The following is a 71,779-nucleotide window of genomic DNA, read 5'->3' as shown; positions in this document are numbered from 1 at the left end:
GAACCTTCTCAGTCTCGGGAAGGACACAGAGATATAGTTGACTCAATGCTGCCCTACTGTCCAACTGTTCCACCTCCTGAGGATAAGTCACTAATCCAGTGGACACTTTCCCATTTCTGTTCTCCTTCCAGGTTCCCACACGGCTGCTGACTTTCAACACTTACATGTTTCCAGAAGTCAGTTCGGTTTTCTGAGCAAAGGAATGTCCTACTCCTGGTGTAACAAGAACTTAGGGAGTGCTCCAACACAGGCACAGTTGAGCGCTGGGATTCTTTGCACAGGAGCCCTGGAATTAGGGTGTTTCTGTGTGGGACCGGATTTCTGGGGGCCTTAAACTCCACAGCACAGCAATCAGCTGACAGGAGGGTGGAGGGAGGGCAAGTGCACACTTTGGCTTCTGTCACTGCCAGACCTTGGCTGCTTGTGGCCAATAGTGCAGGGTGAGTCTCCCAGCACTGGACACCCAACCCTGAGCCCTGCCTCCTCTATTTCCCCCGGCAGGCTAAATAGCAATGCCTGGGAATGGAAAGTTGGCAGGGGTCGGGCGTGTGGCTGGCTCAGTCCTTCAAGCATCTGCCTTGAGCTCAGGTCATCATCTCATGGTCCTAGGATCGAGTCCTACATTAGGCTACCTGCTCAGTGGGGAGTGTGCTGCTCCATCTGACCTTCCCTGCTCTCATGCTCTGCCTCTCTGTCTCTCTCAAATAAAGAAATAAAATCTTTTTAAAAATGTTGGCAGGGGTACTCACTACCCTTGCCCCTGCATTTGGCCTTTGCTGCTTGGTTCTCCAACACTTTTCAGTATTTAATAATCAAGAACATTGGGATTAAAACTGACTATGGCTATAGGGATTATCAGGACAAGACTTAAGCTTTGTTATAGACAGAGTAAGGAAACGGGTTTATGACAGCATTAGAACCTCTGGATGTCCACAAGTAGGCTTTATGTAGCTGGAAGGGACATTCTCAGATGAGGTCACATTTGGCAACCAGGAAGCGGTCTTCCCAGAGAGTAGCTTCACTAGACCACCCTTCAACCTGATCCTGCTTTCTGTTTCCTTTCAGCCCCAGCTGCTGTTCCATCAATTTGGATGGAAATCTGAGCAAAGCCTCTCTAGCAGGTACTTCTGCAAAACCTAGAGATTTCAGTGCATTTTTGTTGACTATTTGCTTTCTTCTGCTGCTCCTTTTGAAAACCTTTAAGCTGAGATGACAGCAGAACAGAAAGCTGTTGTGTGAACAGGCTGAGAGGTCAAGAGAGTGAATGCCAAGGGGGCTGTGGGGACTACTGCCTTGGCAAGGAAGGTAACTGTTAGGACAGGGGAGTGTGTTCTGGAATGAGGGTTGGGGGAGGGTAGAGGGCAGCGTGGGTGCCAGAAGGTTTAGGAAATAGCATGTTCTTCTGCACTTCCAACTAGATATTTATTCTCAACTTTCAGATGTTCGTAGAAGCCACCGTCTCATCACTGGTGATAAATAAAAATGTTTCTTGCCAATGGGGGATGAATGGACCAGCCTTTCCTAGAATTCACAACAGAATTCCAGTTTGGGAGGTGGCCTCCTCTGCAAGTCAGGTACTGAAGTTTAGGACTGCTGTTCCCACGATTTTGGAGGAGGAGACAAACAATATTCCCATAAATAACTGCCAGAGATAAGATAAGATGATTGCTACCATATTTATGCCATTCCCTACAGAAGATGCGCTTCTAGGTTCCTTTCAGTGCATGAGTTCAGTGAATATTCATGCTCTTCTGTCCTGTTAAATCTGTTTGTACTCCTGAATTATACACAGCTCACTATTGCTCCATGGATTTCCTTGATTCATGTATTTTCAGCTCATTCGACCAATGATTTCTCATTGCTGTAAATATGAGGAGAGAGAATACCTGACCCAGCTTCCCACCCTCATTTTTGAAGAAAGTCTGTTAGTCTTTATGTGCAAGGGAATCTCGTGATGTGGCTATCCACCAAACATTGTGGTATTCCGAACATGAGGAAATACTAGCGGTGAGCAACAGAGAAGAATTCTTACCACATCAAACTCTTTAGAAAAAGCAATGGGATATTATGCCACTTTAGTAAACAGAGTCACAAGGAGGGGTTAAGGCACCTAATTAATGATGCCAAATAATTCCAGGAAACATGATCTTATCCGTGGTAATAGATAATTTGATGAAGGATTGAATGAGTTATCCATTCCTGCAAGGGAATTCTTAAAGCCGAGCAGCTCGCTGATGTGCAAGGAAGTAAGAAACAAGACACGATAAATCACGGTCAGAAATTCTGTCATGATGAAAAAGAAATACAACACTAACCATATTAACATGATGCGCAGAACATCGAATCCATGAAAAAAACTCAGGGAAATAGAAATGACATAAAAGTGCAAACTATGCGCAGAATAACAAACCCCATTATTCCCAGATCCCATGCAATATTCTTCTCCAAGACAGATGGACTGACTTCTCTTATTCATGCTCCCACTTGCTCCAGGGTGGTCTCTGCTTATGCATTCCACCAAACTGACTTTCAGGAAGGTCAGCAAAGGCTTCTGTGTTTCTGACATCACAGGCAGTTTCAATCCACATCTTCCAGGAATCTGCTGATGGTCTTTGAAACACATTTACTTCCATAAAAACACTCACCAGCATCCTCCCTTACCATGTGCTATGGCCAAGAGTCCACCGTCTCCTTTGTGGCTCTTCTCTCCCATCCCTTCAATGGTTGAAGAGCCTCAGAATCAAGTTTATGTCTGTTTCTCACATGACACGGTCTCCCTGCGTAACCACCTCTGTTTCTGGCTTTGCCTGCTAGATGTGGACCTCAGCCAAGGCGTTTCTTGTCAACTGCCAGCTCACCTGCCCCCAACACCCGACATACGTGTCTCCATGTCTGCCAGTGACCTGTCGAGGGGTCCACAGCTTTTCTGTGTGCACATACCTCTCTTTGCTGTCTTTCCTATGACACTCATCATCGTCAAAACATTAAATTGGAGGTTTTTAGATCCCATCCCTATAGCAACCATATTTATATGTCCCTACAATCAAAGATGAAGACATCAGGATCTGTATTTTTTATGTCCTATACCCTAAGGTCAATGTGCAAGTTGTCTTAGAGAAAGTGAGTTGTTATTTCCAGTGTTAATGCAGTGTGACGGTAAATGCATTCTGCTGTCCAGTTTCCACCGGAGTTACACAATCATACCTGGTGTGCCTCCTTGAAAACCCTTTTGTCCTTAAAGTTCCATAAAGAAAGAAAATGATAAACTGATTACATATTAAAAATATATTTTATTATATTCTATTATGTAAAGGTGTACATCATATTATATGAAAAAACTGAATCTTATGGATATTTGCATAAATAAATATTTAAATAGGTAAATAGGCATAGGGAAGGTCATCTGGAAGCAACTACTGCTTGTAGAGTTGACATGTCCTGAAAACACTTGACAAATTGACTGTGTTTATGTCTTTGCAACCACAGAAATGAGAGTCTCTGAGATGGCAGGACTCCGGAATGTGTGATGTTATTAGTCAGAGGGAATCATTTCCATGTTAAAACGGGTCTCACTAGCCGCTCCTTAGTCTCTTTCGCAAGGCTGTTGATGCATACAAGGGTTTCATGATCTCTGCTCGGACCATCTCCCAGGCACAAGGGCTGTATTGCTTCTCTTGCAGATAGAGGGAGATTCTCTGGAAGTAGTTCCTCAGGATGGAGTCCCCATTCACCAGGGGCGTCTCTCCCACCCCCGCCTCCTGCAGGGGACAGGCTTCCAGGTGGCCCAGCTGCTCAGAAAGTCCCGAGCACAATTCCTCCAGGAGGGTCGTGTTCCAGGGAGTAGGTGAGGCCTCTGTGCAGAAGAGGTGGAAGGTCTTCTGGTTCGTCACATGGAGGACAGAGAGGGCTTGAGCCTTCTGCAGCTGCTTGCCGTCGAAGGCCTCCTGGGGGAAGCCAAAGTGGTTTGTGTAGTTGTCACAGGAGCTAGCAGACAGTCTCCTCATTTGTTGCAGAAGCATCAAGGCCCTCCAGTGCAGCAGGCCATGGTCCTGAGGCAGGTCACATCCCAGAGAGCCGAGGGAGTGGCAGCTGAGCACCACCAGGGCCACCAAGAAGGAGCAGGGCAGGGCCATCGGGGATCCTGTAGGTGCTGTTGGCCTGGCTGGGGTGGGCACGTCTGGGACCTGTGGCTATAGGTTCTCTGAACATCTTCTCTTGTGCATGTGGGTTAAGTAGGGGACATACGCATTTTCGATTTCTGAACGTTTCCCTTTCTTTCTGCTTCTCTTTTTGATTTCCTTTCTGCACTTTATCCTTGGGTTTGAGCATGGTTTCCCAACTCCGTATACACGTTTTTCATGATTGCCCTTGCCTCCAGAGTCTCCTTTGATGTTTTTAATTGAACTTCCAGGAAAGTTAATAGCATGGATACAGTATGTATACAGTTACGTTTTGTACTTATATCTGAGCCTGTACATACAAAAGAAAGTGTGAAGTTTACTCTTTTTATTCTTACCTATGCAGGGTTAAGAATGACTAACAATTTTAAGCTAAAAGTCAAATTTTAAAGCCATTGATGTGTAACGGTTTAACTAAATTTGATGAGACCCGCAATTTAAATTCACTTACATAATCTGTCATATATATAATGCACATATGCAAATGAACAATTTCTACAAACATGTAATAATGAATTCAATGTATTTGAATTTTTAAAATCATTCCAATTGTTAACAGCAATTGATACGTAAAATAATTTAGTAGGCAATTGTGTTTATTGTACTGATTTGTAATGTTGACCTACATAGGAAAATAATCTTTGACCCCATCTGTGACTAGATAGGCATCAAGTTATTGTTTAAATATTTTTTCCTGTTTAGCGCTAGATATAATTACTAATGTATTCACTATGGTTTATAGAATTACATCATAATCGTAACCTATTTATGTTTCAGTCTAAAATATGCACCACATGAAGCTCAGAAGACAGCCAATGGCAGCTCAAGAGTAAGCAAAGACCACCCATCCAAGCATGCCCTTGAGATTCAGGAGAGGTGGAGAGAAAGTCCTCCAATCACAGCAACGTGTCATCCCTATCTCTGTTGCACTCTCTGCAGACATTTCATGTTCCTTCCACAAATTCCTTGTCTATGCTTCTTGTGTGATACCCAAGAAATCCCAGTGAGAGAATAAAAATACTAAGGAAGAAGGTTTTGTTAGACTGCTCCAAGATTGAGCTTGGAGAGCCATAGACCATTATGATATTGAAGACTGGTTCACAGCCCTAAGAACTACCTGTTACACCCTTGGAAGCATTGTAAGAACTCTGGTGGGGGAATGTTGATTTAAGGGAACACTATGCAAATACAGAACCAGGGAACCTGTGAAAAGTGTTGATATCTTATACTCAGTTTTGCTGTGAAACTCACTGCTCATTTAAAAAGTATGTTTTTCCAGGGACACCTGGATGGCTCAGTTGGTTAAGTTTATAACTCTCTTGGTTTGGGCTCAGGTAATGATCTACCAGGTCGTGGGCTCAAGCCCACGTAGAGCTCCACACTCAGCAGGGAGCCTGCTTGAGGATTCTCTCTGTCTGCCACTCTCCCCAAGACTATGCCCTTCTCGATCTCTCCAAAATAAATACATCTTTTTTTTAAATGTAAGTTTTCCAAAAATATATAAAAGCTTATTGCATTAACAGGGTTAGTTCTTTCCAGGTAAGATTGGGCTTTTATTCCCCCCATTCTGGAGAAAAATCTGCCAGGGACAGCCTTAGGCAGAGAACACAAGCCAGGTCTCCAGACTTGGTCACAGTATTAGTCCATCTGGACAGGAGGTGGCACTCTTCCTCAGTAAGTAATTTGACAGGCCACAGATAAAATGATCCTGCTTTCTATTTTGATTTAAGTATAGCAACTGTTGCATCATTGTAACAGGGAAATCCCCTCATAAACCAGAAATAGACACCAGGAGGAAAAGAAGAAAACAAGGCCTCTTCTAGGAGTGTTCCCAAAAGGTCTAGAACTTTCACACAAAGTTGATTTCAGTTTGTGCTTTTGTACTTGGAAGTAAAAGTATCAGACAGAAACCATAAGAGAATTAATTCTTTTCTATTCTATACTCTATTTCCTAGTGACCACTTCCAATCCTGGGCTTTAATTTGATGGAACTGCTTATAAATGGCGGACTCAAATATCTGTTTGCACTCAGATGTCTGCCAGTCAACTGTAGGAGTTATCTACTGCTTTGTTTTTATTTCTGTACATTCTGCTTCCAGAGTCCGCTGAGAGATTTCCATTTTTGCCTTTTCTGATTACACCATTTAACATAACTAAAATTAAATAAATGGGATTATTGCTTGGAGGATTTTTTTCAAGAATTTATTATTTATTCGAAAGAGGGAGCACAAGCAGGGGGAACAACAGGCAAAGGGAGAGGTGGGCTCCTTGCCAAGCAAGGGGTTGGATGCAGGACTCAATCCCAGCACTCTGGGATCATGATCCACATCAAAGGCAGAGCCTTAATCAGCTGAGCCACCAAGGAGTTTGGTTTTTCTACAAAACTCAACAATTCAGACCAAGGATTGGACTTGTTATATTTCCCTCTATCCTGACCACAACATGTACACTGGGTTGGAGAAAGTCTATTTTTACTTAAAATGTGAGCAATGTAATAATGAGTGAGTTGTATAATTCATTTTTCATCAGATGATAATCAGAATTGATACCTCTTACTAAGAAACAGATACAATAGTTGTTCTACAGAAAAATAAATGAAAAACAAAACAAAAAAAAAAAGGAAAAGGGTTTTTTTTTTCATGCTAATCACAAAGTGTTTAGGGGGTCAGCAAACAATACCACTGATTAGGGAGAGGCCTGATTATCACTTTCTCCTGTACTTGTGGATTGTGAAAGGAGGAAAAAGGCCTCTCCATTTCCGCTCTGACAACCTTCCCGGCACAGCAGCTGTGTTTCTTCTCCTTCAGATAGAGATGAATGCTTTGGAAATCCTTCCGGACCACAATCCCCAGACACAGACAGACAGGGTTGTCTTCTTCCCTGGGCTTCCGGTGTCCCAGGCAGCGATGAAGGCTGGAGAGGAGGTCATGGAGGGCGGCGTGGCTCTAGGCAGCCTGGATGTGGTCTGTGCTGAAGGGGTTGAAGACCTGTGGGAGCATCTGGTGGTGGAAAGAGGTGCTTTGTGTCTTCTGGATTTGGGTGATGGTCCGTCTTTCCCAAGGAACTCTGAGGTAAGTTCTGTCCTTCAGGCAGGTTTGAGAGGGGACACTTTTCAGCTCTCTCATAGTATGAGGATGTCGTGCACTCTAGGCTATGGGCTATGGATGCCCAGCGAGGGAGCAGGCAGGGGTGCAGCAGAGCTGGGCTCCTGCGACTAGCCGAGAGAGGTTGACCATGAAAGAGTTCGGTGACTCTCTAGGAAGCACGTGGGTGTCATTTTCCTGTTAGTGATTCAGGGCTGACTTGGCTGGCAGGCACCACTTCCCTGCGGCTTTCATAGTCCACACAAACCTAACCTTTCCACCACCATCCTCACTGAGTAGCGTCTGTGGGGCACTTTCACTGGGGACATTTTCAGCCAGGGGTGCGTCCTGCACCTTGCAGTTGCTGGGCACGATCCTGAGACTTGCTTTCACGCAGAAACTGCAGCCAGACCATTGTCAGCAAGAATCAGTTTCCTGAAGGGACTTGAGACTTGGAGCGAAAGCGTGTTCAGTGGCCTTTCCAGCTTTGAGGTCATGTGTGCGCCTGATGCCATGGGCTCAACCGGCTCAGTGTAGGGAGGAGGGCACACAATGGAAAGCTGGGAGGAAGGGAAGATGGAACAATGGGGGTGCAGGGTGATGGAATAAAGGGATGATGAGGTGATAGCAGATGTGGTGATGGGGCAGTGGGGCTTGGGGAAGATAGGATGATGGGACGATGGGACATTGGGGTGACAAGGTGATAGCGCCAGGGATGATGAGGAGACTTGAGGATGGGACATCTGGAAGATGGGTAGATGGGGTGACAGGTCGAGGGGGGTGAATGGACAAAGATAATGGGAATTTGGAACAATGGGGTGTTTTGGGGACTGGGTGACGAGATGTTGAGACAAGGGGATCAATGACATGATGGGGTGGTGGGATGATGGGGTAATGTAGTGACAACATAACGGAGGATGGGGCTACAGGGAGAAAGCACACGGGGACAGGGCCGTGGGGCAATGAGAGATGAGGTGATGATGGTCGACAGCATGATGTGGTAACAGGGCAATGAGAGAGCAGTTAGCAGGACTCAGCCTGGACTGCAGTGAAGACACAGTGGACAGAGCCAGCCACCATCCAGTCTCCTGTATGTCATCGCTAGAAGTCATGCATCCACATGGCCCTCCCTTGACTTCAAGGCCAATTTGCTGGTTGGATAGTGGGGCAACCAGTGCAACAAGATTGCAGACTTCAAAGAAGGAACCTGGAGACTCTGACAGCATCCCAGTCAACTTTGTCCATGTGACATATTTGACAGCACATATTAAATGAAAGTGTTGAACCTAAAATATCAAAATTTCTCATTTTAAAAATATTCAAGCTTGGGGCACCTGGGTGGCTCAGTGGGTTAAAACCTCTGCCTTCAGCTCAGGTCATGATCCCAGGGTCCTGGGATCAAGCCCATGTCAGGCTCTCTGCTCAGCAGGAAGCCTGCTTCCCTTACTCTCTCTGCCTGCCTCCCTGTCTACTTGTAATCTCTGTCAAATAAATAAATAAAATCTTTAAAAAATATACTCAAGCTCATAATATTGAGACAATATCTTCAATGGGGTTGAAGCTTTCTTTTATTTACATCAAAACAATGGACTATAAATTGTCTTTTCTACCATTGATGGAAACAAACTCAACAATCTGTAGAAGATTACCTCGTTCCTTTTCACTTGAAAGATCTGTATGTTTGACAATTACTTGGGTCTCCATGATTATCTTGATTATGTTCTTTTAACTTTTGGGAATTGAAATATCTTTCCTATGACCTCATCTTGACAATATTGTTTGCAAGAAAAGTGTTGTGCACAAGCATCAAGGACATTTAGTAGGTCAGATCTTCTGCACCTGTATTGCAAACACCACATCTGTCCCCCAATGTGTCATTGTCCCTGTGTGTCCTTTCCATTGAACCAGCCACTTTGCCACAAACTCTCTTATGCTTAACCTTTAAATGTTGAGGTTCTGCATAACCAGATTTAGGTCCTCTTCTCATTGTCCTCTCTACATAGAAGTGACCACATCCACTACCTTGTGCTCATTTCCAGATGCAGTAAGGAATTTCACATAGGAGGCTAGGTCCAAGATGGTGGAGGTTTAGGAGACCTAAATTTCATCCAGTCCCAGGAGTTCAGCTAGATAGCTATCAAACCATTCTGAACACCTAAAACTCAACGGGAGAGAGAAGATAGGAATAGCAAAAACTCTGTGAAGAGAAAAACTGCCACTTCTTGGAAGATAGGATGTGTGCAGAAGTGAATCTGAGGCAATATATGGGAAGACAGACTGCAGGGGGAGGGAGCCTCCATCAGTCCACTACCGCAAGTGGTAGAGCAGAGGACCACAAAATTGGAAGATTTGGGGCACCTGGGTGGTTCACTTGGTGAAGGGTCTTCCTTTGGCCAGGGTCATGGTCTCAGGATCCTGGGATCAAGCTCCACATTGGGCTCCCTGCTTGGTGGGGAACCTGCATCTCCCTCTCCCTCTATAGTTCCCCCTGCTTGTGCTCTCTCTCTCTCACACACACACACATACACCCTTTCTCTCAAGTAAATAAAATTAAATTTAAATTAAAAAAAAAACAAAAATAAAACAAAATTGAAACTTTTAGAAGTCTGTTCTAGTGAAGGGCACACTCTGTTGGCTAAGCTGGGGTGGTGAACACTTGCTGAGGGATAGTGGTCTCAGGACCCTTAGGGTCACAGAAAAACTGGGGGTGTCTGAGTGCAATAGAGCTCCCAGGTATTGGAGCAGGGAAGCCAGTTGCAAAGTGTAAGCCCAGATGTGGGCTTTCAGCTCAGGGTTACCATAAACCATTATCTGAGACACAACCAGTTAGAGTTCTATGAGCAAGGACTCAAAAAGCAGCAGATCCAGGGAGACTCTGCTTCCACCCTTGGGAGGAGTGACACAGGAGCAGACCTCAGGAATCTGCTGGGTTTGGAGTCTCCAAATGGGGTGGTGTGCCTATGATAGAAACACTTGGTCACTGGCTGAGGAGTGCAGACAGAAACCAGGCAGACAGGAGTGATTGACTGCTCTTCTCTGAAAGCACACTGAAGAGTGGAGCCCTGAGCTCTTGGATCTCCCCAGACCAGAGATGGGAGGCCACCATTTTCATTCTACTTTCATTCTCATCCTCTAAAGCTGCACAGAAAGACTTCAGGAAACAAAAGCTATGGAGAGCAAACCAAGCAGACTACTTAGCCTGGCCCCTGTCAAAGACAGTGTCACTCCACCTGGGGCAAAGACATTTGATAATCAATGCAACAGGCCCCTCCACCAGAATATCAGCAAGAACATCCAGCCAAGACCAATTTATAGATCAATGAGAACTGCAAAACTCTAGCAGTAGGGAATATAGTACATAGAATTCATAGCTTTTCCCCGTGATTCTTTAGTCTTTCAACTTTAATATTTTTAATTTTTTTCTTTTCTTTTTTTTAAATTTTTCTTCTTTCCTTTTTCAACCAACTTTTTATCAGTTCCTTTTTAAAAATCTTTTTAAGTATTCATTTTTACAGTCATATTTTATCCCTTAATTGTATTTAACAGTACTTTTTGTATATATATGTTTTTCTTTCTTTAAAATTTGGGGAGGCAATTTCTTCTAACAGACCAAACACACCCAAAAATCTAGTGTATAGCTCTGTTCTATTCAACAACCTGATCATATTTTTTTTCTTTTCCCTCTGGTTTCAGGTCTCTTCGGATTTGCTTAGTGTATATTTTTTCTGGGGTCATTGTTATCATTTTAGTATTTTGTTCTCTCATTCATCTGTTCTTCTCTGGTCAAAAATGACAAAGCAGAAAAACTCACCTCAAGAAAAAGAACAAGAGGAAGCACCAACTGACAGAGACCTAATCATTATGGACATTAGTAAGTTGTTGGAACTGAAGTTCAGAATAATGATTATAAAGATACTAAGTGTGTTTGAAAAAAGCATGGAAGACAGTAAGAATCCCATTGTGGAGAAGTAAAATCTAACCAAGTTGAAATCAAAAAGGCTGTTAATGAGGTGCAATCAAAAATGGAGGCTCTAACTGCTAGGATAAATAAGGCAGAGAGAATTAGTGATATAGAAGACCAAATGATGAAGAATGAAGAAGCTGAGAAAAAAAGAGATAAAAAAACTACTGGGTCACAGGGTGGGGCACGGATCACGAAAGTGTGGTGGAGAATTTAAGAGATAAGTGATACCATAACATGAAAAATATTAGAATAATTGGGATCCCAGAAGAAGAAAAAGGGGGGGGGGCAGAAGGTTATTGGAGTAAATTATAGTAGAAAACTTCCCTAATTTGGTGAAGGAAACAGGCATCAAAAGCCAGGAGGCACAGAGAAACCCCCTCAAAATCAATAAAATAGGTCAGCACTCCAACATCTATTAATAAAACTTACAAATCTCAGAGACAAAGAGAAAACCCAGAAAGCAGCTCACTACAAGAGGTCTGTAAACTACCACAGTAGAAACAATAGATTGACAGCAGACCCCTATCCACAGAGACCTGGCAGGCCAGAAAGAACCAGCATGATATACTTAGGATATTAAACAAGAAAAATATGCAGCCAAGCATACAATATCCAGTTAAGCTGTCATTGAAAATAAGAGTGATACAAAGCTTCCAGGAAAACAGAAACGAAAAGAATTTGCAAACACCAAACCAACCTTACAAGAAATATTGAAAGCAGTCCTCAAAGCAAAGAGAGAGCCCAAAAGTAACATAGACCAGAAAGGAGCAGAGACAATATATAGCAATAGTCACCTTAATGCAGACAATGGCACTAAATCTGTATCTTTCAGTAATTACCCTGAACGTAAATGGGCGAAATGCCCCCAATCAAAATACACAGGGTATTAGATTGGACAAAAGGCAAGACCCATTGATATGCTGTCTGCAAGAGACTCATTTTAGACCCAGACATCTCCAAATTGAAATTGAGGGGGTGGAATACCATTTATCATGTAAATGGACATCAAAAGAATGCTGGGTGGCAGTCCTCATATCAGAAAATTAGAGTTTAAACAAAGGATTATAATAAGAAATGACGAAGGACACTATATCATTCTTAAAGGATCTGTCCAACAAAATCTAACAATTGTAAATATTTATGCCCTTGACATGGGAGTAGCTAATTATATAAGCCAATTAATAATAAAATCAAAGAAACACATAAACAATAATACAACAATAGCAGGGGATTTTAACACCCCCTCACAGAAGTGGACAGATTATCTAAGCAAAAGATCCACAAGCAAATAAGGGCTTTAAATGACACGTTGGACCAGATAGACTTCACAGATATATTCAGAACATTCCATCCACAAACAACAGAATACACATTCTTCTCCAGTGCACATGGAACATTCTCCAAAACAGATCATATCCTGGGTCACAGATCAGGTCTCAACAAGTACCAAAAGACTGAGATCATTCCCTGCATATTTTCACACTGCAATGCTTTGAAACTGGAACTCAACCATGAGAGGAAAGGTGGAAAGAACTCAAACACATGGAGGCTAAAGAGCATCCTACTAAAGAATGAATGAGTCAACCAGGAAATTAAAGAAGAATAAACAATATATAGAAACAAATGGAAATGAAAACATAACTGTTCAAAATCTTTGGGATGCAGCAAAGGCAGTCCTAAGAGAGAAGTATAAATCAATACAAGCCTTTCTCTAGAAACAAGAAAGGTCTCAAATACACAACCAGCCCTATACCTAAAGGAGCAGGAGGAAGAACAGCAAATAGAGCTTATGCCCAGCAAGAGAAGAGAAATAATAATCATTAAAGCAGAAGTCAGTGAAGTAGAAACCAAAGGAACAGTAGAACAGATCAACAAAACTAGGAGCTGATCCTTTAAAAAATTAATAAGATTGATATACCCCTGGCCAGACTTATCGAAAAGAAAAGAGAAAAAACCCAAATTAATAAAATCATGAATGAAAGAGGAGAGATCATAACCAACACCAAGGAAATATGAACAATTATAAGAACATTTTAGGAGCAACTAACTATATGCCAACAAATTAAACAATCTGGAAGAAATGGATGCATTCCTAGAGACATATACACTACCACAAATGAACCAGGAGGAAATAGAAAACTTGAACAGACCCATAACTAACAAGGAAATTGAAGCAGTCATCAAAAAATCTCCCAAAAAGCAAGAGTCCAGGGCCAGATGGTTTCCCAGGGGAATTCTACCAAACATTTAAAGAAGGATTGCTACCTATTCTTCAGAAGCTGTTTCCAAAAATCAAAATGGAAGAAAAACCTTCAAACTCATTTTATGAGGCCAGCATTACCTTGATCTCAAAACCAGATGAAGACCCCACCAAAAAGAAGAATTAGAGACCAATATCCCTGATGAACATGGATACAAAAATTCTCACCAAAATACTAGCAAATAGGATCCAACAGTATATTAAAAGGATGATTCACCACGACCAAGTGGGATTTATTCCTGGGCTGCAAGGTTGGTTCAACATCCACACATCAACAAATGTGATACACTACATTAATAAAAGGAAGAACCAGAACTATATGATACACTGAATAGATGCTGAAAAAGCATTTGACAAGGTACAGCATCCTTTCTTGATCAAAACTCTTCACAGTGGAGGGACATAGTGTACATACTTCAATATCATACAAGTCATTTATGAGAAAACCACAGTGAATATCATTCTTAATGGAGAAAAAATGAGAATTTTCTCCTAAGGCCAGGAACATATCAGGGATGTCCATTATCACCATTGCTGTTCCAACATAGTACTTGAAGTCCAGCCTCAGCAATTGGACAGGAAAAAAAAAAAAGGCACCCAAATTAGCATAGAAGTCAAACTCTCACTGTTTGTAGATGATGTAATACTGTATTTGGAAAAATCAAAAGACTCCACCCCAAAATTTGTGGAATCCATACAGGAATTCAGTAAAATGGCAGGATATAAAATCAATGCATGGAAATCAGTTGCATTTCCATACAATAAAAATGAAAAAGAAGAAAGAGAAATTACAGAGTTGATCCCATTTACAATTGCACCCAAAATCATAAGATACCTGGGAATAAATTTAACCAAAGAGGCAAAGGATCTTTGTGCAGAAAACTATAGAACACTCATGAAAGAAATTGAGGAAGACACAAAGAAATGTAAAAACATTCCATGTTCATAGACTGAAAGAAAAAAAATATTGTGAAAATGTCTATGCTACCTAGAGCAATTTACACATTCAATGCAAACCCTATTAAAATTCCATCAACCTTTTTCACAGAACCAGAACAAATAATCCTAAAATTTGCATGGAACCAGAAAATACCACAGATAGCCTGAGGAATGTTGGGGGAAAAATAAAAAAAAAAAAACAAAAAAAAACAAAGAAGGTAGCATCACAATTCGGGACTTCAAGCTCTATTACAAGCTGTAATCACCAATACAGTATGGTCCTGGCACAAAAACAGACATATAGATCAATGGAATGGAATAGAGCACTCAGAAATGGGCCCTTACCTGTATGGTCAACTAATCTTCAACAAAGAGCAAAGAATATCCAATGGAAAAAAGACTCTCTTCAACAAATGGTGTTGGAAATATTGGGCAGCCACATGCAGAAGAATGAAACTGGACCATTTCCTTACATCACACACAAAAATAGACTCAAAATGGATGAAAGACCTCAATGTGAGACGGGAATCATCAAAACCCTTGAGGAGAACACAGGCAGCAACCTCTTCAACCTCAGCTGCAGCAACTTCTTCCTAGAAACATTGCCAAAGGCAAGTGGGTTAAGCAGCTGTCTTCAGCTCTGGTCATAATCCCAGATCCTGGGATTGAGCCCCACATCAAGCCCCACATAGAGGCCCACATCGGGCTCCCTGCTCAGCAGACAGCCTGCTTCTCCCTCTCCCTTTGCTCTGCTTACCTGTACTCTATCTCTTTGTGTCAAATAAATAAAACTTTAAAAAAAAAAGAAAAAGAAAAAGAAATATTGCCAAAGGCAAGGGAAGCAAGGGCAAAAATGAAATCTTCGGCCTTCATCAAGATAAAAAGGTTTTCCCCAGCAAAAGAAACAGTCAACTAAACCAAAAGATAAGTGACAGAATGGGAAAGGATATTTGCAAATGACATATCAGATAAAGGGTTAGTGTCCAAAATCTATAGAAAACTTATCACACTCAACACCCAAAGAATAAATAACCCAGTCAAGAAATGGGCAGAAGACATGAACAGACATTTCTGCCAGGAAAACATCCAAATGGGCAATAGACACATGAAAAAAATGCTCAACATCACTTGGCGTCAGGGAAATACAAATCAAAGGTACAATGAGATACCACCTCACACCAGTCAGAATGGCTAAAATTAACAAGTCAGTAAACAACAGGTGTTGGTGAGGATGCAGAGAAAGGGGAACCCTCCTACACTGTTGGTGGGAATGCAAGCTGCTGCAGCCACTCTGGAAAACAGTATAGAGGTTCCTGAAATGGTTGAAAATAGAGCTACCCTATGAACCATCAATTGCACTACTAAGTATTTACCCCAAAGATACAAATGTAGTGATCCGAAAGGGCACATGCACCCGAATGTTTATAACAGCAATGTCTGTAACAGCCAGACTATGGAAAGAGCCCAGATGTCCATTGATAGATGAATGGATAAAGAAGATATGATATATATGTGTGGTGTGTGTGTGTGTGTGTGTGTGTGTATGAACATTATGCAGCTATCAAAAATGAAATCATGCCATTGGCAAGGAAATGGGTGGAACTAGAGGATATTAAGCTAACCTAATAAGTCAATCAGAGAAAGGCGGTTATCATATGTTCTCACTGATATGCAGAATTTAAGAAACAAGGAAGCAGATCATAGGGAAAGAGAGAAAAATATTGAAAGAAGACAAAACCAGAGAGGGAGAGAAACCATAAGAGACTCTTAGTCTTAGGGGAAAAAACTGAGAGTTGCTGGGGGGAGGGGAGGTGGGAGGATGGAGTGACAAGGTGATGGACATTGGGGAAGGGATGTGTTGTAGTGAGTGCTGGGTGTCGTATACGACTGATGAATCACAGACCTGTACCCTGAAACAAATAAAACATTATGTATTAATTTTTTTTAAAGGACAGAGCATAAGTTAACAAAATTCAGTGTAGCAGCACTGGGGATGAGCAGCTCTGACAGAGGGTGAGAGTGAAGGCTGTACTGATTTAGCACAAGTCAAGAATGTGGCCACCTCAGCCAGAGGCTCACACAAGACCAACTCCTGGGTCCCCATGCAGCTCTCAGCTTTGCAAGACCAGCCACCTGATTTTTCTTTTGTTCAATCCACATGTGCTCAGTTCTGAGGAGAGATGAGAGGAGTCGCACCAACCAGCTCACAAGAGACTGGCGACCAGGACCCCAGCTGCTCACCTTCTCTGGAAGGAAGGAGGATCCTATGAGTGCTCCATGTAGTCTAGAAATCCACTCAGCCAGGAAAAGATGGCCTTGAGAAATCCAATATTAAAACAAAGGGAATCGGACAATCCTAAAAGATTCTAGTCTTCACCTGAATAAGAACAAAGATGATGGTGTTTTATGATGGTAACACCAAAGTCGATTATAAGCCAACTATTCTGAGATCATTGAAATCATTAAATCAATCCTATCAATATCCCCATTTGGATTATGCTTATTTATGCGGCTGTTTAGAGAGAAATAGAAACCATAAGGGATGAATTATTCTTGTGGTACCAAAGATACAGGGTCAAACATTAAGGAATTGTGAGATAATGGATTGTCTGGAAGCACCTGCTAAAGGGAGGCTAGAAATGGACAGAGGATTAAGAAGCAGGAGAGGCCCCATAGCATGAAATCAGTCAGGAGGGGAAGGTGAGGGATCAAGGATTCCAGATTCCGCTTCAGATGCCACAGGGTTGTTGTCTGTTGTAGTATGACAACTAAGGGTGTGGTTTAAGTCAACTGAGCTGAATTGAAGTTCTTTGGTCTTTTTCAAAGGATGTGTATCTTTTCTTTTTTTTTCTTCAAGTTTTTATTTAAATTCCAGTTAGTCTATGATGTGGGAAACAAAGGCAAAAGAAAAATGAAATTTCCTTACTACCTGTGGCCCATTGACAAGTCCTCCAAACAGGCCAAGTGACATTCTTCTAGGGACTCAGCTGCCTTCCTGTTAATACTTTGCTAAGGGAAAAAGGCAATCTTAGCCCAACCCCCAGCATCCTATAAGTCTATTTTAACAGATAAAATGGCTTTGGAAAATTCTTTTATCTCCACCCCACAAGATGTATGTTGTCCATCATTCCCAAAGTGTATGACTCACCGATATACATCTGAAGGGTCTCATGACTGAGTTTCTACTGACCTAAATGACCTTTTACTAACAAGAGATAGCCCCCTCAACATCCTGGAAACTTTGTTTCCAATAGCTGGGAGGCTTGTGGTATCCCTAACTCCTTCATCACTCTAAAGTATATAATTGTCACTCTTTATGACCCCAGTGTATTCTGTCCACAGGTCCTGTCCCTATGCTTTAATAAAACCATGGTTTTGCACAGAAGACATCTCAAGAATTCTCTCTGGGTGCTAGGCTCTGGACCGCAACATCTTTCTTACATGAGTTAACATACAGCACAAGATTCATTTCTGTAGAACTTAATGATTCATCACATACAATACCCAGTGCTCATCACTACAAGTGCCCTCTGTAACCCTCATCCCTATAACTGATCCTCCTGGCCACCTACCCTCCAGTCTCCTTCAGTTTGTTCTCTATAGTTAGAAGTCTACTTTCCAGATCACAGCTTTTTCTCTTTTTTTTTTTTTAAATGTGTTCATCTGTTTTGTTTCTGAAATTCCATGCATGAGTGAATGAAATAGTAGGGTATTTTTCTTTCTCTCACTTATTTTGCTTAACATAATACTCTCTGGTTCCATGAACTGACTACGGGTTCTAAGTAAAGGTCGAGAAAGTCTATTTCAAAGAGTCACAAGAGAGTAGATTTTTCTCCCAATTGAAATTGATGTTTGCAGCTGACACTGGGTAACCCTCCTCCTTCCAATACCCTGCAGGCTGCTGTCGTGTCAGTGTCACCCTTGATGGGGACACTGCTATGGACCATATCTTCCTAGGAGAACTCTGTGCTCCCATCATCCAGTTGAACCTTCTCAGTCTCGGGAAAGACACAGAGATACAGTTGACTTGATGCTGCCCTACTGTCCTACTGTTCCACCTCCTGAGCATAAGTCGCTAATCCAGTGGACACTTTCCCATTTCTATTCTCCTTGCAGGTTCCCACACTGCTGCTGACCTTTAACACCTTCACGTTTCCAGATGGGCAGCTGTGGGTCTTTTGAGCAAATGAGCATCCTATGCCCTTTGTTAATCAAAACATAGTGACTTGATGCTGCCCTACTGTCCTACTGTTCCACCTCCTGAGCATAAGTCGCTAATCCAGTGGACACTTTCCCATTTCTATTCTCTTTGCAGGTTCCCACACTGCTGCTGACCTTTAACACCTTCATGTTTGCAGATGGGCAGCCCTGGGTCTTTTGAGCAAATGAGCATCCTATGCCCTTGTTAATCAAAACGTAGTGATGTAGGGAAGGTTCAGTTCAGAGCCAACAGCCAAAAAAGAATTCTTGACACAACTTTGGTGCAAAAAAAAAAAAAAATGGTTTTATAAAAACATGGAGACAGGACCTTTGGTCAGAAAGAGCTGCACTGGGATTATAAGGAATAGCTGACTATGTACCTCAGTTGAGGGAGGTAAAGATAAAGGGAAGTTTCCAAAAGGGTGTTCATATGCCAAGGAAGACCCATAGAATCCTGGAAGCCTGGGATTGTCAACTTAAAGTTGTTTTCCCCTCTAGCAAGACACCAACATTAAGGCATTTGGGAGTTCCTGGGGGCAGTGTTTGTCAATGGGCTGGAGGTTATAGGAAATTTAATTTTATCTACATTTCCTTTTTGTCTTTGTTCCCCACATCAATAGGTACGCCCAAAGACTGGCAGAGATGAGCATCTGTGATTGTTTTAGGTTAGACGTGCACACTGAGCTCCCTGTATTTAGCATGTTTCTGTGCGGGACTAGACATCTGGGGGCCTTGAGCTCCACACACAGAAATCAGGCGACAGAGAGGGTGGAGGGAGGGCAAGTACGCACTCTGGCTCCTGAAGCTGCCAAACCTTAGCTGCTTGTGGCTGGTACTGCAGGGTGATCTCTCGCAGCCCATCGGTAGGCACCCAATCACCAAGCCCTTCCATCGCCAGCTCACCTGGCAGGTTGACCAGAAGCACTGGGGAAAGGAAAGTTGGCAGGGATGCTCACACCTGTCACCCCTGTCTCCCCTGTCTCTGACCCTGCTGCTCAGCTCTCCAACCCTTTCCAGTATTTAATCAATAACACTGGGATTGAATCCAACCTGTGGCTCTAGGGATTTTCAGGACAAGACTTACTCTTTGTCATAGAACAAGGAAGCAGGTTAATGACAGCATTAGAATCTCTGGATTTCAACACGTAGTTTTTCTTTTTGTTTTTGTTTTTGTTCTTGTTTTGTTTTGTGTGTGTGTGTGTGTGTGTAGCTCAAAGGACATCCTCAGGAAGAGATCTGATTTCTGCGTAGTTCCCAAGCCTGTCCTTCAATCTTGGTCGTCACCCTTGTCGCAATTGGCCACCAGGAGGTGGTCTTCCTGGAGAGGAGCTTCACTAGGCCACCCTTCAACCTGATCCTGCTTCCTGTTTCCTTTCAGCCACAGCTGCTGTTCCATCACATTGGATGGAAATCTGAGCAAAGCCTCTCTAGCAGGTGGCTCTGCAAAACCTAGAGATTTCATTTCATTTTTGCCTTCTACTTGCTTTCTTGTGCTGTTGTTTAGGAAACCTCTAAGCTGAGGCCACAACAGAACAGAAAGCTGTTGTGTGAACAGACTGAGAGGTCACAAGTGTAAATGCCAAGGGTGATCTGGGGACTTCTGCTTTGGAGAGGAAGGTAACTGTTAGGACAGGGAAATGTGTTCTGGAATGAGGTGGGGAGGGCAGGGTGGGTTCCAGAAGGTTAAGGAAATAGCATGTTCTTCTGCACTCCACCTAGATATTTATTCTCCACTCTCAGATGTTCCTAGAAGCCACCATCTCATCACTGGTGATAAATAAAAACCCTTCTTGGCAATGGGGAATGAATTGGTTGCGTTTCTCTAGAATCCACGACAGAATTCTGATTTTAGAGGTTGCCTCCTTTGGAAGCTAGTTTCTGAAGTGTAAGACACCAAGTCCCAAGAATTTTGTAGAAAGAGACAAACAATATTCTCATAGATAGCTGTCTGAAGAAAAATAAGAGAACACCTACCATATTTTAAGTGGTTTTGATATAGCAAAGATGTTGGGATTCAAAGCCAATGGCCAAGAGAGAATTCTTGAGATATCCTTGGTGCAAAAAAGTGGTTTTATTAAAACAAGGGGACAGGACTCATGAGCAGAGAGAGCTGCACTGGGGTCATGAGGAGTGGCTGATTATATACTTTCAAGTTGGGAGGAGGTTATGGATAGCATAAGCCTCTAAGGAATATTGGAAACAAGGCTTCCAGGACCTTGAGGGGTCCTGGCTGTTGTGGGAAAAGATCATTTATTACTGTCTATAAAACCTTCGTCATGAAACCATTCATATGTTTATTGGGGGGTCATATGGTTAGGGGGATGATTTCCAAAGTGTATCTTGGGGGCTGGAGATAAAGGAAGTTTCCAAAGGAATTTTTATCTCTTAAAATAGACTTACAGAATGCTGGGGGTTGGGCTAAGATTGCCTTTTGCCCTTAGCATAGATTTATCATGGAGTCAGCTGAGTTCTTAGAGGAATGTCGCTCTACATGTCTGGAGTATCCACGGGCTGTAGGTAGAAAGGAAATGTAACTTTCCTTTTCCTTTGTTTCCCAAATGAGTTACTCTAGGGAACATGTGATCTTAGTTGCATTTAAAGTTGGGTTAATATTCACGATATTCTGTTATAATTATTAAATCAGGTTTTACTCCTGAAATATACACAACTTGCTTACTCCATGGATTTCCATGATTTCTTCCATGATTCGTATTTTCAGCTAATGGTAACCAATTTTCTCTTCGCCTTAAATATTAAGAGATTTCTTGACCCAGCTACCCACTCAAATTGTGAAAACAGCCTGTCAGTCTTTCTGTCCATGATAATTTTATTATTTCGGAATTCATGGAAGTTTGTGATACTCGTAAAATTAGGGAGAATTCCTGGCAATCAACATAAAAGAATTCTTATCATAGCAAACTCCCCTAGAAAAAGAAATGCAGGGGCACCTGGGTGGCTTAGTTGGTTGGACGACTGCCTTCGGCTCAGGTCATGATCCTGGAGTCCCGGGATCGAGTCCCACATCGGGCTCCCAGCTCCATGGGGAGTCTGCTTCTCCCTCTGACCTTCTCCTTGCTCATGTTCGCTCTCACTGTCTCTCTCTCAAATAAATAAATAAAATCTTTAAAAAAAAGAAAAAGAAATGCAGTATATAGCTGCTGTAATAAACTATTGTCACAATAATGAAAGTAGCTTAATTAATAAAACCAATAATGCCAGGAAGCATTATTTTATCAGTAGCAATAGACAATTTGATGAAGGATTGAATGAGTTATCTATTCCTAACCTATACAAGGTTATAATAACCAAGACAGGATAACATTATCAGTAATTAAGTTATGGTTCAAAATAAATGTAATATTTAACACATTAACATGATTTGAGAGAACATCAATTCCATAAAATCACTCAGGAAAAAAAATGGCATAACAAGACAAACTATGCACAGAAGAACTAACCCACATTGTTCCCAGATTACATGCTATATTCTTCTCCAAGTCAGACGCACTAACTTCTCTTATTCATGCTCCCACCCACTCCAGCGTGGTCTCTGCTTATGCATTCCACCAAACAGACTCTCGGGAAGGTCAGCAAAGGCATCTGTGTTTCTGACATTACAGGCAGTTTCAATCCACATCTTCCAGGAATCCGCTGATGGTCTTCTAAGCGCATTTACTTCCTAAAAGACACTCACCAGCATCCTCTCTTACCCTGTGCTGTATGGCCAAGAGTCCACCGTCTTCTTTGTGGCTCTTCTCTCCCTTCCCTTCAATGGTTGAAGAGCCTCAGAATCAAGTTTATGTCTGTTTCTCACATGACACCTTCTCCCTGCATGACCACCTGCTAGATGTGGACCTCAGCCACGGTGTTTCTTGTCAAATGAGAGCTCACCTCCCCCCAACACTGGACATATGTGCCTCTGTGTCTGCCAGTGACCTGTCGAGGGGTCCACAGCTTTTCTGTGTGCACTTCCTGTGTGCTTCACCGTCTCTGTTCTAGCAGCAGGTGAGAGAAGTCACGCCCTTTCTTTCTTCATTAGAACACTAGGTAAGAGAATTGTTTTTAGATTCCATCCCATGGCAACTAAAGATACAGACATCAGGATCTGTGTTTATGTCCTATAGCCTAAGGGAAACGTGAAATTTATCTTAGAAGAAGTCTGTTACTTCTGATGTTAAAATAATATCAAGGGTAAATGAATTCTGCCATCCATTCTTCAGTGAAGCCGCACATTTAGAGTTAATGTTACTCTTTTTATTTTATTTTATTTATTTGACAGAGAGAGAGATCACAAGTAGGCAGAGAGAGGGTGAAGCAATCTTCCTGCTGAGCAGAGAACTGGACACAGGGCTTGATCCCAGGACCCTGCGATCATGACCTGAGCCAAATGCAGAGGTGTAACCCACTGAGCCATTCAGGCATCCATAGTGTTACTCTTTTAAAAGAATGCCAGTAGTAAAATCCAATAAAAGATAAAAGTTTATTTTATTATATCCTGCAATGTAAAGGTACACATCATAGAATATGAAAAAAATTGAATCTTACATATATCTACATAAATAAATATTTAAATAGATAAATAGACATGAGCAAGGTCATCTGTAAGCGACTACTGCTTGTACACTTGACATATTCTGAAAACACATGACAAATTGTCTTCGCGACAGCAGAAATGAGACACTCTGACATGGCAGAACTCCGAAAAGAGTGACATTATTAGTTAGTGCAAATCACTTCAATGTTGAAACAGGTCTCACTTCCTGCTCCTTAATTCCTTTCGCAAGGCTGTTGACGCATACAAGGGTTTCATGATCTCTGCTCGGACCATCTCCCAGGCACAAGGGCTGTATTGCTTCTCTTGCAGATAGAGGGAGATTCTCTGGAAGTAGTTCCTCAGGATGGAGTCCCCATTCACCAGGGGCAGCTCTCCCACCACTGCCTCCAGCAGGGGACAGGCTTCCAGGTGGCCCAGCTGCTCAGAAAGTCCTGAGCACAATTCCTCCAGGAGGGTCGTGTTCCAGGGAGCAGGTGAGGCCTCTGTGCAGAAGAGGTGGAAGGTCTTCTGGTTCGTCACATGGAGGACAGAGAGGGCTTGAGCCTTCTGCAGCTGCTTGCTGTCGAAGGCCTCCTGGGGGAAGCCAAAGTGGTTTGTGTAGTTGTCACAGGAGCTAGCAGACAGTCTCCTCATTTGTCGCAGGAGCATCAGGGCCCTCCAGTGCAGCAGGCCGTGGTCCTGAGGCAGGTCACATCCCAGAGAGCCGAGGGAGTGGCAGCTGAGCACCACCAGGGCCACCAAGAAGGAGCAGGGCAGGGCCATCGGGGATCCTGTAGGTGCTGTTGGCCTGGCTGGGGTGGGCAAGTTGGGGAACCGTGGCTCTAGGTTCTCTGAACATCTTGTCTTGTGCGTGTGGTTTAAGTAGGGGACACAGGAGTTTTCGATTTCTGAACGTTTCCCTTCCTTTCTACTTCTCTTTTTGCTTTCCTTTCTACACTTTCTCCTGGGTTGTAGAGCGTGGGTTTCTCAACCGTTTCTTTTTCCTATTGCTGCGTCCTGTCACAGTCTTTTGAATATTTATGTATTTGAACCTTCCAACAAAACTTGGTAACATGGATCTGCAGTCTATATAGTTATGTATGTATAGCTCGGCTTAATAGATTAGAAAAGAAAATGTTCATTTTACTCTGTTTAATTAATTCAGTGTTAAGATGGACAAAAATTTCAACTGAGAGCTATAGTTTAAGCTACTTATTCTTTACTGGATATCTAATTATGATGAATAACCTCTAAATTTTTTCTTACTTAAATGGAAATATAAAAGCACAATGCTAATTAAGAATTTGTAGAAAGACATAATAATAGATATTGATAATCATTCCAAATTGCAAAAAGCCAATGAATTATTCAATTATTTATTGGATGTTTGTTTTTTGTGTACTGTATTTTAATATGGCCTCAATTAACTTCTCTTGCGCTAGAACGCATCAAGTTATTCTCATAATATTGAGAATTATTTTGAGAAATAATTAATATAATAATATAATTATATAATACATAATATATATAATATATTAATAATATAATTACATATAATATAATATTATATCATATTATATGAATATAATTAATATAATAATAATTCTTTGAGAATTATTGAGAAATATTTTGAGAATAACTCATCTAGTTATTCTCAAAATATTTTTTCTATTTATACCAGATAGAATTCTTGATGCAATGAATAAGTTTTGAATAATTAAATGATTATGTAGAATCTATTTGTATTTCATTTCCAAAGCTCACATCAAAACAAGTTCAAACACCAGCAACATCCACAAGACAACCCATGGCTCATTGAAGCCTTGTTCCCAACCCTAGAACTACTTGTTACATTGTGGGAAGCAACTGGACAAGTGTTCCCTCTGGTGCGGGGTGCTGAAATGCGGGAGAGACCTTGAAGCTCCAGAGCAAGGCAGATGGGGAATACCTCAGATGGGGAATACCTTTCTGCTCACTTTTACTAGGAACGTATCTGCTCCTTTTAAAAAATAAAGGAAGGGAGTATTTTTGTTGAAGTTCATGGCTTATAACACAAGCAGAGTCCGTTCATTCCAGGAAAGTTTTTGTTTGTGTTTGCTTGTGTTTCTTTGCTTGCTCTGGAGGAAAATCTCCCAACAGGGACAGACTTCTACATACAACACGAGCCTGTGTGCACACCTGGTCACTGTCTAGCCCACCTTGCCCCGTCGCTGGCAGCCTCCCCTGTAAAGACTGTGACGGGCCACAGAACAGCAGCCTCCTGCTCCTATCTCCTCTCTGCTCCTGCCACTGTGACATCACTGCAGTGGGGACATTCCCTCAGGTCAGCAATAGTCACCAGGAGAAAAAAAACAACAGGCTTCTGCTAGGAGAGTTTCGAAAAAACCTGGAAATTTCAAACAACTTATGTTCTTCTTTGTGGCTTTGTAATTGGAAGTAAAAGGGCCAGACAGAAACCACAAAGGAAAAGGAAGCAGCTGTGTGAATGGGCAGGAGAGGCTCCTGAGGAGGGAGTGGGGAGGGGAGCTCACAGGAGGTTTCTCCACTGGGGAGAGGGAAACTCTGTGATTGGAGAGTGAAAGGATGGGATCTCGGAGGGCGTGGAGGAAGGGGACATGTGCTGTACCAGAACATATGGAGTATGCGGACATAGGCACAGTGTATATGTATACGTATTACATTACTGTGTAACTAATTTCATTCAATGGATAGGACACCTGTTGCAAATGGGTATTTTTTATTCACAACGATATTTTGGAGGATCAGCCCTTTGCAGTCAGTCATAGGTAAAAAGCTAAGAGAAGATCACTTTTTTGGGGAAAACATAAGAATATAATCCCCATCTGTTAAACTCTCACTCAGTGGAAGATACCAGATGCTTTGAAATGTGCCACTTCATTATCACAACAGCTCTAGGAATATTTCCACCTCACTGTACAATGGGGAAACTGAGCTGCAGAGAGCTCCAGTGAGGTTCTCATGATCAGACAAGGAGATGGAAGCAGAATTCCAGATGCAGGGCAGTCCTGTAGCCCATGGGATAAATTCCTGCCTGAGGTTCCTCTTGGGAAATTCTGAATCTTCCCTTCTGCCACGCTTCCTGGAGATCATCCTTCCCTGGTGGCATCCCACCTGCACTGGCTGCCCCATCGCTGTGCCCTTCACAGGCTCCCCTTCTCCTCCTAAGCCTTAAATGTCAAAGATTCTCTGAAGCTTTAGGGCATCTTTTCATTCCACTCTCATGTCAGATGGAAGGAGTTTCAGCACCGTGCCTCGATTTCCAAATATGGAAGACACATTGCGATTTGGTGTCTCCAGGACATGCATTGTTGGAGAGTCCAGACTCACCCCTGCATCTCCAGTAGGAAGTGTGCTGTCCCCTGTTCCTGACAGTCCTCCTGCAGTCCTCTGGTCACAGATCCCTTTGGCCTCTAGCACTGTGGAGAGGTAGCCTCAGACTATTCTAGAGTGATTGCTTTCCCCCTCCCTCTGCTGGCAAAGCCAGTAGATGTCCCTCTTCTCTTCACAGAGGGTGACTAGTGGAGATTCCGAAGGTACAACTCAAAAAAACTGTGGGCTCCACCAACTAGGGAGGCCTGGACACTGTAGCTGTCCAGTGGAAGCACACAGAGCCTCGAGCCAGGCTTCTGTAATAGTTCGAGTTCCTAACAGTGCCTTCTCCTGGCCAGTGTGATTGTCTGAGAGCTCCTTTTCTCCTGGTACTGCAGATGAGACTGGCCCTGGTACCTCAGCTTTGAGTGGATCTAAGAAGAGTTGTTGTTTTCTGTCTTCTTGCATTTGGGGGTTGTTGGTTTGTTCTTGTTGCTGCAGCTGTGACATCAGGAACAACGTTCCAACAGGCTCTGTGTTGATCCAGACGACAGATGATCCTGCAATATGTGAACATGTGAAAACTTGAGCTAGCTCTGTTCTGCGGACAGAGGCCCTTAGGGACAGTCCTGCCACAGAGATATTATACCCACAATGCTGAGTAAGTTAACTCAACACATTGTATGGCTGAAGAAGAAGGAGGGGGATTTAAAAAGATGGAACTCTTGGCTATGTGGCTTAGTGTTGTAGGTCAAGAATATAATTTCTAGGTCCCTTTCCCACTCTCTTCCTTTTTATCATTTCCCTTTCCTTATGTCCTCATTTGAAGAAGAAGAGTTGGGTCACCTGATTTTGACCCAGACTCCTTCTGAGGAGGTCACTTTGTTTCTTCTGTCTCAGATGGAGATGGATTTTCTGGTAGCACATCTTCAAGGCCAGGGCAGGGCCCTCAAATCCATGGGAGGCTCCCCTACTCCCATCGCAGGTACCACGCAGGTTTCCAGTGTTCTGGCTGCCCCAGCAGGGATGGGTTCAGGTGAGGAAAAGTGTGAAGCTCAGCAGCAGCATCTCGTGGAGGAAAGACTTGGCATGGACCTCCTGGAACTGGCAACCACCCACCTTGTCGCAGTGGAGGTGTCCCTGGTTCTGGAGAAGGGACTGATGCTCCTCCTCTGTTCAGAAGCAGTGGGTCCCCCTGTGAATCTGCCCGGGGACAGGAGGCAGCTAACAGCCCAGAGCTGAGATGCTGCCACAGGGAACCAGTAGGATCCCCTCCGAGAGGCTGGGTGCTGCACCTGAGGGCTTCTGATGGCCTGGGGGAACAGTGTGCGGTGCCCTGTCCCGTCATTCATCTTCAGTTCTTTCTATACATGAGTCTTCAATAGGACAGTGTGTTTTCATTTGCAGAATGTTCCGATACACTTTTCATGCCTTTTCATTTTTGTTTGCTTTTCTTTAGATATGCTTTACATGGCTTAGAAGACATTAGAAGGCATCACCCATTTCAATTACTTTTTTGTTTTTTTATGGAAGTTTAATTAGCCCAAAGAACATAAATCTCTCAGATGTATACTCTATCTATAGTCACTAGCTTCTGTTCTGTTCCTCACCTTTCCTCTGTCACCAGTATGGTTTCCTGGTGAGTAATTCAGTCAAAACAGCCGGTCCCCTTGGTCACAACCCTTCTACTTCCCGGCTTCATGGACCCTTTCCATGTACCCTTTGCTATGACGCAATTCGTTGAAGCCTTTCTCAGCTTTGAAATAAACTCTTATCCAATATTTGCTCTTATACTACTGCCTGAGGGACATCCCACCTTTGTTTGCAGTGTGACTCTTTTCTGTCTCTGATTTTGACCCAGACTCCTTCTGAGGAGGTCACTTTGTTTCTTCTGTCTCAGATGGAGATGGATTTTCTGGTAGCACATCTACCAGAGGAGGCTTGAGGCACCATTTCTCATTCTACGCTCTCTTCCCAGGCAACCGCTTCCCTCCCTGGGTTTTCTGTGAATGGAATGGTTTGTAAATGGCAGGATCAAGGGTCCATGTTGTTTCTTTTGATTTGTTTATTTTTTTGTTTAAAGATTTTATTTATTTATATGACACAGAGAGAGAGAGAGACAGTGAACACAATCAGGGACAGTGTGAGAGGGAGAAGCAGACTCCCAGCTGAACTCGGAGTTTGAGGCAGGTCTTGATCCGGGACCCCGTCATCCTGACCTGAGCCTAAGGCAGACACTTAATCTACTGAGCCACTCGGGTGACCCTGGACGATCCATTTGCTAAGAATATTCGCACTTGGGTGTCTATCGAATGATGTGGAATGTATCTGGTGCATTTCATTTTATATCCTGACATGTCTGCTTCCTTTTCTACTTACAAAATTCATGTTTTCCCTTCTTCTCACTCTTCCCTTTAACATAACTGATATTACTTCACTACAGTTCTTGTCCCCAGGTTAGTTTTTGTACAAAATCCAAGACACAGACACAGCATTGGTTTGGGAATTCTGCCTTTCCCATGACGACAGCATGCAAAGTGACTTCCAGGAAGTCGATGCGATCACGTCTAATGTGAAAACAAAGTAATGACTGAGAGAGTGGTACAGTCCATTCTTTCATCAGGTTGTAATCAGACTAGTTTCCTGCTTCAATTAGAAACAAACGCAAGAAGTTTTCTATAGAAACATTTAATGAACAGAAAATAAAGAATTTAATATCCATAAGACATATACAATTCTCTTAACCACAAAGGGAATACAACTAATATAATACAACAAAAAATAACTTAAATCTTATAAATAGTGAAATAAAGAAATAAATAGTTAAATAGGCAGATCAGCATGGTCATCTCCAAGCAAGAGGTGTTTGTAACGTTGACTTCATGTTGCCTAATACTCCGAAACACATGTGACAAAGTGATTCAGTTCATGTCATGATGACAGCAGAAATGAGAGTCTTTGACACTACAGGACACATGGGATTGTGATAGTATTCTTCAGAGAGAACCATTTCCATCTTGAAAGGGGTGTCACTTCCTGCTCCTTAGTCTCCTTTGCAAGGCTGTTGATGCATACAAGGGTTTCATGATCTCTGCTCGGACCATCTCCCAGGCACAAGGGCTGTATTGCTTCTCTTGCAGATAGAGGGAGATTCTCTGGAAGTAGTTCCTCAGGATGGAGTCCCCATTCACCAGGGGTGGCTCTCCCACCCCCACCTCTTGCAGGGGACAGGCTTCCAGGTGGCCCAGCTGCTCAGAAAGTCCTGAGCACAATTCCTCCAGGAGGGTCGTGTTCCAGGGAGCAGGTGAGGCCTCTGTGCAGAAGAGGTGGAAGGTCTTCTGGTTCGTCACATGGATGACAGAGAGGGCTTGAGCCTTCTGCAGCTGCTTGCCGTCGAAGGCCTCCTGGGGGAAGCCAAAGTGGTTTGTGTAGTTGTCACAGGAGCTAGCAGACAGTCTCCTCATTTGTCGCAGGAGCATCAGGGCCCTCCAGTGCAGCAGGCCATGGTCCTGAGGCAGGTCACATCCCAGAGAGCCGAGGGAGTGGCAGCTGAGCACCACCAGGGCCACCAAGAAGGAGCAGAGCAGGGCCATGGGGTATCCTGCAGATGCTGTTGGCCTGGCTGGGGTGGGCAAGTTGGGGAACCGTGGCTCTAGGTTCTCTGAACATCTTGTATTGTGCGTGTGGTTTAAGTAGGACACACAGGAGTTTTTGATTTCTGAATGTTTCCCTTACTTTCTACTTCTCTTTTTCCTTTCCTTTCTACACTTTCTACTTGGGTTGGAGCATGGGTTTCTCAACCATGTATTATTTTCCTTAAGTTTATCCTTGCCTCCAGAATCATTTTGGATGTTTTTTTTTAATTGCAACTTTGAAGAAAACTTAATAGCAGGGAGACACAGTATATATCGTTATATAGCGTATTTTTGTCTGTGCTTTAATTTAAAAAAAGGTTGACCAAAAAAAAAAAAAAAGGGCGCCTGGGTGGCTCAGTGGGTTAAGCCTCTGCCTTCGTCTCCGTTCATGATCTCAGGGTACTGGGATCAAGTCCCACATACGGCTCTCTGCTCCGCAGGGAGCCTGCTTCCTCCTCTTCTCTCTCTGCCTACTTATGATCTCGCTCTGTCAAATTAATAAATAAAATCTTAAAAAAAAATTAAAAAGGAGTGATGTTTATACAAATCATGGTCAAGAAACCAAAAATTTTAAGCTAATAGTTATATTTTAAAGCTATTGATGCTTATGTATATTAAATTGATGAGTGAGTTATAATTCCTTTACATGTATACAGTGAAGTATATGGAGTACATATACAAATTAACAATTTCTAAAAGGACATAATAAATTCGGTGTACCTGAACACTTACAATCAATCCAGATTGCTAAATGCAAGTGAAAACTGGAATGATTACTTAACATGTGTTTTTTAGTGCACTGAATTTGAATGTTGCCTCATATGACAAAATCATTTTTTTATGATTTTTATTTATTTATTTGACAGAGAGATAGATACAGAGAGTACAAGTAGACAGAGCAACGGGCAGACAGTGAGGGATAAGCAGGCTCCCAACGAATAGGGAGCCTGATGCGAGGCTCCATCCCAGCACCCTGGGATCATGACCTGAGTTGAAAGTGGCCGCCCAACTGACTGAGCCCCCCAGGCATCACGACAACCTCATCTTTAACTTCACGTGCTACTACGTACTCTGGAAGGTATTGTCAAAATGTTTTTTTCTGTTTAACACTAGATAATTACTGAGGTGTTGAATGAGTTTTGTAGAGCTAAATCATAAAATTTAATGTATTTGTGTTTTCATTTCTAAAGCCTGCATCACAACAGGCCTCAGATTTCAGCAATGGCCACAAGACACCACTGGCAGCTCACCAGTAAGAAAGATCACCTGTCCAGGTAAGACTCTGAGACCCAGGAAATGATGGAGAGAAACTCCTCCAATCCTAGGGATTCCTGTTATTCCTAGATCTGTCACACTGACCTTACAGACAGTTTGTGTCCTCCAAGAATTCTATGCCATTGCATCTTATGTAATATCCAAAAAAAAAACCCCAATGAACGACAATAAATACCAAGGTTTTGTTAGAACCCTCTAAGGCATTGCAAGTGCCCCCAGCAGGAAGCCTGATTCTTGTCTGGGAAGAGGAGGTGTCAAGGTTCTAAATCCAGATGACTGGATTTTCCCAGCAGTACCTCACTGACAAGGTAGTTGTCACCTCTACTAACCTCATTCCTCTGCAGTGACTGAGTGTCCTCCATCCAGGCTCTCGTGGGCTCACTCCTGAGGACAGGCTCACAATGTGTGGAGGATTCTAGATTCCGCTACTGTGCAGGGGCTGGTTTCCTTGTTAGCAAAGCACTTCCTGCCCCTAGATCCTTGCCCTTGTTCCTGGAGTCTTTGTACTGGGGACCCTCTCAGGGCTGACCTCCTTCTCTCCTGACCAGAAGAAGGTGTCAACTTCTCAGATGCTGAGGGCAAATGTTTGTTTTCTCCAAGTAGAGGAAAGAATGATTATCATCTTTTCACCTTGAATAACGGAATACATTTATTGTGCCATCACAGCTCTGAATTTTAACATTTTTCATTTTTTAAAGTAAGCTCCACACACAGCGTGGACACTGACATGGGGCTTGAACTCACAGTCTGACATCAAGACCTGAAGTTAGAGTAAGAATCATATCCTCTACCAATTGAGCCACCCAGGATACCCCATGGTTCAAATTTTCCTGAAACTAGAGAACACTTGTTAGGTTCAAATTTCTCAGCAGAGCACAGGGGGAATTCACTGGGTGTCTCACCAGAAACTTCCATCAAAGAAAGTAATGACTTTCACTAGCTCATTCAGACTCTGTGTTTCCAGTAGGCAGCTTCGTCTGGCCATCTGTCTGGTGCTCAGAATGCAGGGGGTGAGGCCCAGGCTATGGTGTCAGGGACACGCTTCCTTGTTACCTTTCCTTATTCATGGTGTTGCATCTTCAACTTAAGTAACAACAACAAAGAGAATGTGAATAACTTAATATTTCCACATGCTTTACTGGACATACTCTGACTTGCTGGTCCTGATCATGTCTTACGTCATCATGAGGATCACACAGAGGGAAGGAAGGAGAGGGCCAAGGGGCTGCCCTGGGTTTCTCTTTCATTTTGAAGACATCACTTTTTCTGTTTCTCATGTCAACTTTCCTCGAAAGCAAAACATGACAGCTGTGGGGGCGGGGGGGGGAAGACAACTGTTCTGTCTGAATGTGACAAAAGTGAAAGAGTGGCCTGTCCGCTGAGAAAATGGCAGAGTGTGCCTCAGCCAAATTTGATGTAGCAATACTGGGGACGAGCCGCTCCGGCAGACGGGGGAAATGAAGGCTGTACTGGGTAATTGCAAGTCAGGAAAGTGTCTGCCTTGGCCAGAGGATCCCACAAGAGCAACTCTTGGGTCCCCATGAGGCCCTCAGCTCTACCAGAGGAGCCACTTCATTTTCCTTTCGTTCAATCCACATGTACTCGGCTCTGAGGAGAGATGAGAGGAGTCACACAAACCAGATCACAAGAGACTGGCACCCAGGACTCATCTCTTTACCTCCTCTGGGAGGAGACAGGATCCTCACCCTGCCTGAGAGCTCTACCTACCTGATATGTCCACTCACGCCCGGAAAAGTTTGCCTGAGAATTCCCGATAGGAAGATGAGGGGAACTGAAGGATCCAAATGATTCTGCTCTGGACCTGGATTAGAATAATGATGAGGATCTTTTAAGATGATAACACTAAAGGTGAAAGCAGTCTAACCCTTCTGAGATCCTTGAAACAATTATGTCTGTTTTCTCAGTAACCCCATTTGGATCCTACTTATTTATCCAGCTGTTTGGAGAAAAACAGAAACCCAGAGTGAGAATATTCAGATCGAACCAATATCCAAGGTGGAACACAAAGGAGTTGTGAGATAACTACTTGTCTGGAAGCAGCTGTTAAATGATGTGAAGAATAGAGATGGACAGAGGTTTTGAGACCCAGGAGAGGCCATGGCATGAATTCAGGCACGCGGAGGAGGTGAGTGATCAAGGATTCTAGATCACACTGTAGATGCCAAAGGCTTGTTGACTGTGGCTGTGTATGGCAACAGGAGGTGTGGGAGGAGTCACCTACATGACTTTGGAACTTTAAGTTCCAAAAACAAGTTCTCAGGATCCCTTTCAAACACTCATGAGAGTGGGGAGGAGTCAAGATGGTGGAGAAGGAGTGGGCTGACTTTACATCAGGTAGCAGGAGATCAGCTAGGTAGTTTATCAAACCAATCCAAACACCTACCAATCCAACAGGAGATTGAAGAACAGCAATTCTAGAAACAGAAAATTGACCACTTTCTGAAAGGTGGGACCTGCGGAGAAGTGAATCCAAAGCAATGGAAGATAGACCTCATGGGGAGGGTCCAGCTCCCGGCAAGTGGTGAAGCAATGGAGCAAAAAATCAGAACTTTTAGAAGTCTGTTCCACTGAGGGACATCACTCCAGAGACTAAGCCGGGGTGAAGCCCACGCACAGATAGTGTGTTATTATTTCCTGTGGGGACACAGAAGGTTCGGGGGTGTTTGAGCGTTGCAGAGCTCCCAGGTATAAGAGCGGGGAGTCCAGAAGTGAGCTCTCAAGTTGGGCCTACCTTAAACTGTGATCCATGGCTTAGGCAGACCACTGCTCTGTGAGCAGGGATCCCACAAGATCCTGGAAGATCCCCTCAGAAGAGAGCAGGGATCTGCTGGGTTTGGAGACTCCAGGTGGGGCTGTGTGCCAGCAACACTTGGTCATGGGCTGTGGGAGCTTGGAGTGCGGCCAGAGGCCTGGGAGGTGGGAGTGATTGAGCACATTTCTCCAAAGGCATGCTCTGGAGAGGGGCCCAGAGCTCTCGGCTCCTCCAGGCCAGAGATTGGGAGGCCACCGTTTTCATTCCATTTTCATTCCATCCTACAGAACTCTATGGAAACCCTTCAGGGAACAAAAGCTCCCGACAGTGAACCCGAGTGAATTCCTTAACCCGGCCTCTGGTAAGGGCCATGCAATTCTGCTTCAAGCAAGTACACTTGAGAATCACTACAACAGGCATCTCCCCCAGAAGATCAGCAAGAAATTCAGCCAAGACCAAGTTCACTTCCAAGGAGAACAGTGGAATTCCAGAGGAGGAGCAAGCAAAGCATGAATTTCATGACTTTCTCCCCATGTTCTTTAGTCTGGCAAAATGAATTAATTTTTTTTTTATTTTATTTTATTCTTAAGCTAAAATTTTTTTGACTTTTGCTCTTTCCTCATTTAACATTTTTTAACTAGCTTATCTTAACAATACCTTTTATTAAAAAAAATCTTTTTTGAACCTTCATTATTATACTCATATATTATCCTTCGGTGTATCTAACTTTACTTGTATACACATAGGGTTTTTTCTTCCAAACAATTTGGGATACAACTTCTTCTAATAGGTCAAAATATACCCTAAATCTACACAGGTCTTTATTCTAGTCTCCAGCCTGAGAAAATTCTCTCCACTAATCTTATCAACTCCTTTTTTAGAAATTGTTTTTTAAAACATACAACTTTATAGTCATATTCCATCCCTTCATCGTTTACCCTTAGTAAACATACCCTTAGTATGTGTGTGTGTGTGTGTGTGTGTGTGTGTGTGTGTGTGTGTATTTTTCATTCTTTTAAATTTTCGGAGAGAGTTTATTTTAAGAGACCAAAATACACCCAAAATTATGTGTGTGACTGTTCTTGTCACCAATCCAATATACATATTTTCTTTTTTATATATTTTTCTTTTTTTAATTTTTTTTTTCTGAACTCCTATTTTCCCCATATCTTCCCCCCATGATTTGGGGTCTCTTCTGACTTGGTTAGAGCACATTTTCCTGGCATCCTAACCACACTTTTAGTATTTTATTCACTCCTTCATATATTCTTATCTGGATAAAATGAGAAGGTGGAAAAATGCACTCAAAAAAAAAAAGAAGAAGAAGAAGAACAAGAGGCAGTACCAAAGGCTAGGGACCTAATCAATATGGACTTTCATAATATCTCAGTCTAGAGTTCAAAATGATGTTCCTCAAGTTGCTAGCTGGGCTCAAAAATAAGGCATGAAAGATATTAGAGAAATCCTGTGTGGAGAAATAAAAGCCCTTTCTGGAGAAATAAAAGAACTAAAATCTAACCAAGTTGAAGTTAAAAAAGCTATTAATGAGGTACAATCAAAACTAGAGGCTAGGATAAATGAGGCAGAAGAGAGAATTAGTGATCTAGAAGACCAGATGACACAGAATAAAGAAGCTGAGCAAAAGAGAGGCACACAACTACTGGACCTTGAGGGGAGAATTCAAGAGATAAGTGATACCATAAGACAAAACAACATTAGAGTAATTGGGATTCCAGAAGAAGAAGAGAGAGATTGGGGAGCAGCAGGTATATTGGAGAGAATTATTATAGAGAATTTCCCTAATATGGCAAAGGGAACAAGCATCAAAATCCCGGAGGCACAGAGAAACCCCCTCAAAATCAGTAAGAATAGGTCCACACCCCATCAGTTAATAGTAAAATTTACAAGTCTTAGTGACAAAGAGAAAATCCTGAAAGCAGCAAGGGACAGGAAGTCTGTAACATACAATGGTAAAAATATTAGATTGGCAACAGACATTCCACAGAGACCTGGCAGGCCAGAAAGAACTGGTGTGATATATTCAGAGCACTAAGAGAGAGAAATATGTAGCCAAGAATACTATATCCAGCTAGGCTATCATTGAAAATAGAAGGAGAGATAAAAAGCTTCCAGAACAAACAAAAACAAAAACAATTTGTAAACACCAAACCAGCTCTACAGGAAATATTGAAAGGGGTCCTCTAAGCAAAGAGAGAGGCCAAAAGTAGTAGACCAGAAAGGAACAGACACAATATACAGTAAGAGTCACCTTACAGGCAATACAATGGCACTAAATTCATATTTATCAATAGTTACCCTGAATGCACATGGGGTGAAAACCCCAAGCAAAAGACACAGGGTATCAGAATCAATTAAAAAAAAAACATCAATATGCTGCCTACAAGAAACTAATTTTAGACCCGAAGACACCTCCAGATATAAAGGGGGTGGAAAAACTTTACCATGCTAATGGACATCAAAAGAAAGCTGGGGTGGCAATCCTTATATCAGATCAATTAGATTTCAAGACAAAGACTCTACAAAGAGATGACACTATATCATACTCAAAGGGTTTGTCTAACAAGAAGATTTAACAATTGGATGTATCTATGCCCCTAACAAGGGAGCAACCAATTTTATAAATCAATTAATAATAAAATCAAAGAAACACAGCGACAAGAATACAATAATAGTAGCGATCTTAACACTCCCCTCACTGAAATGGACAGATCATCCAAGCAAAAGATCAACAAGGAGGTAAAAGCCTTAAGTGACACACTGAACCAGAGGGACATAACAGATATATTCAGAACCCTCCATCTCAAAGCAACAAAAAACACGTTCTTCTCCAGTGCAACTGGAACATTCTCCAGAATACATCACATCCTGGGTCCTAAATCAGGTCTCAACTGGCATTAAAAGATTGGGATCATTCCCTGCACACTTTAAAACCATAATGCTCTGAAGCTAGAACTCCATCACAAGAAGAAATTCTGAAAGAACCCAAATACATGTAGACTAAAGTGCATCCGTCTTAAGAATGAATGTGTCAACTGGGAAATTAAAAAAGAATTGAAAAAATTAATGGAAACAAATGATGATGAAAACACAATGGTTCAAAATCTGGGGGACACAGCAAAGGCAGTCCTGAGAGGAAAATATATAGCAATACAAGCCTTTCTCAAGAAACAAGAAAGGTCTCACATACACGACCTTACTCTACACATAAAGGACCTGGAAAAAGAACAACAAGGAAAGCCTAAACCCAGCAGGAGAAAGATCAGAGCAGAAATCAATTAAATAGAAACCAAAAAAACAATAGAACAAATCAATGAAACTAGGAGATGGTTCTTTGAAAGAATGAATAAGATTGATAAACCCCGGGGCAAGACTTATCAAAAAGAAAAGAGAAAGGACCCAAATAAATAAAAGAATGAATGAAAAGAGGAGAGATCACAACCTACACCAAAGAAATACAAACAATTATAAGTACATATTATGAGCAACTATCTGCCAGCAAATTTGACAATCTGGAAGAAATGGAAACATTCCTAGAGATATATTAACTACCACAACTGGACCAGGAAAAAAGAGAAAACCTGAACAGACCCATAACCAGTAAGGAGATTGAAACAGTCATCAAAAACTCTCCAAACAAACAAGAGCCCAGGGCCAGACGGCTTCCCAGGGGGATTCTAGAAACATTTGAAGAAGAATTAATATCTATTCCCCTGAAATTGTTACAAAAAATAGAAATGGAGGGAAAACTTCCAAACTCATTTTATGAGGCCAGCATTACCTTGATCCCAAACCAGACAAAGATCCCACCAAAAAAGAGAATTACAGACCAATATCCTTGATGAACACAGATGCGAAAGTTCTCACCAAAATACTAGCCAATAGGATCCAACAGTACATTAAAAGGATGATTTACCATGACCAAGTGGGATTTATTCCTGAGCTGCTGGGTTGGTTCAACATCCACAAATCAATCGGTGTGATACAATACATTATGTGAGACAATACATTACTAAAAGAAAGAACAAGAAACATATGAGACTCTCAATAGATGCTGAAAAAGCATTGGACGAAGTACAGCACCCTTTCCTGTTCAAAATTCTTCAAAGTGTAGGGATAGAGGATACATACCTCAATATCATCAAAGCCATCTATGAAAAACCCACTCCAAATATCATTCGCAGTGGAGAAAAACTGAGAGTTTTTCCCCTAAGGTGAGGGAACACGACAGGGATGTCCATTACCACCACTGCTATTGAACATAGTAGTAGAAGTCCTAGCCTCAGCAATCAGGCAACAAAAAGAAATTAAAGGCATCCAAATAGCAAAGAAGAAGTCAAATATTCACTCTTTGCAGATGATATGATATTATATGTGGAAAACCAAATAGACACCAGTCCAAATCTACTAGAATTTGTATATGAATGCAGTAAAGTGTGAGGATATAAAATCAATGCACAGAATACAGTTGCATTTCTTTACACCAAAACAAGACAGAAGAAAGAGAACTTAAGGAATCAATTCCATTTACAACTGCACCCAAAACCATAAGATACCTAGGAAGAAACCTAACCAAAGTGGCAAAGAATTCATAGTCAGAAAACTATAAAGTATTCATGAAAGAAATTGAGGAAGACACAAAGAAATGGAAAAATGTTCCACGCTCATGGATTGGAAGAACAAATATTGTGAAAATGTCTACGCTACTAAAGCAATCTACACATTTAATGCAATCCCTATCAAAAGCCCATCCATTTTTTCAAAGAAATGAAACAAAGAATCCTATAATTTATATGGAACCAGAAGAGACCTCAAATAGCCAGAGGAATACTGAACAAGAAAGTCAAAATCGGTGGCATCACAATTCCAGACCTCAAACTCTATTGCAAAGCTGTCATCATCAAGACAGTATGGTACTGGCCCAAAAACAGACACACAGATCAGTGGAACAGAATAGAGAGCCCAGAAACAGACCCTTGACTTTATGGTCAAATATTCTTTGACAAAGCAGGAAAGAATGTCCAACGGAAAAAAGACAGTCTCTTCGACAAATTGTGTTGGGAAAATTGGACAGCCACATGCAGAGAAATGAAGCTGGACCATTTCCTTACACCACACATGAAAACAGACCAAATGGACGAAGGACCTCAATGTGAGAAAGGAATCCATCAAAATCTTTGAGGAGAACACAGGCAGCAACCTCTTTGACCTTAGCTGCAGCAATTACTTCCTAGGAACATCACCAAAGGAAAGGGAAGCAAGGGCAAACAAATGAACTGTTGGGACTTCATCAAGATCAAAAGCTCAGCAGAGCAAAGGAAACAGCTAACAAATCCAAAAGACAACTGACAGGATGGGAAAAGATATTTGCAAACGACATATCAGAAAAAGGGCTAGTATCAAAATCTATAAAGAGCTTAGCAAACCCAACACCCAAAGAACAGGTAATCGAATCAAGAAATGGGCAAAGGACATGAACAGGCATATCCACAAAGAAGACATCCAGATGGCCAACAGACACATGAAAAAGTGCTCGGTGTCAGGGAAATACAAATCAAAACCACCATGAGATACCAGCTCACACCAGTCAAAATGGCTAAAATTAACAAGTCAGGAAATGACAGATGCGGGGAGGGAGGGGAGAAAGGGGAACCTGCCTACACTGTTGGTGGGAATGCAAGCTGGTGCGACCATGCTGGAAAACAGCATGGAGGTTCCTAAGAAAGTTGAAAATAGAGCTGCCGTTCACACCAGCAATTGGACTCCTGGGTATTTACCCTAAAGATACAAATACAGTGATACGAAGGGGCACGTGCACCCGAATGTTAACAGTAGCAGTGTCCACAAGAGCCAAATTACGGAAAGAACCTAGATGTCATCAACAGATGAATGAATAAAGCAGATGTGGTGTATATATATAAAATAGAATACCATGCAGTCATCAAAAGAAATGAAATCTTGCCATTTGCAATGATGGGATGGAATTAGAGAGGTTATGCCCATTGAATGAATTCAATAAGAGAAAGACAATTATCATATAATCTCCCTGATATGAGGAAGTTGAGAAGCAACATGGGCAGTTTGGGAGTAGGAAAAGAATAAATGAAAGAAGATGGGATAGGGAGGGAGACAAACCATTAAGAGACTCTTAATCTCACAAAAGAAACTGAGGGTAGCCAGGGGAAAGAGGGTTAGGGAGACGGAGGTGAGGTTATGGACATTGGGGAGGGTATGTGCTACAGTGAGAGCTGTGAAGTGTGTAAATACAGACCTGTACCCCTGGGGCTAGTATACATTGTGTTAATAAAAAAAAATAAAAATTAAAAAATTAAATGAGTACTCATGAGACATTAGATTTTTCTGCCAATGAGATAGATGTTTGCAGCTGGCACTAGACTAACCCTTCTCCTTCCAACACGTTGCAGGCTGTTGTCCTGTCAGGGTGACCCACGGTGGGGACACTATCATAGGCCACATCCACCTAGAAGAATTCTGTGCTCCCAGTGTCCACTTGAACCTTCTCAGTCTCAGGAAGGACACAGAGATATAGTTGACTCAATGCTGCCCTACTGTCCAACTGTTCCACCTCCTGAGGATAAGTCACTAATCCAGTGGACACTTTCCCATTTCTGTTCTCCTTCCAGGTTCCACACTGCTGCTGACTTTCAACACTTACATGTTTCCAGACGTCAGTGTGGTTTTCTGAGCAAAGGAATGTCCTACTCCTGGTGTAACAAGAACTTAGTGAGTGCTCCAACACAGGCACAGTTGAGCTCCGGGATTCTTTGCACAGGAGCCCTGGAATTAGTGTGTTTCTGTGTGGGACCGGATTTCTGGGGGCCTTGAACTCCACAGCACAGCAATCAGCTGACAGGAGAGTGGAGGGAGGGCAAGTGCACACTTTGGCTTCTGTCACTGCCAGACCTTGGCTGCTTGTGGCCAATAGTGCAGGGTGAGTCTCCCAGCCTGTCCCTGGGCACCCAACCCTGAGCCCTGCCTCCTCTATGTCCCCTGGCAGGCTAAATAGCAATGCCTGGGAATGGAAAGTTGGCGGGGGTCAGGGCGCCTGGCTGGCTCAGTCCTTCAAGCATCTGCCTTGAGCTCAGGTCATCATCTCATGGTCCTAGGATAGAGTCCTACATTAGGCTACCTGCTCAGTGGGGAGTGTGCTTCTCCATCTGACCTTCCACCCTCTCATGCTCTGCCTCTCTGTCTCTCTCAAATAAAGAAATAAAATCTTTTAAAAAATGTTGGCAAGGGTACTCACTCCCCTGGCCCCTGCATTTGGCCTTTGCTGCTTGGTTCTCCAACACTTTCCAGTATTTAATAATCAAGAACATTGGGATTAAAACTGACTATGGCTATAGGGATTATCAGGACATGACTTACGCTTTGTTATAGACAGAGTAAGGAAACGGGTTTATGACAGCATTAGAACCTCTGGATGTCCACAAGTAGGCTTTATGTAGCTGGAAGAGACATTCTCAGAAGAGGTCCCATTTTGGTCACCACCCTTGTCGCACGTGGCCACCAGGAGGCGGTCTTCCCGGAGAGGACCTTCACTAGACCACCCTTCAACCTGATCCTGCTTTCTGTTTCCTTTCAGCCCCAGCTGCTGTTCCATCATATTGGATGGAAATCCGAGCAAAGCCTCTCTAGCAGGTGCTTCTGCAAAACCTAGAGATTTCAATGCATTTTTGTTGTCTACTTGCTTTATTCTGCTGCTCCTTCGAAAAAGCTTTAAGCTTAGTTGACAGCAGAATAGAAAGCTCTTGTGTGAACAGGCTAAGAGGTCAAGAGAATGAATGCCAAGGGGCTTGGGGACTTCTGACTTGTTGAGGAAGGATCCTGTTAGGACAGGGGAATGTGTTCTGGAATGAGGGTTGGGGGAGGGTAGAGGGCAGTGTGTGTGCCAGAAGGTTAAGGAAATAGCATGTTCTTCTGCACTTCCAACTAGATATTTATTCTCAACTTTCAGATGTTCATAGAAGCCACCGTCTCATCACTGATGATAAATAAAATGTTTCTTTCCAATGGAGGAAGAATGGATCAGCCTTTCCCAGAATTCCAGTTTGGGAGGCGGCCTCCTTTGCAAGTCAGGTACTGAAGTGTAGGACCACTGTTCCCACGAATTTTGGAGGAGGAGACAAACAATATTCCCATATATAGCTGTCAGAATTAAGATAAGATGATTGCTACAAATATTTATGCTGTTCCCTACAGAACATGCACAGCTAGGTTCGTTTCAGTGCATGAGTTCAGTGAATATTCATGCTCTTATGTCCTAATTGTTAAACCTGTTTGTACTCCTGAATTACACACAGCTCATGTGTTCATGTCTTCGCAACCACAGAAATGAGAGTCTCTGAGATGGCAGGACTCCAGAATATGTGATGTTATTAGTCAGAGGGAATCATTTCCATGTTGAAATGAGTCTCACTTTCACTCCTTAGTCTCTTTCGCAAGGCTGTTGATGCATACAAGGGTTTCATGATCCCTGCTCGGACCATCTCCCAGGCACAAGGGCTGTATGCTTCTTTTGCAGATAGAGGGAGATTCTCTGGAAGTAGCTCCTCAGGATGGAGTCCCCATTCACCAGGGGCAGCACTCCCACCCCTGCTTCCTGCAGGGGACAGGCTTCCAGGTGGCCCAGCTGCTCAGAAAGTCCTGAGCACAATTCCTCCAGGAGGGTCGTGTTCCAGGGAGCAGGTGAGGCCTCTGTGCAGAAGAGGTGGAAGGTCTTCTGGTTTGTCACATGGAGACAGAGAGGGCTTGAGCCTTCTGCAGCTGCTTGCCGTCAAACACCTCCTAGGGGAAGCCAAAGTTGTTTGTGTAGTTGTCACAGGAGCTAGCAGATAGTCTCCTCATTTGTCACAGGAGCATAAGGGCCCTCCAGATCTGCAGGCTGTGGTCCTGAGGCAGGTCACATCCCAGAGAGCCGAGGGAGTGGCAGCTGAGCACCACCAGGGCCACCAAGAAGGAACAGGGAAGAGCCACTGGGGATCCTGCAGGTGCTGTTGGCCTGGTTGGGGTGGGCACGTCTGGGACCCGTGGCTCTAGCTTCTCTGAACGTGTTCTCTTGTGCATGTGACTTAAGTAGGCGTTTTTAATTTCTGAATGTTTCCTTTCCTTTCTACTTCTCTTTTTGCTTTCCTTTCTACACTTTCTTCTGGAGTTTAGAGCATAGGTTTCTCAACTGTTTCTTTTGCCTATTGCCGCCTCCTCTCACAGTCTTTCGAATACTTGTGTAATTGAACCTTCCAACAAAACGTGGTAACACAGATCTAAATTCTATATTGTTATGTATTTATAGCTCTGCTTTATAGATTAAAGAGACAGAGTTCATTTTACTCTGTTTAATTCAGAATTAAGATGGACGAAAAATTTCAACTGAAAGCTATATTTTAAAGCTAATTACTCTTTCCTGGATATCTGAATATGATGAATGACTTCTACATTTTTCTTACTTAAATGGAAATATGAAAGTACAATGCAAATTAAGTATTTCTAGAAAGACAATACTATCGGTGTCACTAGATACACGAGAATCATTCCAAATTGCTAACAGCCAATGAATTTTTCAAACATTTATTGGATATTTGTTTTTACTGTAGTGTATTTTAGTATGGCCTCAATGAGAAAATGATTTTTAACTTCACTTGATGCTGGATACTCAACAAGTTAGCCTAAAAATATTTTCTCTTTTTAGTACCAGATAGAATTCCTGATTTGATGAATGCATTTTGAAGAATTAAATGATTATGTAGAATCTATTTGTATTTGATTTCCAAAGCCCGCATCAAAACAAGGCTCAAACACCAGCAACATCCACAAGACAGCCCATGGCATGTTGAAGCCTTGTTCCCAGCCCTAGAACTACTTGTTACATTGTTGGAAGCAATTGGAACAAGTGTTCCCTCTGGTGGGGGGATGCCGAAATGTGGGAGTGACCTTGAAGCTCCAGAGCAAGAAGGGTGGGGAAAAACTCTGGACCTTTTGCTCACTTTTACTAGAAACCGATCTGCAGTTTTTGAAAAAAAAAATAAAAAATAAAAATAAAGTATTTTTGTTGAAGTTCATGGCTTTAACACTAGCAGAGTCCTTAATTCCAGGAAAGTTTTTAGTTGTTTGTGTTTCTTTGCTTACTCTGGAAGAAAATCTCCCACCAGGGGACAGACTTCTACATACAACACAAACCCATGTGCACACCTGGTCACTGTCTAGCCCACCCTGCGCCCTCGCGGCAGCCTCCCCTACAAGACAGTGACGGGCCACAGAACAGCAGCCTCCTGCTCCTATCTCCTCTCTGCTCCTGCCACTGTGACATCACTGCAGTGGGGACATTCCCTCAGGTCAGCAATAGTCACCAGGAGAAAAAAAACAATAAGGCTTCTGCTAGGAGAGTTTCGAAAAAACCTGGAAGTTTCACACAACTTGTGTTCTTCTTTGTGGCTTTGTAATTGGAAGTAAAAGGGCCAGACAGAAACCACAAAGGAAAAGGAAGCAGCTGTGTGAATGGGCAGGAGAGGCTCCTGAGGAGGGAGGGGGAGGGGAGCTCACAGGAGGTTTCTCCACTGGGGAGAGGGAAAATCTGTGATTGGAGAGTGAAAGGATGGGATCTCGGAGGGCGTGGAGGAAGGGGACATGTGCTGTACCAGAACATATGGAGTATGCAGACATAGGCACAGTATATATGTATATGTATTACATTACTGTGTAACTAATTACATTCAGTGGATAGGACACCCGGTCCCAATGAGTATTTTATTTTTTTCCACAACAGTATTTTGGAGGATCTGCCCTTTGTAGTCAGATACAGGGGAAAGCCTACGAGAAGATCAATATTAGGGAAAACATAAACTAATAGTCCCCATCTATTACACTCTCAGTGGAACATACTAGATGCTTTGAAATGTGCCACTTCACAATCACAACAGCTCTAGGAATATTTCCACCTCACTTTACATCCGGGGAAACTGAGCTATAGAGTGTTCAAGTGAGGTTTTCATGATCAAACAACGAGGTGGAAGCAGAATCCAGATGCAGGGCACAGTCCTGTAGCCAAGGTCATAAATTCCTGCCTGAGGTTCTTCTTGGAAAACTCTGAAACTTCCCTTCTTCAAAACTTCCTGGAGATCATTCTTCCCTGGTTGCGTCCCACCTGCTCTGGCTGCTCCATCACTGTGACCCTGACAGGCCCCCTTCTCCTTCTCAACCTTAAATGTTCCAGATTCTCTGAAGCTTTAGGACATCTTCTCATTTCACTCATGTCAGACAGATGGACTTTCGGTACAGTGCCTCGATTTCCAAATACGAAAAGGAAATTGCGATTTAATGTCTCCAGGACGTGCATTGTTGGAGAGTCAAGACTCACCCTTGCATCTCCAGTGGGAAGTCCGCTGTCCCCTCTTCCTCCCTTTCCTCCTTCAGGCTCCTGGTCACAGATCCCCCTGGCCTCTAACACTGTGAAGAGGTAGACTCAGACTACTCTAGAATGATTGCTTTCCCTGCAAAGCCAGCAGATTTCCCTCTGCTCTTCACAGGGGCAGCCTAGTGGTGATTCCAAAGGTACAACTCACAAACCAGTGGGCTGCACCAACTAGGGAGGACTGGACATTGTAACTACCCAGTGGAAACACACAGAGCCTCGAACCATGCTTCTATAACAGCTCAAGTTCCTATCACTGCCTGCTTCTGGCGAGTGTGATTGTCTGCGTGCTCCTTTTTCTCCTGGTACCAGCGCTGAGACTAGCCCTGGGACCTCAGCTGTGAGTGGATCTAAGAAGAGTTGTTGTTTTCCATCTTCTTGCATTTGGGAGTTGTTCGTTTTGTTCTTGTTGCTGCCGCTGTGAGGTCAGGAAAACTGTTCCAAATGGTTCTGTGTTGATCCAAAAACGAGAGGATCCTGCAATATGTGAACACATGAACAACTTCAGGCTAGCTCTGTCCTGTGATGGAGACCCTTAGGGACAGTCCTGTCACAGACACATTTTACCCACAATGCTGAGTAACTTAACTCAACACATTGTATGGCTGAAGCAGAAAGAGGAGTCGTTAGAAAGATGGAACTCATGGCTATGTGGCTTAGTGTTGTAGGTCAAGAATATCATTTGCAGGTCCCTTTCTTGCTTTCTTCCTTTTTATCATTTCCCTGTCCTTATGTCTTCATTTGAATATGAAGAGATGGGTCGCTGGATTTTGACTCAGACTCCTTCCCAGGTAGTCACTTTGTTTCTTCTGTCTCTGATGGAGATGGATTCTCTGGAAGCACGTCTTCAAGGCTAGGGCAGGGCCCTCAAACCCAGGGGCGGCTCCCCCACTCCCATCGCAGGTACCACACAGGTTCCCAGGGTTCTGGCTGCCCCAGCAGGGACGGGTTCAGGCAGCAAACGGCGGGGCCCAGTGAGGAAGAGGGTGAAGGTCAGCTGAAGCATCTCAAGGAGGACAGACTTGGTGTGGACCTCTTGGAAGTGGCAGCCATGCACCTTGTCCCAGTGGAGGTGTCCCTGGTTCAGGAGAAGGAACTGATGTTCCTCCTCTGTTCAGAAGCAGCAGGTACACCTGTGAAGCTGCCCGGGGCCAGGAGGCAGCTCACAGCCCAGAGCTGAGATACTGCCACAGGGATCCAGGAGGAGCCCAGCAGAGGGGATGGGCGCTGCACCTGAGGGCTTCTGGTGGCCTGGCGGACCAGTGCGGGGTTCCCTGGCCGCTCATTCATCTCCAGTTCTTTCTATTCATGAGTCTTCAATAGAATAGGGTAATTTTCATTTGCAGAATGTTCCCGTACACTTTTCATGCCTTTTCATTTTGTTTGCTTTTCTTTATATATGCTTTACATGACTTAGAAGACATTTGAAGACATCGCCCATTTCAATTATAAGTTCATTTTTTCATGGAAATTTAATTAGCCCAAGGAAGGTAAATCTCCCAGATCTATATTCTATCTATAGTCACTAGCTTCTGTTCTGTTTCTCGCCTTTCCTCTGCCGCCAGTATGGTTTCTGGTGAGTAATTCCGTCAAAACAGGTGGTCCCCGTGGTCACAACCCTTCTACTTCCCAGCTTCATGGACCCTTTCCATGCGCCCTTTGCTATGATGCAATTCCTTGAAGTGTTTCTCCGCTTTGAAATAGACTCTTAACCAATATTCGCTCTTATACTACTGCCTTAGCGCCATTCCACCTTTGTTTGCAGTGTAGCTCTTTTCTCCCTTAACCAGGGGAGGCTTGAGGCACCATTTCTCATTCTACGCTCTCTTCCCAGGCAACCACTTCCTTCCCTGGGCTTTATGTGAATGGAATGACTTGTAAATGGCAGGATCAAGGATCCACTTGTTTGTTTTGTTTTGTTTTGTTTTGTGTTTTTGTGTTTTTTAAAGATATTATTGATTTATATGACACACAGAGAGACAGGGAGCACAAGCAGGGGGAGTGTGAGAGGGAGAAGCAAACTCCCAGCTGAACAGGGAGCTCGACACAGGGCTTGATCCCATGCCCCAGCATCATGACTGAAGCCTAAGGCAGACACTTAACCAACTCAACCACGGGTGCCCCTGAACAGTCCAATTGTAAAGAATATTCGTACTTGGGTGTCTACCAGTGTGATGTAGAACATATCCGGTGCTTTTCATTTTTTTCCTCACAGGTCTGCTTCCTTTTCTACTTACAGAATTCATATTATCCCTTCTTCTCACTCTTCTCTTTAACATAAATGATATTACTTCACAACAGTTGTTGTCCCAAGGTTAGTTTTTGTACAAAATCCAAGATACAGACACAGCTTTGGACTTGGGAAGTAAGCCTTTCCGGTGACGACAGCATGCAAAGTGACTTCCAGGAAGTCGATGCGATTACTTCTAATGTGAAAATGAAATAACGAGTGAGAGAGTGGTACAATCTGTTCTTTCATCAGGGTGTAATCAGACATGTTTCCTGCTTCAATAAACAAACGCAAGAAGTTTTCTATAGAAACATTTAATGAACAGAAAATAAAGAATTTAATATACATAAAACATATAGAATTCTCTTAATCACAAAGGGTAGGTACAACTAATATAATACAATAAAAAAATAAAAAATCTTATAAATAGTGAAAAAAATAAATAGCTAAATAGGCAGATCAGCATGGTCATCTGAAGGTGACAGGTGTATAGTAACGTTGACTTCAAGTTGCTTAATACTCCTGAATACATGTGACAAATTAATTCAGTTTATATCATGATGACAGCAGAAATGAGAGTCTTTGCACTGCAGGACACATGGGAGTGTGATAGTATTCTTCAGAGAGAATCATTCCCGTCTTGAAAGGGGTGTCACTTCCTGCTCCACAATCTCTTATGCAAGACTGTCGATGCTTACAAAGGTTTCATGATCTCTGCTCGGACCATTTCCCAGGCACAAGGGCTGTATTGCTTCTCTTGCAGATAGAGGGAGATTCTCTGGAAGTAGTTCCTCAGGATGGAGTCCCCATTCACCAGGGGCAGCTCTCCCACCCCTGCCTCCTGCAGGGGACAGGCTTCCAGGTGGCCCAGCTGCTCAGAAAGTCCTGAGCACAATTCCTCCAGGAGGGTCGTGTTCCAGGGAGCAGGTGAGGCCTCTGTGCAGAAGAGGTGGAAGGTCTTCTGGTTCATCACATGGACGACTGACAGGGCTTGAGCCTTCTGTAGCTGCTTGCCGTCAAACACCTCCTGGGGAAAGCCGAAGTCGTTTGTGTAGTTGTCACAGGAGCTAGCAGATAGTCTCCTCATTTGTCACAGGAGCATCAGGGCCCTCCAGTTCAGCAGGATGTGGTCCTGAGGCAGGTCACATCCCAGAGAGCCGAGGGAGTGGCAGCTGAGCACCACCAGGGCCACCAAGAAGGAGCAGAGCAGGGCCATTGGGGATCCTGCAGGTGCTGTTGGCCTGGCTGGGGTGGGTACGTCTGGGACCCATGGCTCTAGCTTCTCTGAACATCTTCTCTTGTGTGTGAGGCTTAAGAAGGGGGTATAGAAGTTTTCAATTTCTGAACGTTTCCCTTACCTTCTACTTCTCTTTTTGCTTTCCTTTCTACATTTTCTACTTGGGTTTGCAGCATGGGTTTTTCAACTATGTATTATTTTCTTTAATTATTATCCTTGCCTCCAGAATCTTTTTGGATGTTTTTTAATGGAAATTTCCAAGAAAACTTAATAGTAGGGAGACACAGTATATATCATTATTTAATGTATTTTTGTCTGTGCTTCAAGATTAAAAAAAAAAGTATAACGTTTATTGAAATTGGGGTCCAGAATTACTAAAAATTTTAAGCTAATAGTTACATTTTACAGCTATTGATGCTTATGTATATAAGTAAACTTGATGAGTGACTTATAATTTCTTTACATGTATACAGTGAAGTATATGGAGTACATATGCAAATTAACAATTTCAAATTGGACATAATAACGTCAGTGTACCTGAACATTTACAATCAATCCAGATTGCTAAATGCAAGTAAAAACTGGAATTATTTACTTAACATGTGTTTTTTAGTGCACTGAATTTGAATGTTGCCTCATATGACAAAATCATTTTTTTAAGATGTTTATTTATTTGACAGACAGAAAGATACAGAGAGAGTACAAGTAGACAGAACAATGGGCAGACAGTGAGGGATAAGCAGGCTCCCAACGAGCAGGGAGCCTGATGGGAGGCTCCAACCCAGTACCCTGGGATCATGACCTGAGTTGAAAGCGGCCGCCCAACTGACTGAACCCCCCAGGCACAACGACAACCTCATCTTTAACTTCACCTGCTACTATGTACTCTGGAAGTTATTGTCAAAATGTTTTTTCTGTTTAACACTAGATAACTGCTGAGGTGTTGAATGAGTTTTATAGAGCTAAATCATAAAATTTAATGTATTTGTGTTTTCATTTCCAAAGCCTGAATCACAACTTGGCTCTGAGGAGAGATGAGAGGAGTCACACCAACCAGCTCACAAGAGATTGGCGACCAGGACTCAGCTGATGACCCTCTCTGGAAGGAGACAGGACCCTCGCCCTGCCTGGGAGCTCTACCTACCTGTTAAATCCATTCAGGCCTGGAAAAGGTTGCCTGAGAAATCCAGTATGAAGACGAGGGGAACTGAAAGATCCTACATGATTCTGCTCTGCACCTGGATTAGAATAATGATGAGGATCTTTCAAATGACACCACTAAAACTAACTGCAGTCTAACCCTTCTGAGATCCTTGAAACCATTACCTCTGTCTTCTCATTAACCCCATTTGGATCCCGCTTATTTCTGCAGCTGTTTGGAGAGAAAAAGAAACCTGGATTTAGAATGTTTCAGATCAAACCAATATCCAAGGTGGAACACAAAGGAGTTGTGAGATAATGTCTGGTCTGGAAGCAGCTGTTAAAACATGTGAGGAATAGAAATGGACAGAGGACTCCAGAACCAGGAGAGTCCATGGCATGAAGTCAGTCAGGTGGAGAGGGTGAGGGATCAAGGACTCTAGATTGCACTGTAGATGCCAAAGGCTTGTTGACTGTGGTTGTGTGTGGCAACAGGGGGTGTGGGAGGATGCAGGACTGACTTGAAGTTCCTAAGACAAGTTGTCAGGATCCCTATTAAACACTCATGATAGTGGGGGGGGGGGTCAAGATGGCAGAGAAGTAACAGGCTGAGATGACATCAGGTAGCAGGAGATCAGCTAGATAGTGTATCCAACCATTCCAAACAGCTACACTCTAACAGAAGATCGAAGAAGAACAGCAATTCTAGAAACAGAGAATCAACCACTTTCTGAAAGGTGGGACCTGTGGATAAGTGAATTTAAAGTGATGGAAAAATAGACTGCAGGGGGATGATCTGGCTCCCTGCAAGCAGTGGATCAATGGAGCACAAAATTAGAACTTCTAAAAATCTGTTCCACTGAGGGACATCACTCCAGATGGTAAGCCAGGGTGAAGCCCAGGTGGGAATAGCATGATCCCACATCCTTCGGTGTTCAAGAAGGGTTGGGGTTGTTTGAGTGTCACAGAGCTCCCAGGTATTAGAGCCAGGAAGCCGGTTACAGAGACTGAGCTGAGAAATGAGTTCTGAACTCGGAGTTACCTTAAGCTGTGATCCGTGGCATAGGCAGACCCCTTCTCTGTGAGCATGGACCCCACAAGGTCCTGGGAGATCCTCAGAAGAGCGCAGGGATCTCCTGGGTTTGGAGACTTCAGGCGGGGCTGTGTGCCAGAGTGGCTTGGTCACAGGCTGGGGGAGCTCAAAGCGGGGCTATAGGCCAGGCAGATGCAAATGATTGAGCACTTTTCTCCAAGGGTGCACTGAGGAGTAGTGCTCCGAACCCTCAGCTCCTCTGGGCCAGAGATTCGGAGGCCACCATTTTCATGCCATCCTCCATAACTCTATGAAAAGTGTTCAGGGATCAAAAGCTCCACAGGGGAACCCCAACAGATTACTTAGCCCGGCTCCTGGTAAGGGCAGTACAATTCCACCTTGGGCAAACACACTTGAGAATCACTACAATGGGCCCCTCCCCTAGAAGATCAGGAAGAAATTCAGCCAAGACTGAGTTCACTATGAAGAAGAACAGCATAATTCCAGAGAAGGAGCAAGCAAAGCATGGAATTCATGGCTTTCTCCCCATGATTCTTAGTCTTGTACAGTTAATTAATTCTTTTGAATTTTATTTTTTTCTTAAGCTAAATCTTTTTTAACCTTTACTCTTTTCTCTTTTAACTTTTAAACCAGTTTATCTCAACAATACCTTACATTTAAAAAAAAACTTTTTTGAACCTTCATTATTATAGTCATATTTTATCCTTCATTGTATCTACCTTTATTGTTTGTATACACATACGGATTTTTCTTTTAAAAAATTTTGGGTTACAACTTCTTCTAATAGCTCAAAATATACCCTAAATCTAGCACAGGTCTTTGTTCTACTCTCCAGCCTAGCAAAGTCTCTTCACTTATCTTATCAAGTCCTTTTTTACAAATTCTTTTTTAAAAGTTTTATCTTTATAGTCATATTCCATACCTACATCATGTTTACTCTTAGAGTGTGTGTGTGTGTGTGTGTGTGTGTGTGTGTGTTTTATTCATTCTTTAAAATTTGGGGAGATAGTGTCTTTTAAGAGACTAAAATACTTCCAACATTAAGTGGATGACTCTGTTCTAGTCACCAATCTAATATATATACATATATTTTTCTTTATTTAATTTTTTTTTATCTGAACTCTTTGTACCCCATTTCTTCCCCCCATGATTTGGGTTTATTCTGATTTAGTTAGAGCACATTTTCCTGGGGTCCTTGTCACCCTTTTAGTATTTTATTCACTCCTTCATATATTCTTATCTGGATAAAAGGATAAAGTGAGAAAATGCACTGCAAAAACAAAACAAACAAACAAGAGGCAGTACTGAAGGCTAGGGACCTAATCAATATGGACTTTCGTAATATGTCAGATCTAGAGTTCAGAATGATGATTGTCAAGGTGCCAGCTGGCCTGAAAAAAGACATGGAAGATATTAGATAACCCTATCTGCAGAAATAAAGGCCCTTTCTGAGAAATAAAAGAACTTAAATCTAACCAATTTGAAATTTTAAAAAAGCTATTAATGAGGTACAATAAAAACTAGAGGCTCTTACTGCTAGGATAAATGAGGCAGAGGAGAGAATTAGTTATATAGAAGACCAGATGACAGAGAAGAAAGAAGCTGAGCAAAAGAGAGACAACAAACAATGACTAGACCATGAGGGGAGAATTCGGGAGATAAGTGACACTGTAAGATGAAACAACATTAGAATAATTGGGATTCCAGAAGAAGAAGAAAGAGAGAGGGGAGCAGAAGGTATATTGGAGAGAAATATTGTAGAGAATTTCCCTAATATGGCAAAGGGAACAAGCATCAAAATCCCAGAGGCACAGAGAACTTCCCTCAAAATCAATAAGAACAGGTCCACACAACATCAGCTAATAGTAAAATTTACAAGTCTTAGTGACAAAGAGAAAATCCTGAAAGCAGCAAGGGACAGGAAGTCTGTAACATACAATGGTAAAAATATTAGATTGGCAACAGACTTATCCACAGAGACCTGGCAGGCCAGAAAGAACTGGTGTGATATATTCTGAGCACTCAAGGAGAAGAACATGCAGCCAAGAATACTATATCCAGCTAGGCTATCATTGAAAATCGAAGGAGAGATAAAAAAAACTTCCAGGAAGAACAAAAACAAAAACAATTTGTAAACATCAAAACAGTTCTACAGGAAATATTGAAGGGGGTCCTCCAAGCAAAGAGAGAACCCAAGAGTAGTAGACCAGAAAGGAACAGAGACAATATACAGTAAGAGTCACCCTATAGACAATACAGTGGCACTAAATTCATATCTCTCAATAGTTACCCTGAATGTAAATGAGCTAAATGCCCCAAGCAAAAGACACAGGGTATCAGAATGGATAAAAAAAAAAAAAAACCATCAATATGTTGCCTACAAGAAACTCATTTGAGACCCAAGACACCTCCAGATTTAAAGTGAGGGGGTGGGAAATAATTTACTATGTTAATAGACATCAAAAGAAAACTGGGGTGGCAATCCTTATATCAGATCAATTAGATTTCAAGACAAAGACTCTAATAAGAGATGAGGAAGGACACTATATCATACTCAAAGATCTAACAATTGGATGTATCTATGCCCCTAACATGGGAGCAACCAATTTTATAAATCAATTAATAATAAAATCAAAGAAACACAGCGACAAGAATACAATAATAGTAGCGATCTTAAAATGGACTCTTAAAATGGACTCACTGAAATGGACAGATCATCCAAGCAAAAGATCAACAAGGAAATAAAGGCCTTAAGTGACACACTAAACCAGAGGGACATAACAGATATATTCAGAACATTCCATCTCAAAGCAAAAGAAAACACATTCTCCTCCAGTGCACATGGAACATTCTCCAGAATACATCACATCCTGGGTCCTAAATCAGGTCTCAACTGGTATCAAAAGATTGGGATCATTCCTGATTACTTTCACACCACAATGCTCTAAAACTAGAACTCCATCACAAGAAGAAATTCTGAAAGAACCCAAATACATGTAGACTAAAGTGCATCCGTCTTAAGAATGAATGTGTCAACTGGGAAATTAAAAAAGAATTAAAAAATTAATGGAAACAAATGATGATGAAAACACAATGGTTCGAAATCTGGGTGACACAGCAAAGGCAGTCCTGAGAGGAAAATATATAGCGATACAAACCTTTCTCAAGAAACAAGAAAGGTCTCACATACACGACCTAACCCTACCCATAAAGGACCTGGAGAAAGAACAACAAGGGAAGCCTAAACCCAGCAAGAGAAGAGAAGTAATAAAGATCAGAGCAGAAATCAATGAAATAGACACCAAAAAAAAAAAAAATCGAACAGATTGATGAAACCAGGAGCTGGTTCTTTCAAAGAATGAATAAGATTGATAAACCCCTGGGCCAGACTGATCAAAAAGAAAACAAAAAGGAACCAAATAAATTAAAGGAGAGACCACAACCAACACGAAAGAAATACAAACAATTATAAGAACATATTATGAGCAAATATACACCAGCAGATTTGACAATTTGACAATCTTCCAGTTTTGACAATCTGGAAGAAATGGATACATTCCCAGTGACATATAAACTACCACAACTGCACCAGAAAGAAGGAGAAAACCTGAACAGACCCATAACCAGTAAGGAGATTGAAGCAGTCATCAAAAATCTCCAAAGAAACAAAAACCCAGGGCCATACGGCTTCCCAGGGGAATCCTACCAAACATTTAAAGAAGTACTCATTCCTATTCTCCTGAAACTGCTCCAAAAAATAGAAATGGAAGGAAAACTTCCAAACTCATTTTATGAGGCCAGCATTACCTTGATCCCAAAACCAGACAAGGACCCCATCAAAAAGAATTATAGACCAATATCCTTGAAGAATACAGATGCGAAAATTCTCACCAAAACACTAGCCAATAGGATCCAACAGTACATTAAAAGAATGATTTACCATGACCAAGTGGGATTTAATCCTGAGCTGCTGGGTTGGTTCAACATCCGCAAATCAATCAATGTGATACAATACATTATGTGATACAATACATTACTAAAAGAAAGAACAGGAACCATAGGATACTCTCAATAGATGCTGAATAAGCACTGGACAAAGTACAGCATCCTTTCCTGTTCAAAATTCTTCAAAGTGTAGGGATAGAGGGTACATACCTCAATATCATCAAAGCCATCTATGAAAAACCCACTCCAAATATCATTCGCAGTGGAGAAAAACTGAGAGTATTTCCCCTAAGGTGAGGGAACACGGCAGGGATGTCCATTACCACCACTGCTATTGAACATAGTAGTAGAAGTCCTAGCCTCAGAATCAGACAACAAAAAGAAATTAAAGGCATCCAAACTGGCAAAGAAGAACTCAAACTATCACTCTTTGCAGATGAGATGATACTATATGTGGAAAACCCAAAAGACACCAGTCCAAATCTGCTAGAATTTGTATAGGAATTCAGTAATGTGACAGGATATAAAATCAATGCACAGAAATCACTTGCATTTCTTTACACCAAAACAAGACAGAAGAAAGAGAAATTAAGGAATCAATCCCGTTTACAATTGCGCCCAAAACCATAAGATACCTAGGAATATACTTAATCAAAGAGGCAAAGAATTCATATTGAATACTATAAAGTACTCATGAAAGAAACTGAGGAAGACAAAAGGAAATGGAGAAATGTTCCACGCTCATGGATTGGAAGAACAAATATTGTGAAAATTTCTACACTACCTAAAGCAATCGACACATTTATGCAATCCCTATCAAAAGCCCATCAATTTTTTTCAAATAAATGGAACAAAGAATCTTACAATTTATATGGAACCAGAAAAGACCTTGAATAGCCAGAGGAACACTGAAAAAGAAAGCCAAAGTGGGTGGCATCACAATTACAGACTTCAAAAGACATTAGATTTTTCTGCCAATGAGATCTATGTTTGCGGCTGGCACTAGACTGACCCTCCTTCTTCGAACACATTGCAGGCAGCTGTCCTGTCAGGGTCACCCATGGTGGGGACACTACCATGGGCCACATCTGCCTAGAAGAACTCTGTTCTCCCAGCGTCCACATGAAGCATCTCAGTCTGGGGAAGGACCCAGAGAGACAGTTGACTCGATGCTGCCCTATTGTCCTACTGTTCCACCTCCTGAGGATAAGTCACTAAACCAGTGGACACTTACCCATTTCCACTCTTCTTCCAGGTTCCCACACTGCTGCTGACTTCCAACACTTTCATGTTTCCAGAATCAGCTGTGGTTTTCTAAGCAAAGGAGTGTCCTATTCCTGGTGTAACGAGAACTTAGGCAGCGCTCCAACACAGGCACAGTTGAGCTCCGGGATTCTTTGCTGAGGGGCCCTGGAATTAGCATGTTTCTGTGTGGGACCAGACATCTGGGGGCCTTGAGCTCCACAGCACAGGAATCAGTTGACAGGGAGGGTGAGGGAGGGCAAGTGGGCACTCTGGTTTCTGAAGCTGCCAAACCTTGGCTGTGTGTGGCCAGTAGTGCAGGGTGAGTCTCCCAGCCTGACCGCGGACAACCAACGCTGAGCCCTGCCTCCTCTACCTCCCCTGGCAGGCTGAATAGCAATGCCTGGGAGTAGAAAGTTGGTTGGGGTTGGGGCGCCTGGCTGGATCAATCCTTTAAGCATCAGCTGTGAGCTCAGGTCATCATCTCATGGTCCTATGATCGAGTCCTACATTAACGCTATTTGCTTAGTGGGGAGTGTGCTGCTCCATCGGACCAACCCCCTCCCAGGCTCTGCCTCTCTGTCTCTCTCAAATAAAGAAATAAAATCTTTAAAAAAATGTTGGCAGGGATGTTCATTCCCCTCGCCCCTGCCTGCTTCGTTCCACAACACTTTCCAGTATTTAATAATCAATAACACTGGGATTGAAACCAACTATGGCGATAGGGGTTTTCAGGACAAGACTTATCCTTTGTCATAGACAGAGTAAGGAAACGGTTTTATGACAGCATTAGAATCTCTGGGTGTCCACAAGTAGGCTTTTTGTAGCTGGAAGGGACATCCTCAGGAAGGGGTCCCATTTTGGTCACCACCCTGTCACATTTGGCCACCAGGGGGCGGCCTCCCAAAGAGGGAGCTGCACTAGGCTACCCTTCAACCTGTTCTGCTTTCTGTTTCCTTTCAGCCCCAGCTGCTATTCCATCACATTGGATCGAAATGGGAGCAAAGCCTCTCCAGCAGGTGCTGCTGCAAAACCTAGAGATTTCAATGCATTTTTGCTTTCTACTTGCTTTCTTGTGCTGCTCCTAGGAAAACCTTTAAGCTGAGATGACAGCAAAACAGAAAGCTGTTGTGTGAACAGGCTGAGAGGTCAAGAGAGTGAATGCCAAGGGAGCTGTGGGGACTACTGCCTTGGCAAGGAAGGTAACTGTTAGGACAGGGGAGTGTGTTCTGGAATGAGAATGGGGTGGTGGGTAGAGGGCAGGGTGGGTGCCAGAAGTTAAGGAAATAGCATGTTCTTCTGCACTTCCACTACATATTTATTCTCAACTCTCAGATGTTTGCAGAAGGCACTGGTGAAAAATAAAAACCCTTCTTGGCAATGGCGCATGAATGGGTCAGCCTTTTCTAGAATTCACAACAGAATTCCAGTTTGGGAGGCTGCCTCCTTTGCAAGTCAGGTACTGCAGTGTAGGCCACACTGTTCCCAAGAATTTTGTAGGAGGAGACAAACAATATTCTCATATATAGCTGTCAGAATTAAGATAAGACTCGCGCTACCATATTTATGCCATTCTGTACAGAAGATGCACTGCTAGGTGCCTTTCAGTGCATGAGTTCAGGAATATTCATGCTATTTTATCATAATTGTTAAACCTGCTTTTACTCCTGAATTATGCGCAACTCACTATTGCTCCACGGATTTCCATGATTCATGTATTTTCAGCTGATTGGACCAATGATTTCTCATTGTTCTAAACATTAGGAGAGAAAATGCTTAACCAGGCTTCCCACCTTTATTTTTGAAGAAAGTCTGTCACTGTTTATGTGCATGAGAATCTTGTGATGTGGATATCCACCAACCATTGTGGTATTCCGAAAATGAGGAAATACTAGCAGCGAGCAATAGAGAAGAATTCTTACCACATCAAACTCTCTAAAAAACAGCAATGGGGTATTATGCTGCTGTAGGAAACAGTGTCACAAGGAGGACTTAGGGAACCTAATAATTAAGCTGATAATTCTGGGAAACATGATTTTATCTGTAGTAATAGATAATTTGATGAAGGATTGAATGAGTTATCTATTCCTGCCAAGTGAATTCTTAAAGCCAAGAGGCTCACTGATGTTCAAGGAAGTAAGAACCAAGACAGGATAAACCACCGTCAGTAGTTCAGTCATGATGAAAAATAAATACAACATTAAACATATTAACATGATTTGCAGAACATCGAATCCATGAAATCACTCAGGAAAAAAGAAATGACATAAAAAGGCAAACCATGCCCAGAATAACGAACCCCATTATTCCCAGATCCCCCTCAATATTCTTCTCCAAGTCAGACGCACTGACTTCTCTTATTCATGCTCCCCCTACTCCTGGGTGGTCTCTGCTTATGGATTCCACCAAACCGACTCTCAGGAAGGTCAGCAAAGGCTTCTGTGTTTCTGAATCGCAGGTAGTTTCAATCCACATCTTCCAGGAATCCCCTGATGGTCTTTGAAGCACATTTACTTCCTTACAGACACTCTCCAGCATCCTCTCTTATCCCTGTGCTGTATGGCCAAGAGTGCACCGTCTCCTTTGTGGCTCTTCTCTCCCATCTTTCACTGGTTGAAGAGCCTCAGAATCAAGTTTTGTCTGTTTCTCACATGACACAGTCTCCCTGCGTGACCACCTCTGTTTCTGGCTTTGCCTGCTAGATGTGGACCTCAGCCGTGGTGTTTCTTGTCAACTGCCAGCTCACCTGCCCCCGACACCGGACATATGTGTCTCCATGTCTGCCAGTGACCTGTTGAGGGGTCCACAGATTTTCTGTGTGCACTTCCTGTGTGCTTCAACCTCTCTGCTCAGGCAGCAGGTGAGAGAAGTCACTTCCTTTCCTTCTTCATTAAAACACTAAATAGGAGGATGTTTTTAGATCCCGTCCCTACAGCAACCATATATATATATTCCTACAACCAAAGAGGTAGACATCAGGATCTGCATTTATTATGTCCTGTAGCCTAAGGTAAACATGCAAGTTGTCTTAGAGAAAGTCAGTTGTCATTTCCAACGTTAATGCAGTATGACGGTAAATGCATTCTCCCGTCCAATTTCCAACAGAGTTACACAATCAGACTGGTGTGACTCTTTGAAAACACTTTTGTCCTTAAAGTTCCATAAAGAAAAAATGATAAACTGATTATATATTATAAATATATTTTATTATATTCTGCTATATAAAGGTGCACATCATGTTATATGAAAACTGAATCTTATCAATATTTAAATAAATAAATATTTAAATAGATAAATAGACACGAGCAAGGTCATCTGTAAGCAACTACTGCCTGTAGAGTTGACATGTCCTGGAAACACGTGACAAATTATTGTGTTCATGTCTTCACTACAGCAGAAATGAGAATCTCTGACACGGCAGAACTCCAGAATGTGTGATGTTATCAGTCAGAAGGAATCATTTCCATGTTGAAAGGGGTGTCACTTCCCGCTCCTTAGTCTCTTATGTAAGGCTGTTGATGCATACAAGGGTTTCATGATCTCTGCTCGGACCATCTCCCAGGCACAAGGGCTGTATTGCTTCTCTTGCAGATAGAGGGAGATTCTCTGGAAATAGTTCCTCAGGATGGAGTCCCCATTCACCAGGGGCAGCTCTCCCACCCCTGCCTCCTGCAGGGGACAGGCTGCCAGGTGGCCCAGCTGCTCAGAAAGTCCCGAGCATAATTGCTCCAGGAGGGTCGTGTTCCAGGGAGCAGGTGAGGCCTCTGTGCAGAAAAGGTGGAAGGTCTTCTGGTTCGTCACATGGATGACAGAGAGGGCTTGAGCCTTCTGCAGCTGCTTGCCATCAAACACCTCCTGGGGGAAGACAAAGTCATTTGTGTATTTGTCACAGGAGCTAGCAGACAGTCTCCTCATTTGTTGCAGGAGCATCAAGGCCCTCCAGTGCAGCAGGCCGTGGTCCTGAGGCAGGTCACATCCCAGAGAGCCAAGAGAGTGGCAGCTGAGCACCAACAGGGCCACCAACAAGGAGCAGGACAGGGCCATCGGGGATCCTACAGATGCTGTTGGCCTGGCTGGGGTGGGCACGTCTGGGAACCGTGGCTCTAGCTCCTCTGAACATCTTCTCCTGTGCGTGTGACTTAAGTAGGGGACACAGGAGTTTTCGATTTCTGAACGTTTCCCTTACTTTCTACTTCTCTTTTTCCTTTCCTTTCTACACTTTCTCCTGGGTTGTAGAGCGTGGGTTTCTCAACCGTTTCTTTTTCCTATTGCCGCCTCCTGTTACAGTCTTCTGAATATTTATGTATTTGAACCTTCCAACAAATCTTGGTAACATGGATCTACAGTCTATATAGTTATGTATGTATAGCTCTGCTTAATAGATTAGAAAAGAAAGTGTTCATTTTACTCCGTTTATTTGATTCAGTGTTTAGATGGACAAAAATTTCAACTGAGAGCTATATATTTTTAAAATTTATTTATTTATTTTCAGAAAAACAGTATTCATTATTCTTTCACCATACCCAGTGCTCCATGCAATCCGTGCCCTCTGTAATACCCACCACCTGGTACCCCAACCTCCCATCTCTCCACTACTTCAAACCCCTCAGATTGTTTTTCAGAGTCCATAGTCTGAGAGCTATATTTTAAGCTATTTATTCTTTACTGGATATCTAATATGATGAATGACTTCTCAATTTTTTCTTACTTAAATGGAAATATAAAAGTACAATGCTAATTAAGAATTTGTAGAAAGACATAATAATATCGGTGTCCTTAGATAATGAGAATCATTCCAAATTGCTAACAGCCAATGGATTATTCAATTATTTATTGGATGTTTGTTTTTCATGTACCATATTTTAGTATGGCCTCAATAAGAAAATGATTTTTAACTTTACTTGATGCTAGATACTCATCAAGTTATTCTCAAAATAGTTTTTCTATTTATACCAGATAGAATTCTTGATGCAATGAATAAGTTTTGAATAATTAAATGATTATGTATAATCTATTTGTATTTATTTCCAAAACCCACATCAAAATAAGGCTCAAAGACAAGCAACGTCCACAAGACAGCCCATGGCATGTTGAAGCCTTATTCCCAACCCTCAAACTACTTGTTACATTGTTGGAAGCAACTGGACGAGTGTTCCCTCTGGTGGGGGGATGCTGAAATGTGGGAGAGACCTTGAAGCTCCAGAACAGCAAGAATGGGGAAAATCTCTGGACCTTCTGCTCACTTTTACTAGGAATCTATCTGCTGTTTTTGTAAAAAAAAAAAAAAGGAAAAGAAAAGGTATTTTTGTTGAAGGTCATGGCTTATAACACTAGCAGAGTCTGTTCATTCCAGGAAAGTTTTTGTTTGTGTTTCTTTGTGTTTCTTTGCTTCCTCTGGAAGAAAATCTCCCACCAGGGACAGACTTTTACATACAACAAGAGCCCGTGTGCATACCTGGTCACTGTCTAGCCTACCTTGCCCTCTCGCTGGCAGCCTCCCCTGTATAGACTGTGATGGGCCACAGAACAGCAGCCTCCTGCTCCTATCTCCTCTCTGCTCCTGCCCCTCTGACATCACTGCAGTGGGGACATTCCCTCAGGTCAACAATAGTCACCAGGAGAAAAAAAAAACAACAAGGCTTCTTCTAAGCGAGTTTCGAAAAACCTGGAAGTTTCACACAACTTGTGTTCTTCTTTGTGGGTAAGAAGTAAAAGGGCCAGACAGAAACCACAAAGGAAAAGGAAGCAGCTGTGTGAATGGGCAGGAGAGGCTCCTGAGGAGGGAGGGGGGAGAGGAGCTCACAGGAGGTTTCTCCACTGGGGAGAGGGAAACTCTGTGATTGGAGAGTGAAAGGATGGGATCTTGGAGGGCGTGGAGGAAGGGGACATGTGCTGTACCAGAACACATCGAGTATGCGGACATAGGTACAGTGTATATGTATACATAATACATTATTGTGTATCTAATTACAGTCAATGGATAGTCACCTGTTTCTAAGGGGTTTTTAATTTTTTTTCACAATGATATTTTGGAGGATGATCATTATTACAACAGCTCTAGGAATATTTCCACCTCACTTTACATCTGGGGAAACTGAGCTGCAGAGAGCTCCAGTGAGGTTCTCATGATCAGACAAGGAGATGGAAGCAGAATTCCAGATGCAGGGCACAGTCCTATAGCCCATGCGATAAATTCCTGCCTGAGATTCCTCTTGGGAAATTCTGAATCTTCCCTTCTGCCACGCTTCCTGGAGATCATCCTTCCCTGGTGGTGTCCCACCTGCACTGGCTGCCCCATCGCTGTGCCCTTGACAGGCTCCCCTTCTCCTTCTCAGCCTTAAATGTCAAACATTCTCTGAAGCTTTAGGGCATCTTTTCATTCCACTCTCATGTCAGACGGAAGGACTTTCAGCACCGTGCCTCGATTTCCAAATATGGAAAACACATTGCGATTTAATGTCTCCAGGACGTGCATTGTTGGAGAGTCCAGACTCACCCCAGCATCTCCAGTGGGAAGTGTGCTGTCCCCTCTTCCTGACATTCCTCCTGCAGTCTCCTGGTCACAGATCCCTTTGGCCTCTAGCACTGTGGAGAGGTAGCCTCAGACTATTCTAGAGTGATTGCTTTCCCCCTCCCTCTACTGACAAAGCCAGCAGATGTCCCTCTGCTCTTCAAAGACTAGTGGTGATTCTGAAGGTACAACTCAAAAAACTGTGGGCTCCACCAACTAGGGAGGACTGGACATTGTAGCTGTCCAGTGGAAGCACACAGAGCCTCGAGCCAGGCTTCTGTAATAGTTCGAGTTCCTACCCGTACCTTGAGGCACCATTTCTCATTCTAAGCTCTTTTCCCAGGCAAGCACTTCCCTCCCTGGGTTTTCTGTGAATGGAGTGGCTTGTAATGGCAGGATCAAGGATCCATATTGTTTCTTTTGATTTGTTTATTTTGTTTTGTTTAAAGATTTTATTTAACTATTTGACACAGAGAGAGAGAGACAGTGAACACAATCAGGGACAGTGTGAGAGGGAGAAGCAGACTCCCAGCTGAACACGGAGTTTGAGGCAGGGCTTGATCCAGGACCCTGGCATCCTGACCTGAGCCTAAGGCAGACACTTAATCTACTGAGCCACTCGGGTGACCCTGGACGATCCATTTGCTAAAGAATATTCGCACTTGGGTGTCTACCGAGTGATGTGGAATGTATCTGGTGCTTTTCATTTTATTTCCTGACATGTCTGCTTCCTTTTCTACTTATAAAATTCATGTTTACCCTTCTTCTCACTCTTCCTTTTAACATAACTGATATTACTTCACTACAATTGTTGTCCCAAGGCTAGTTTTTGTACAAAATCCAAGACACAGCATTGGTTTGGGAAGTCTGCCTTTCCCGTGACGACAGCATGCAAAGTGACTTCCAGGAAGTCAATGCGATTACTTCTAATGTGAAAACAAAGTAATGAGTGAGAGAGTGGTACAGTCCATTCTTTCATCAGGTTGTAATCAACTAGTTCCCTGCTTCAATTAGAAACAAACGCAAGAAGTTTTCTATAGAAACATTTAATGATCAGAAAATAAATAATTTGATACACATAAAACATTATACAATTCTCTTAACCACAAAGGGAAGGTACAACTAATATAATACAATAAAAAATAACTTAAATCTTGTAAATAGTGAAATAAATAAATAAATAGTTAAATAGGCAGATCCGCATGGTCATCTGAAAGTGACAGGTATTTGTAATGTTGACTTCCTGTTGCCTAATACTCCTAAACACATGTGACAAAGTGATTCAGTTCATGTCATGATGACAGCAGAAATGAGAGTCTTTGACACTGCAGGACACATGGGAGTGTGATAGTATTCTTCAGAGAGAACCATTTCGATGTTGAAATGGGTGTCACTTCCTGCTCCTTAGACTCCTTTGCAAGGCTGTTGATGCATACAAGGGTTTCATGATCTCTGCTCGGACCATCTCCCAGGCACAAGGGCTGTATTGCTTCTCTTGCAGATAGAGGGAGATTCTCTGGAAGTAGTTCCTCAGGATGGAGTCCCCATTCACCAGGGGTGGCTCTCCCACCCCCACCTCTTGCAGGGGACAGGCTTCCAGGTGGCCCAGCTGCTCAGAAAGTCCCGAGCACAATTCCTCCAGGAGGGTCGTATTCCAAGGAGCAGGTGAGGCCTCTGTGCAGAAGAGGTGGAAGGTCTTCTGGTTCGTCACATGGACGACAGAGAGGGCATAAGCCTTCTGCAGCTGCTTGTTGTTGAAGGCCTCCTGGGGGAAGCCAAAGCTGTTTGTGTACCTGTCACAGGAGCTAGCAGACAGTCTCCTCATTTGTCGCAGGAGCATCAGGGCCCTCCAGTGCAGCAGGCCGTGGTCCTGAGGCAGGTCACATCCCAGAGAGCCGAGGGAGTGGCAGCTGAGCACCACCAGGGCCACGAAGAAGGAGCAGGACAGCGCCATCGGGGATCCTACAGATGCTATTGTCCTGGCTGGGGTGGGCACGTCTGGGACCCTTGGCTCTAGCTCCTCTGAACATCTTCTCTTGTGCGTGAGGCTTAAGTAGGGGACATCGGAGTTTTCAATTTCTGTATGTTTCCCTTACTTTTTACTTCTCTTTTTGATTTCCTTTCTACACTTTCTACTTGGGTTGGAGCATGAGTTTCTCAACCATGTATTATTTTCTTTGAGTATTATCTTTGCCTCCAGAATCTTTTTGGATTTTTTTGTTAATTGCAACTATGAAGAAAACTTAATAGCAGGGAGACACAGTATGTATCGTTATATATTGTATTTTTGTCTGTGTTTTAAGAAAAAAAAAGTGTAACGTTTTTCCAATTCAGGGTCCAGAATGACTAAAAATTTTAAGCTAATAGTTATATTTTAAAGCTATTGATGCTCATGTATATAAGTAAATTAGATGAGTGACTTATAATTTCTGTACATGTATACAGTGAAGTATATGGAGTACATAGGGAAATAAACAATTTCAAATTGGACATAATGAATTCGGTGTACCTGAACATTTACAATCAATCCAGATTGCTAAATGCAAGTGAAAATATGAATGATTACTTAACATGTGTTTTTTAGTGCACTGAATTTGAATGTTGCCTCATAGGACTCATATGACAAAATTATTATTTCAAGATCTTTATTTATTTATTTTTGATTAAGATTTATTATTTATTTATTAAGATTTTATTTATTTATTTATTTATTTTTTAATTTGACAGAGGGAAAGATACAGAGAGAGTACAAGTAGACAGAGCAACAGGCAGACAGTGAGGGAGAAGCAGGCTCCCAACGAGCAGGGAGCCTCATGCAACGAGCAGGGATCCCAACGAGCAGGGATCCCAACGAGTAGGGATCCCAGCACCCTGGGATCATGACCTGAGCTGAAAGCGGCCGCCCAACTGACTGAGCCCCCCAGGCACCAAGACAAATTCATCTTTAACTTCACCTGCTACTACGTACTCTGGGAGGTATTGTCAAAATATTTTTTCTGCTTAACACTAGATAGTTACTGAGTAACTATGAGTTTTGTAGAGCTAAATCATAAAATTTAATGTATTTGTGTTTTCATTTCCAAAGCCTGCATCACAACAGGCCTCAGACATCAGCAATGGCAACAAGACACCACTGGCAGCTCACTGGTAAGAAAGATCACCTGTCCAGGTAAGACTCTGAGACCCAGGAAACGATGGAGAGAAACTCCTCCAAACCTAAAGGATTCCTGTTATTCCTAGGTTTGTCACACTGACCTTACAGTTTGTGTCCTCCAAGAATTCTGTGCCATTGCTTCTTATGTAATATCCAAGAAAACCAATGAAAGACAATATATACCAAGGTTTTGTTAGAGCGCTCCAAGGCATTGCAAGTGCCCCCAGCAGGAAGCCTGGTTCATGTCTGGGAAGGGGAGGTGTCAAGGTTCTAATTCCAGATGACGGGATTTTTCCAGTAACACCTCACTGACAAGGTAGTTATCATATCTATTAAGCTCTTTCATCTGCAGTGACTGAGTGTCCTCCACCTGGGCTCTCCTGGGCTCACTCCTGAGGACAGGCTCACCATGACCTGAGGACTCTAGATTCCCCTATTGTGCAGGGGCTGGTTTCCTTGTTAGCAAAAAACTTAATGGCCCTACATCCTTGCCCTTGCCCTTGCTCCTGGAGTGTTTGTGTCCGGGACCCTCTCAGTGCTCACCTCCTCCTCTCCTGACCAGGTATCAAAGGTGTCAACAGCACCCAGATGCTGAGGGTCCTCTTTAGTTTCTCCAAGTAGAGGAAAGACCAATTATAATCCTTTCACCTTGAATAAGGGAATATATTTATTGTGCCATCACAGCTCCTAATTTTCTTTTTTTTTCATTGTTTTAAAGTAAGCTCCACCCACATGTTTTTTTTTTTTTTTAAGTAAGATCAACATGGGGCTTGAACCCAAAGTCTGACATAAAGCCCTGAACTTAGAGTAAGATTCATATCCTCAACCAACTGAGCCACCCAGGATCTCCCATCGTTCAAATTTTCCTGAAACTAGGGAACACTTGTTACGTCCAAAACTTCTGAGCTGAGCACAGGGATTTCACTCACTGGGTCTCTCAGGAGAATCTTCCAGCACAGAAACTGAAGACTTTCACTAGCTCATTCAGACTGTGTGTTTCCAGTAGGCAGCTTCATCTGGCCATCTGTCTGGTGCTCAGAATGCGGGGGAGGAGGAGGTCCAGGCTATGGTGTCAGGGACAAACCACCTTGTTGCCTTTCCTTATTCACGGTGTTGCATTTTCAACTTAAGTAACAACAACAAAGATAATTTGATTTACTTAATATTTCCACATGCTTTACTGGACATACTCTCACTTGCTGGTCCTGATCATGTTCTATGTCATCATGAGGATCACACAGAGGGAATGAAGAGGAGGGCCAAGGGGCTGCCCCAGGTTTCTCTTTCATTTTTAAAACATCAGTTTTTCTGTTTCTCATGTCACCTTTCCTCGAAAGCAAAACATGACAGCTGTGTGTGGGGGAGGGGAGAAGACACCTGTTTTGTCTGAACGTGACAAAAGTGAAAGAGTGGCCTGTCCACTGAGAAAATGGCAGAGTGTACGTCAGCAAAGTTGATGCAGAAACACTGGGGATGAGCAGCTCTGGCAGACAGGAAGAATGAAGGCTGTACTAAGTTATTGCAAGTCAGGAAAGTGACTGCCTCGGCCAGAGGATCCCACAAGACCAACTCTTGGGTCCCCATGAGGCCCTTAGCTCTACAAGAGGAGCCACCTCATTTTCCTTTCATTCAATCCACATGTACTTGGCTCTGAGGAGAGATGAGAGGAGTCACATCAAACAGCTCTGAAGTGATTGGTGACCTGGACTCAGCTGCTCACCCTCTCTGGAAGGAGACAGTATCCTTGCCCTGCTTGAGAGCTCTACCTACCTGATAAACCACTCAGACCTGGAAAAGGTTGTCTGAGAAATCTAATATGAAGACGAGGGGAACTGAAAGATCCTTCATGATTCTGCTCTGCACCTGGATTAGAATAATGATGAGGATATTTTAAATCACAACACTAAAGCTGCTTGCATTCTAGCCCTTCTAAGATCCTTGAAACCATTACCTCTGTCTTCTCATTAACCCCATTGGGATTCCGCTTATTTCTGCAGCTGTTTGGAGAGAAACAGAAACCCGGTGTTAGAATTATTCAGATTGAACAAATATCCAAGGTAGAACACAAAGGAGTTGTGAGATAATGGCTGGTCTGGAAGCAGCTGTTAAAAGATGTGAAGAAAAGAAATGGACAGAGGGTTCAAGAAGCAGGAGAGGCCATGGAGTGAATTCAGTCAGGTGGAGAGGAAGAGGGATCAAGGATTCTAGATCGCACTGTAGATACCAAAGACTTGTTGACTGTGGTTGTGTGTGGCAACAGGGGGTGTGGTGGAGTCAAATGCATGAGTGACTTGAAGTTCCTAAGACAAGTTGTCAGGATCCCTTTTAAATACTCATGAGAGTGGGGAGGAGTCAAGATGGCAGAGAAGTAACAGGCTGAGATGACATTAGGTAGCAGGAGATCAGCTAGATAGTCTATGAAATCATTCCGAACAGCTACACTCTAACAGAAGATCGAAGAGAAGAAGAGCAACAATTCTAGAAACAGAAAATTGACCACTTTCTGAAAGGTGGGACCTGTGGAGAAGTGAATCCAAAGCGACTGGAAGATAGACCGCGGGGGGATGGTCTGGCTCCCCGCAAGCAGTGGAGCAATGGAGCACAATATCAGAACTTTTAAAAGGCTGTTCCACTAAGGGTCATCACTCCAAAGGGTAAGCTGGGGTGAAGCCCATGTGGGGATAGCGTGGTCTCACGTCCTGCGGGGTCACAGAAGGGTCGAGGTTGTTTGAGTGTTACAGAGCTCCCAGGTATTAGAGCGAGGAAGCCAGAAACAGAGACTGAGCTAAGGAATGAGCTCTCAACTCAGAGTTACCTTAAGCTGTGATATGTGGCATAGATAGGACCCTGCTCTGTGAGCAGGTACTCCACAAGATCCTGGAAGACCCCCCTGAAGAACGCAGGGTTCTGCTGGGTTTGGAGACTCCAGGCAGGGCTGTGTGCCAGAGATGCTCGGTCGCAGGCTGGGGGGAGGGGGCTCAAAGTGAGGCTAGAGGCCAGGGAGATGGGAGTGATTGAGGACTTTTCTCCAAGGGTGCACTGAGGAGTGGGGTCCCAAGCTCTCGGCTCCTCTGGGCCAGAGATTGGGAGGCCATCATTTTCAAGCCATCCTCCAGAACTCTATGGAAAGCATTCAGGGAACAAAAACTCCAAAGGGGAACCCCAGTGGATTACTTAGCCCAGCCCCTGGTAAGGGCGGTGCAATTCCACCTTGGGCAAACACACTTGAGAATCACTACAACAGGCCCCTCCCCAGAAGATCAGCAAGAAATTCAGCCAAGATCAAGTACCAAGGAGAACAGCAGAATTCCAGAGGAGCAAGCAAAGCAAGGAATTCGTGGCTTTCTCCCCATGAGTCTTTAGTCTTGTAAAGTTAATTAAGTTTTTTTAATTTTTTTTAAACTAAAATTTTTGTCACCATTACTCTCTCCTCTTTTAAATTTTTAACTAGTTTATCTTAACAATACCTTCATTTTAAAAATCTTTTTGGAAACTTTATCATTATACTCATATTTTATCCTTCGTTGTATCTATCCTTATTGTTTGTATATACTTAAGGTTTTATCTTTTAAAAAATGTTGGGGTAGAACTTCTTCTAATAGCTCAAAATAAACCCTAAATCTAGCACAGGTCTTTGTTCCAGTCTCTAGCCAGAGCAAATTCTTTCTACTTATCATATCAACTCCTTTTTTAGAAATTTTTTAAAAATTTTTTTATCTTTATAGTTCTATTCCATCACTTCATTATGTTTACCCTTATTGTGTGTGTGTGTGTGTGTATTTTTTCATTCTTTAAAATTTTGGGAGATAGTTTCTTTTAAGAGACTAAAATACTCCCGAATTAACTAGGTGACTATATTCTAGTCACCAATCTAATATATATATATTTTTTAATATTTTTTCTTTATTTAATTTTTTTCTCTGAACTTTTTTTACCCTATTTCTTCCCCCCATGATGTGGGTCTCTTCTTATTTGGTTAGAGCACATTTTCCTAAGGTCCTTGCCATCCTTTTAGTATTTTATTTGCCCCTTCCTATATTCTTATCTGGATAAAAGGAAAGGTGGAAAATTCACTGAAAAAAAAAAATAACAAGAGGCAGTACCAAAGCCTAGGGACCTAATCAATACAGACGTTGGTAATATGTCAGCTCTAGAGTTCAGAATGATGATTGTCAAGGTGCCAACTGGGCTCAAAAAAGGCATGGAAGATATTAGAGAAACCCTGTCTGGAGAAATAAAAGACCTTTCTGGAGAAATAAAAGAACTAAAATCTAACCAAGTTGAAATTTAAAAAGCTATTAATGAGGTACAATCAAAATAGAGGCTCCTACTGGTAGGATAAATGAGGCAGAAGAGAGAATTAGTGATATAGAACCAAATGACAGAGAAGAAAGAAGCTGAGCAAAAGAGAGACAAACAACGACTGGACAACGAGGGGAGAATTCAAGAGATAAGTGATACCATAAGACAAAACAACATTAGAATACTTGGGACTCCAGAAGGAGAAGAAAGAGAGAGGGGAGCAGAAGGCTTATTGGAGAGAATTTCCCTAATATGGCAAAGGGTACAAGCACCAAATCCAGGCGGCATGGAAAAGCCCCCTCAAAATCAATAAGAACAAGTCCACACCCCATCAGCTAATACTAAAATTTACAAGTCTTAGCAACAAAGAGAAAATCCTGAAAGCAGCAAGGGACAGGAAGTCTGTAACATACAATGGTAAAAATATTAGATTGGCAACAGACTTATTCACAGAGACCTGGCAGGCCAGAAAGAACTGGTGTGACATATTCAGAGCACTCAATGAGAATAACATGCAGCCAAGAATACTATATCCAGCTAGGCTATCATTGAAAATAGAAGGAGAGATAAAAATCTTCCAGGACAAACAAAAATGAATACAATTTGTAAACACCAAAACAGCTCTATAAGAAATATTGAAAGGGGTGCTTGAAACAATGAGACAGCCCAAAAGTAGTAGACTAGAAAGGAACAGAGACAATATACAGTAAGAATCACTCTACAGGCAATACAGTGGCACTAAATTCATATCTCTCAATACTTACCCTGAATGTAAATGGGCAAAATACCCCCAAGCAAAATATACAGGGCATTAGAATGGATAAAAAAACAAAACCCATCAATATGCTGTCAACAAGAAACTCATTTCAGACCCAAGGACACCTCTAGATTTAAAGTGAGGGGGTGGAAAATAATTTACCATCTAATGGACATCAAAAGAAAGCTGGGGTGGCAATCCTTATATCAGATCAACTATAAAAAGACTATAATCAGAGATAAGGAAGAACACTATATCATACTCAAAGTGTCTGTCCAAGAAGAAGATTTAACAAGTGTTAAGTATCTATGCCCCTAACATGGGAGCAGCCAATTACATAAATCAATTGATAACAAAATCAAACAAACACATCGACAAAAGTACAATAATAGTAAGGGACTCAACACTCCCGTCACGGAAATGGACAGATCATCCAAGCAAAAGATCAACAAGGAAATAAAGGCCTTGAATGACACACTGGACCAGAGAGACATAACAGATAGATTCAGAACACTCCATTGCAAAGCAACAGAATACATGTTCTTCTCCAATGCACCTGAAACGTTCTCCAGAATAGATCACATCCTGGG

At 42.6% G+C, this 71,779-nt stretch overlaps 5 protein-coding genes and 2 pseudogenes across 6 annotated transcripts; all 7 read right to left on the bottom strand.

Annotated features, from left to right (window-relative positions):
- Window positions 1–3,337: 3,337 nt before the first annotated feature.
- On the bottom strand, window positions 3,338–4,598 carry LOC123391995 (interferon alpha-1/2-like). Its single transcript, XM_045079698.1, has one exon. It carries the CDS (start codon window positions 4,131–4,133, stop codon window positions 3,573–3,575), a length of 561 nt encoding a protein of 186 aa, XP_044935633.1. The 5' UTR covers window positions 4,134–4,598; the 3' UTR covers window positions 3,338–3,572.
- An 18,779-nt stretch (window positions 4,599–23,377) lies between these two features.
- Window positions 23,378–23,941, bottom strand: LOC101678496 (interferon alpha-1/2-like). The gene is given in 1 exon segment (NM_001310195.1): window positions 23,378–23,941. A coding segment is annotated over 1 exon segment (564 nt).
- Window positions 23,942–29,333: 5,392 nt separating this feature from the next.
- LOC101676050 (interferon alpha-1/2-like) lies at window positions 29,334–30,081 on the bottom strand. The gene has a single exon (XM_045079697.1). The coding sequence runs from the start codon at window positions 30,079–30,081 to the stop codon at window positions 29,518–29,520; it is 564 nt and encodes a 187-aa protein (XP_044935632.1). The 3' UTR covers window positions 29,334–29,517.
- Window positions 30,082–42,588: 12,507 nt separating this feature from the next.
- Window positions 42,589–43,276, bottom strand: LOC101685234 (annotated as a pseudogene). The gene has a single exon (XR_001181002.2). The product of XR_001181002.2 is annotated as an interferon alpha-1/2-like (transcript).
- A 5,223-nt stretch (window positions 43,277–48,499) lies between these two features.
- LOC101676346 lies at window positions 48,500–49,063 on the bottom strand (annotated as a pseudogene).
- A 10,637-nt stretch (window positions 49,064–59,700) lies between these two features.
- LOC123391994 (interferon alpha-1/2-like) lies at window positions 59,701–60,647 on the bottom strand. The gene has a single exon (XM_045079695.1). The coding sequence runs from the start codon at window positions 60,507–60,509 to the stop codon at window positions 59,946–59,948; it is 564 nt and encodes a 187-aa protein (XP_044935630.1). The 5' UTR covers window positions 60,510–60,647; the 3' UTR covers window positions 59,701–59,945.
- Window positions 60,648–64,209: 3,562 nt separating this feature from the next.
- On the bottom strand, window positions 64,210–64,973 carry LOC101676633 (interferon alpha-1/2-like). Its single transcript, XM_004761812.3, has one exon. It carries the CDS (start codon window positions 64,928–64,930, stop codon window positions 64,367–64,369), a length of 564 nt encoding a protein of 187 aa, XP_004761869.2. The 5' UTR covers window positions 64,931–64,973; the 3' UTR covers window positions 64,210–64,366.
- Window positions 64,974–71,779: the final 6,806 nt, after the last annotated feature.

The sequence above is a fragment of the Mustela putorius genome, unplaced genomic scaffold (assembly GCF_011764305.1).
Source record: "Mustela putorius furo isolate JIRA1106 unplaced genomic scaffold, ASM1176430v1.1 tig00000421_pilon_pilon_pilon, whole genome shotgun sequence".
In the NCBI taxonomy this organism is placed as follows: Eukaryota; Metazoa; Chordata; class Mammalia; order Carnivora; family Mustelidae; genus Mustela; species Mustela putorius.
This window is presented reverse-complemented; position numbering and strand designations above follow the sequence as displayed.

Coding starts and splice junctions, on each gene's coding strand:
- LOC123391995 (XM_045079698.1), bottom strand. CDS start 4,133: ATGGCCCTGCCCTGCTCCTTCTTGGTGGCCCTGGTGGTGCTCAGCTGC.
- LOC101676050 (XM_045079697.1), bottom strand. CDS start 30,081: ATGGCCCTGCTCTGCTCCTTCTTGGTGGCCCTGGTGGTGCTCAGCTGC.
- LOC123391994 (XM_045079695.1), bottom strand. CDS start 60,509: ATGGCCCTGTCCTGCTCCTTGTTGGTGGCCCTGTTGGTGCTCAGCTGC.
- LOC101676633 (XM_004761812.3), bottom strand. CDS start 64,930: ATGGCGCTGTCCTGCTCCTTCTTCGTGGCCCTGGTGGTGCTCAGCTGC.